The sequence below is a fragment of the Panthera tigris genome, chromosome A1 (assembly GCF_018350195.1).
Source record: "Panthera tigris isolate Pti1 chromosome A1, P.tigris_Pti1_mat1.1, whole genome shotgun sequence".
Taxonomy (NCBI): Eukaryota; Metazoa; Chordata; class Mammalia; order Carnivora; family Felidae; genus Panthera; species Panthera tigris.
Window position 1 is genome coordinate 16,673,390 of NC_056660.1, and position 72,089 is coordinate 16,745,478.

At 38.3% G+C, this 72,089-nt stretch overlaps 1 protein-coding gene and 1 long non-coding RNA gene across 2 annotated transcripts; one reads left to right on the top strand and one right to left on the bottom strand.

The window, feature by feature from the left end:
• Positions 1-7,111: 7,111 nt before the first annotated feature.
• LOC102951935 lies at positions 7,112-27,172 on the bottom strand. Its single transcript, XR_006207976.1, has 2 exons — positions 26,993-27,172; positions 7,112-7,412 (listed from the first exon to the last, which is right to left on the bottom strand). It is a non-coding gene; the product is annotated as an uncharacterized LOC102951935 (long non-coding RNA).
• A 15,330-nt stretch (positions 27,173-42,502) lies between these two features.
• Positions 42,503-53,866, top strand: UFM1 (ubiquitin fold modifier 1). The gene is made up of 6 exons (XM_007097685.3): positions 42,503-42,597; positions 42,686-42,742; positions 45,430-45,487; positions 49,030-49,069; positions 50,286-50,318; positions 51,815-53,866. Coding segments are annotated over exons 1-6 (258 nt in total). The 5' UTR covers positions 42,503-42,595; the 3' UTR covers positions 51,883-53,866.
• The last annotated feature ends 18,223 nt before the right edge of the window (positions 53,867-72,089 follow it).

Consider the following 72,089-nt stretch of genomic DNA (forward strand, 5'->3'; position numbering starts at 1 on the left):
TTTTTTTAACTTTTTCTAATGTTTATTTATTTTTGAGAGAGAAACTCAGAGCATGAGCGGGAGAAGGACAGAGAAAGAGGGAGACACAGAATCCAAAGCAGGCTCCAGGCTCCGAGCTGTCAGCACAGAGCCCGACGCGGGGCTCAAACTCAAAAGCCATGAGATCATGATCTGAGCCAAAGTTGGACGCTTAACCAACTGAGCCACCCAGGCGCCCCATGGCAGGTCCTTCCATGGGGAATTTGTTGCAAAAAATCAGTGACGATTGTTTAACACTGCAGCTTCCTGGGGCAGCAGCAACAGTGAGAACAAATGACAAGCTTACTAACATAGTTGAGGTAATGAGATGTCCGTAGGATAGTCTGAGAAGCTCTGACACATTCCTGGAAAATCTAGAATGCCACACACATGAAAGGTTGTGTACATGTTCCTGGCTCTGGGGAAGACCCGAGAATTCACTAAAGGCTCACCCTTGACTGACCTCAAGCCTCCACACAAGCAGAAATTAAAGAACAAGGCAGGTTTTAAACACACACAAGCCCCTCCGCAGAAACTGAGAGACTTAACGGTTACGGCCATTTAAGGAAATCTCTATCAGATCATTGGCTGACCAATAACCTACATAAACCGAGATTTCAGTGGTCACAAAATGACAAAGAAAATAAACTATATGGAATGAATCTAGAAGAGTCACTAAACACACAACAGCAAGAACAAGCATAATAACCACCACAACAAACAGCAACAACAAACCATGGGAAAAATAGAAATCTGGCTTCCAGTGATGCCAAATTTATTATTCAAAATGTCCAGGTTTCAACCAAAATTTATGAGATATTAAAAGAAACATGGAAATACAGCCTGGGCACCAGAAAAAAAAATAGCTAATAGAAATGGTCCCTGAAAATGGCCAGACATTAAATTTTGAAAAAAAGCTTTAAACAAAGACTTGAAATAATTTATTTTAAATGTGTTCAATTAATTTAAAAAGGTATCTAAAGAACTAAAGGCAAGTATTAGAAAGATGGCTCAGCAAATAGAAAATATCAAAAAAGAGAAAGAAACAAATAGAAATTCTAGACTCGAAAGAGGCAGCAACTGCAAGAAAAAATTCAGACTGGTTCAACTGCAGATTTGAGCTGGTAAAAGAATCCGTGAACTTGAAGACAGGTCAATTGAGATTATCCAACCTGAGGAACAGACTGCTTTTGCAAAGGCAAATATATCTATATCATCTATATATCTACCTATCTCTATATCTATATCTACATCTAAATCTATATATCTATAGTGGAATATTATTTAGCCATTAAAAATAATGAAATCTTGCCATTTGGCAAACAAATGGACGATTTGGCCAACAAACCTTGAGGGCATCATACTAAGTGAAGACAGTCAGACAAAAACAAATACCATATGATCTCTCTTACATGTAGAACCTAAAAAAAAAAAAAGCTTATAGATACAGAGAACAGATTGGTGGTTTTCAGAGGTGGGGGTGGGGTGAGGTTGAAATAGATAAAGGGGAGTATGAAATCAATCAGTCATGAGGATATAGTGTATGACATTGTGACTATAGTTAATGACACTGTATTGCATATTTGAAACTTGCTAAGACAGTAGATCTTAAAAGTCCTCATTTCAAGAAAAAATTTTTGTAACTGTGTATGTAACATGCTAACTGGTCTTATTGGGGTAATCATTTCATAATAGATACAATATCAAATCATACATCTGAAACTAATATGCTAGATAAAATATACCTCAATCAAAAAAAATATTTCTGAGTTCCCCTTCCTTGTGATTACTATGTAAACCCAGGGGATCACAGAAGAGGCTTAACATTTGTTTTTTCCTTCCAGTGACAGCAACTGAGAAGGAAGAAAAATCTACTTAAATAGGTGGCAGGTGAGAAGCACGAGGTTGAATGCTGGTTTGTGTTCATTTTTCCACTGGTTCCTTTCTACTGTAGCTTATGTTCTTACCCCATCTAAAGTTTGCTTCTGAAATTCTGTAACCCCTGGCTCTATAGTTGTACATATTGAATAGTCTACAAGCACTAAATTGGACACATTCTCCAATGCTTCCTGAAGTTGGAAATAACACATTCCTCCTTCCTACCCTTAGCCAGAAATCCACTTACAGTCTCTATGGGAAGCCTTTATGGTTTTACTGTGTAGCCTTTGGGGAGCTGATGAGCCCATCCATGCTTCATGTAACTTTCGGTATTTTTCCTAAGGTCAGAAGAAACCGAAATTCCCAAATAACAATTAAAAATGAAAATAATCTATATCTTTTCCTGATTCTCAATGCTACGTTGCCATATTTTTCCCACTATATTGCCAAGACTTAAGAATTCCAAATGCATTTCTCAGTTCTGCCAGTTAGCACAATAGAGATGAGAAGGGAATATACCACCTACTTTTATTATGGATTATACTGGGGGCTTCCCTTCATTGGAAAACGTCCCTCATTTACATAAATATAAGAAATACAAAGAAAAGGGGGCACCTGGGTGGTTCAGTTGGTTAAGCATCCGACTTCGGCGCAGGTCATGATCTCACTGTTCATGAGTTCAAGCCCTGCATCGGGCTCTGTGCTGACAGCTCAGAGCCTGGAACCTGCTTCAGATTCTGTGTCTCCCTCTCTCTCTGCCCCTCGCCTGCTCCTGCTCCTGCTCCTGCTCCTGCTCCTGCTCATGCTCTGTCTCTCTCTCTCTCTTTCTCTCTCAGAAATAAACATTAAAAAAAGAAAGAGATACAAAGAAGGACAATTAAGAAAGAAGAAAAGGACTTTTGCTAATAGCTTGAGGGTAGAAAGAGACATCCTAGATCTACCAACTCGAATTTCATCACTCTTAGGAAGATCCCCAATCAGACTCCTCACTGGTAATGCTTGTGTCTTTGTCCTATGTGATCTGGGTGGGAAATGGTCCCAAGGGAGGAAAAGTGGGATCTAGAAATTGATGTTTCAAGCTATTGCCCCAAGCAAACATTTTATAGACCACCCAATTTTGCTGCCAAAGGATGAAAGAGTGGTAAAAATCAAGTTTATATATCCTTTTAAATGTTCAAAATATTTTCCCAAGTCATTACTGTCAAATTTCAATGTTATCCGTATTTATTTTGTCTTGGAACTTCTCGTTTCAATAGTCTAAGGAAACATGCATATGCTTTTCCTTCACGTCCTTTGTTTAAATCCATCCTCGGTAGGAGTTTGATGTTCTCAGTGTGCAATAATAAACAAGAAATAAGAAATCTGTACTATGTGTGCTAACAGAACTTATTCATGGATGTTCAAAACTGTGGCAAACAATTTCCTGCAGATTAGCTCTCTGAGGTAACTAAACCATCTCCCACATCTCTGAAGGATGGGTATTTAGAGAAATTCATGCTCAATTTCACATGCCAACCGTAAAAGCAAGTAAAAATCTTAAAGCCATTGTCAAAGTAAGAAGTCAAGAAATAAATCCCAAGGCACTCTAAAAAATACAACTCGCTTTCTTCAGGCTACTTTGAGAGAATGGAACATTAATAAAGGAAATAAGTCTTACGTTGACACCTAAAACAAAAACAAGAATCTTCGGGACAGAGAAGGAAAAGAAGAGAAAGAATGCGGCCCTGGAGTATGACCCACAGTTAAGGGGGAAGTAGAAGGACAAATGGACTTGGGGAAACAAAACACCTCAGGATATAATACCAGATAACTTATACCACTTAGCTTTTGCACACCAATTTCATGGATTCAACTTCAATTCAAATGCAACTGTATTCCCATGAATCCAAAATATATTTTTTCCAACCCAGTTCCCTCTAAAAGACTCCCAAGGGATATATCTAAGTGCTTACTGCAAATCTGATTGCAAGGCTCACAGTAATCTCAAATTCAGCATGTCAACATTGATATCCTTTACCTGCTTCCTTCCCAAGTCTGTCTCCCTGCCCCCAAAAAAGTGTTACCATGTTGTCATTTGTTTGGTTTAGATCCTGATCATTTGTTTCTTGCATTACAGTGACAACCACCTAAGTGCTCTCCTTGACTCCTAATGTATTTCCCTTAATCCATTGGGTCTTGACATTTATTGGAAACCCAGAGCTTTTTCTCCAATGAGAATAAAGAACATTTTGTCTACAGTACGAAGATAGACATGTACGCAGGGCATTTCACATACAACTTTAAATAATCATATATCCATGAATTCCATCCTTCATCCTCCTAGCAGTTCTCACACCCAGGTTAATAGTTTCTACTATAAACTTCTGCCAGAAGGATCACAAAGAAGGAAATCTGTAGTGATACTATTCTACATGATAAAATTCAAAATTTGGGGCATGGCATGTAAGTCTTGTCATAATGTTAACACTTTCCATACCTCACCTCTAACTTGCTGCGTATCCTCTTTCCTATTCTGGACTACGTGAAGTTAAGTTGTTCTTGCTGCCAGAAATGACCTCTACTTTTATCACCTGGACACCTTTCCATGTTAAAGACACCTTAGACATCACATTCTCCAATTAAATCTTACTGGATTTTCTGCTTTCACCTCCATCATCTTCCTGGATTTGTTGTCACTCCTATAAGGACCTCTGTTCCAGAGTTAACCTGCAGATTTTCAGAGAGACCTCCCAGATCTATAAATGATTAACTGGAATCTTCCTGCGTTCACTTGGCTTGGGAGGGGGAGGGGAATTACTGTGAGGATGCTAAACATCCCTTTTCTTTTTGCCCTCCTTTCGCCTTTCCAAAGGGAGCAAAGCAAAGAGAAAGTTTCTGACCATTCTAACCACAAACACTGCCTTCCCCATAAAATCAATGGATGACTCACTGTGCTCCCTCTCTTCCCCAATTTGCTATTGAAAAATGGGGAAAAGGTGTCACAAGGACAGTTCTGCTGCCTCATACTAAGCCTTTCGAGAGATATCTCCTCCAATTCTCAGTAGCAGCCTGTAGCTTGGTGGCTGCCAAGGGCTTTTGTGTATTCAGTGATCCTTCTCCTTTGACCTCAAAAGCCTCTCTTCTTGTTTCCCGTGTCTCATTAAGTCCCTTGTTAATGCAGAGGTTTTTCCTTCTTCCTACAACCTATCTCTCTATAAGGCTCACATCTAACTCACGAGGCTGGATGGCGAACACACACTAGACCACCTCACTCTACAGCGGCAACACGCTAAATTCAAACCCAGGTTCCTGCTATGGAGAGCTGTTAGAATATTTGCATACTGCAATGGAATTACCTGCTTCAGGGAGTATGAGCTGATGAAGACTAACGACTTCCTGTATTAACTCAATATCCTAACGTACGCAGCACATGTTTGGCGCATAGGGATTAGAGTAGTGGTTAGAAGCTCATCATTGGAAAAATTAAATAAGATGATTGTAAAACCAGTATCCAGTATATTCAGCCAGTATATAGGAATGAGCACGCAGGAAATATTAGCTTGTTATTATGATCGACAATAATAGTGTGCTGATTGCCAAGGACAAACAGAAAAGAACAGTCTTAGAATATCTTTCATTTCTTACCATTATTATGTAACTCAGACAATATCCCCAGCATAATTTTTTCTGGCTCCTGTTTCCAGATTTGTTATGGTTTTCAAGTCTCCAGGTGTCCATGTGTCTTAAACAAAGACATTTCTGGTAGACATGCTTGTAAAATAGAAGTGTCTCACTGTGAATTACAAAAATGTAATAACCTACACCTTTTTACAGCTGGGCACAATTTCCTGAGGCTATGGAGTATTCACTGCACAGAGATGAATAGAAATAAAGCCAACATTCTTAAAATTATATCACTAAAAACATTAACAGCCTCCGGCAAAGGGACACATGGAAATTTATAATGCATCTAAGAAACAGAGTGAATTGGAGACATTAAGAGTAATAATAATAAAAGTATGAGTACCACAGACCAACTCAGCAAATATTCACGTATCTGATGCAGGGGAACCACTTAGAAACTGATGAGACTACATAACAGGATGTATTTGGGTGGAGTAAGAAATATTTTTGCAATTATTTTTATGATGGTGATATAGAACAAAATTATGATTTTTCAACCATGTTTTTTCCTTAGCAGTATAACCTTAAAAAATTATGTACAAATTTACATAAAGCTCCGCTATATGACGGGTGAGCGTACAAGGCTACTATAGATTCTTTTTTGCTTATATTTCAACTTCCCAGTAACCCGTCCTCCGTGTATCTCCCAGATTAAATCGGATTACTTTCTTCCCCTACTCAGAACTGTCCAATAGGCTTGTTACACACATGAGAGTAAAAACTGGACGACTTATTCTGGCCTTCAGAGACCCATGAGATCTGGTCTCTGCCAACCTTTCTAACTTCATCTCACGGCAGCTACCCAGGATCTGCAAGCTATGGGCACTTTCACTTAGCTCTGCGATCACTGCCAGTTCCAAAATGGGTTCAAGATTTTGTATTGGTTTGGGGCGCCTGGGTGGCTCAGTCGGTTAAGTGGCTGACTTCGGGCCCGGGTCATGATCTCGCGGTCCGTGAGTTCGAGCCCCGCGTCGGGCTCTCTGCTGACAGCTCAGAGCCTGGAGTCTGTTTCAGATTCTGTGTCTCTCTCTCTCTGACCCCCCCCCCCCCCGTTTATGCTCTGTCTCTCCCTGTCTCAAAAATAAATAAAAACATTAAAAAATTAAAAAAAAAAAGAAAAAAATAGGATTTTGTATTGGTTCTTTCCTCTTCCAGAAGCATCCTTCTACCTATTTTGTATGCATGTGGGGTATCCCTGCAAGTGCGTTCTTTCCTAAATGTTACCTCCTCAGAGAAGCCTTTCTCAACCACCGAAATAAGGTAGTTACCAGTCATATTCAACACAGTACCCTATGTTAACTCTTCGCATGGGACTTACCACTGGAGTCTTTTCATGTTTTTATTTGTTTGCATTATGTATTCCTCTACTAGAATGTGTATTTCATGAGAATAGGAACCTTATCTCATGTTTTCACTGGCCCTCCTCGCTTTGATCTTCTTACCTCTAAATTCTGCCAGACAGATTCTTTCAAGCACTCTGAAGTACTTGATAGATGCACACCTCTTTCGAATTCTTCCACATTCTCAGAAAGAGGCCTCTTAGCCCTCGACGTTGAGAAATGCTAAGTTTATTTGTTGAGAGGAATTAGCTTCCACGTTAAGACACAGCATCCCACAGCCATGTATGCCTATTCCGGCTCTTCTATATGAAAACATTTTCTGTTATGTAAACACAAGTTTTCAACCCTATCCGTAGACAAAGACTGTGATCACTGTCAGTAGTCTCATCTTCACACATTAAGGATAATGAGAAATTGATTTGCTCCCAGCAGATCAGCTTGTCCCTTTAGCTTTACCGAGATAGCAAGATGTAGAAGGAAACCAGATGGCTGTGACTAGGGCGAGGGATGGCTCTGGAAAATAAGGAAAAATCAATGCAAATTCTGTGAAAAATACCGAATATTTGCAGATGATTTTTTTTTTACTCCCGACTCATTACATAAATTTTCAAGACATACACGATAGCTCTGCTATTGGCATATTTTAAAAAACCATTCTAAACACATACTGGGACTTTATACTGAGAATAGTACAAGGTATTTTACTGATTACGATATATTTATATTTTTCAACATTCCTGTAATGTATAAGGGGAATTACAATCATGAAAACATAAATTTTTAGTCCCTGTTGGCCTTCTTTTTAGCCCCAGAACCTCAGGTAACTTATTGTCTCTTTACTTCATTTTTTTCATCTATAAAATAGATTAATAGCTCTGCTTTATGAATTCTGTCAGTTGTAGGTTAACCAAAATAAATATCTAGCTATAACCCAGGACTGGGCTTACAGCAGATGCTCAGAAAATACTGAAGGACACCTGCTGTTTAGATGAAGAAGTAGAGACATAAAACATTGAAGTCACAGTGTAATGATAGATTTTTCGATTTCTTCATTTCTAGTTCATGAGCACATCCATCTCAACTTTTTTATGTGACTGTTATGTTATTGGTGTCTTTACAACAATTGAGTCCCCATCCAACCGAAGGAATATAACACTAAAACTATTTTTTGAACAAATTATTTGTCTATATGCTGGATCCTGCAAACCGGGATCACTTTCGTTTCATTAATTATATTTGCCTTTGTATTCCTTCTATCAAAAGGAATTCTCCCCGCATGTATCCTTGATCCCATAAACACATGCCCTCTCCAGATCTACTGAGAGCTGAACCTTCTTGTCTTGCTTCTTTAAACCGTCCCTCTTTACTTGGTCCCTTCCATCATCATTCAAACATGCTACAAGATATCCCTTCCATAAGCAAATTTCACAAGCCCATATACCTTTGTAGTTATTTCCAAATCTCTCCACCCCTCTTCACAGGAGAACTTTTTGAATCGGCTGCACACTGTGTTCTTTTCTCTTCCTTTTCCCACATAGCGCTTGTTTTTTGATGGTCTGTGATACAAATCCTGATCCCGCCATTCTACTTAAACATCCCTGATTAGCTTCACCGATGACCTTCATCATGCTCTTCAGCAAGTCACTTACAAATCCTTTCCTGACCTCTTTTTTTTTTTTAATGTTTATTTATTTATTGTGTGTGTGAGAGAGAGAGAGAGAGAACGTGCCTGTGGGTGCGTGAGTAGGAGAGGGACAAAGACAGAGGGACACCGGCCAGTCTCCGCATGGCCAGTGCAAAGCCTGACTCAGGGCTCAAACTCACAAATCTTGAGATCATAACCTGAGCCCAAATCAAGAGTTGGACACTTAACTGACTGAGCCACCCAGGTGCCCCTCCCTTCTCAACTTCTTAGCAACATTTGACATGTTTGTCAATATTTTCCTGCCTTCTCTTGACTTCTTTGGTCATTCTCCCATTACTTCTCTGAATACCTCCGCTCAGTAACTCAAGTTAGCTTCCTTTCTTCTCTCTGATCTCCAAATGTAAGAAGTTTCATTGCCTTGTTCCAAGTCCGCTTGTCTCAGGTCTTCACTCTTGGCCTAACTGCACTTATCCACCTCCATGACTTTAATACTACTCGTGCTGACTTTCAAATTAAGATCTCCAACAGTGACCTCTTTTCGGAGCTCTAACCCCACGTAATTAATTCACTGTGTTATACCTTCATTTAAATGACTTACGTGTATCTCAAACTTGACATATTTAGAAGTAAGCTTTTTCTTTATTCTTTGTAAATTGCTTCACTATCTAGGTTCATTTGTGATTCTTACACTTCCACAAATCTAACTATTGTGCTAAAAGAGTGTGACTTCATAGTGTGGCAGCAAAAAACTAAACTCTACTCTTTTCTCTCTGGTGCCTGATTAAATCTGGCATTTCTTCCACACCCTTTGGTTGACTTCTCAGGTGGATCACATGGCTATTTAGGCCACTTTTGCTTAATAAATCTCTTCTAATCACTTAATCTCATAAAAGTCTCACTTTAGCAACTGTACATCGAGTCTAATGAAATAGTCAAACTAGATATTTTATCGAGATTAAATTTCCCCTTCCTTCTCGTCAGATTTTATTTCAATTGGAAGCTGGAAGCTGCATTGGGAAGAAGCATATGGTAAGCTTTTCTCTTTTCCCTTTACACATAGGTCTTCTGTCTCCCATCCCAGGCTGCCTTCTGGGTCCTTTGGGTTTAGAGGTTGAAATGATCTACTGGTAAGGGGAAGAAGAGATTGTTTTTGACTGGTACTCTCATCATACAGCTCTAATGCTTTCTGGAATTTCAGGTACACAAAAATCAGTGTTCTTCTTAACAAAATCTTCAGATACAACACCGTTTTTTATGTGTGAGTATATCAACAGAAGCTTAAAAATTTTTGCAACATACATAGAAAAAATTTAAATATTACTCCCCAGAAATTGCCAATATCATCCCTGTACATGTACATAAAGGACAGAAAGCAAAGCATATGTTCTTGTTTACTTACTCAGTGTCCATTACTCTTGCATTCCATTCTAAAAGAAGCCAGCATTCAGAAACCCAACCATCGTCTAGGCAAGTAACATTTTTATATTACTAGGAGCATAAGGTTTTCACAAACTGCGGAATACACTTGGAAAATTACTAACCCAGATATTTCCACTGTTGTTGGACACGTTATTTAAGTTGATAATGAGAGATATCAAATATCATGATGACACCCCTGTTAAGTGGAAGCATTTGAGGGGCAGATAATAAACGGCGTCCTGGGACACCTGGCTGGCTCAGGCAGTAGAGCACGCAACTCTTGATCTCAGGGTTGAAAGCTTGAGCCCTATGTTGGCTGTAGGGATTACTTAAAATAAAAAAAATTCTTTTTAAAAAATAAAAAAATAAGTGGAATCCTGAGCCTACTCAGTCGGAGAAGCCACTCTACCTAGAGTAACACCTTCATTAGGGCTTTGGCCTGTGTTTTAAGAACAATCACACTTGGGGTGGAGGGGGTGCCTGAGCGGCTCAGGCGGTGAAGCATCCAACTCTTGGTTTTGGCTCAGGTCATGATCTCACGGTTTCATGGGATCGAGCCCTGCGTCAGGGTCTCCAATGGCAGTGTGGAGCCTTCTTAGGATTCTCTCTCTCTCCCTCTCTCTCTGCCCCTCCCCCTACTTGCACTGTCTTTATCTTTCTCAAAATAAATAAGTAAACTTAAAAACAATAAAATAAGGGGCACCTGGGTGGCTCCGTCGGTTGAGCAACCGACTTCGGCTCAGGTCATGATCTCACAGTTTGTGAGTTCAAGCCCCACGTCGGGCTCTGTGCTGACAGCTCAGAGCCTGGAGCCTGCTTCTGATTCTGTGTCTCCCCCTCTCTCTGTCCCTCCCCCACTCACGCTCTGTCTCTCTCTGTCTCAGAAATAAACATTAAAAAAATTTAAAAAATAAAATAAAATAAAAAGAACTATCACTTTGGGGAAAGCCAAACTAAAACTTCTGAAAATAAATCACTATTCCCTCCACCTTAGCCAAGATATCACTATTAGTTTGTAACCTCATGAAGATCCTGGGTGTTATTTGAAACCAGTTCCCATGCAGAGGGCAGGAAGAGACTCAAGAAAGACACCAGTCATTCCAGACTGGTAAGTAGCAGTTTTAATAAGCAAGGGAATTTACCTGTGAGGATTGTCTTAGGCAGCTGCAAGATAAGTAGATCTCTACACTAGCCAGATGGTTTCAACACCACATCACTATCTCAAGGCTGTCTTTGGTGCAGCTTTTGGGAATAAGTAAGTCAAGCAGAATGCACCTTCCAAGGACAGGAAAGGTGGTGAGGAACCTCTAGTTGCCAGGTCCAACTTGTTGGTCAACTAGTGGTCAAGTTCTCTCAGTGACCTCTCCCAATAACACATTCAAGGAAAGTTAGTGGAGATTAGGGTTACCCTTAGAGATCTAAAGTTTGCGAGGAGGAAGATCCCTTGCATATCTTCATTTAATCTGCCAGCCTGGCCCCTAAAGAAACCAAGGGGGTCCCTGAGAGTGGTTGTAAGATTAACACAAGCTCAACCAAGTAGCAGCCTTGATTAAAGCTGCCAAATTGTATGGTCTCAGGTAGGTCATGAGACTATCCTAATAAGAGATCTGATATAATATTCTGATATGAAGAGTATACTACAACAGATTACTTAGAATAGCAGACACATGGCATGTAGCTCCTGATTTGGTAAATGTGTCCTTTTCTATCCCCATCAGGAAAGACAAATACTTTGCTTTATGAAACTGATAGCAATATTTATTTGCTTTATATATGTTAACTGTGTTGTCCTCTGTCATAACACAGTCTAAAGGGAACTTGGTGGTCTGGACAAGCCCAAAGAACATTGGGCTTGATGCACTGCATCAATGACATCTTGATAGAGAAGCAAAGGCATAATTGGAGGCCTTAATAAGACACATGTACTCCAAAGAGTGAGAAATAAACTCCATGAAGATTCCAGAACCTGCCATTTGGTAAAGCTTTTGGGTGTCCAGTGGTCAGGGGCAATCCCAGAAAATATGTTCTGGGATTATGTTAATCACAAAGTGAAAGACATATTGTTGCACCTCGTATCTTTTATTGAATATCCCACCCTACCCACCCCCGCCCCCCCCCCCCAAAAAAAAAGAAAGAAAAAGAGAAGCAAGACCAATACTGCTAAATCTGTTTGGGTTTCATGGGTTTTGGAAGTTACACATTCTGTGATATGAATATGGGCTTATTCCAGCCCATATACCAGGAGCATGAAAGACTATTGGCTTTGAGTGGGACCTAGAGCAAGAAATGGCCCAGAAGCAGGTCCAAGCTGTGATACAAGCTGTCTGTCTCTATCTCTGACCATACAAACCATAGTCCCTCTAACATTATAAAGGTTATATTGGAGAAAACACGCAGTATGGAGTCATTTCAAGCCCTAGTAGAAGAATCATCACAAGATCCTTGATGTTCTGAAGCAAGGACATACCTTCTATAGCAGAAATGTATGCACTATTCAAGAAACAGATCCTGACATGCTATTAGGCTCTAGTATGGGTGTGACCCTTAACTAAGAGGCAGCAGGTGACAATGTATCACATTTTGGACTGAGTTCTATCAGACCAATAAGTCATAAAGTTGGGCACACCTGGCAGTAGTCCATCATAAGATGGAAATGGCACATATGTGATCGAATCCAAGCCGCATCAGAGTACATGACTAAGATATATGAGTAGGTAGCCCAGACCCACATATCACCGACCATAGTTAGACAAGCTCACCCTAATTTTTCCTTGAAGATAAATAATCATGCCAATCTTGCTTTACAACGAATGAGCTTGGTATGTAGACACAGCTGAAAATGGATAGTGACTGCACTACAATTACATGTAGGGGTGGCTTTGAACGAGAGTAGTGAGGGAAAATCTTCCCAGTGGATGGGACTTCAAGTAAGGCATCTAGTCCATTTTGTTTTGATCACATTGGGTGGAGAGAGAAGTGGCCTGAGGTGATAATCTATACAGACTCATGGACAGTGACAGCTGGTCAGAGACCTAAAAGGAAAATGACTGGAGAATGAGAGACAAGAAGATCTGAAGTAGAGGCATCCGTTCAGATTAACAGAGGTGGGCATCAACTGTGAATATTTTTCTATCACATGTTAATGTCTACCACAAAGTATCTACCATTATAGAGGCACTAAACCACCAAATAGACAAAGTGCTTTTGTAAGTTGACATCACTCGGCCTTCATCATCAGCCACACTACAATGGGTATAAAGGACACATGATTGAAGTGGTCTTGATGAGAGTTGGAGGCTATACATAGGCCAAGCAGAATAGATTTCCTAAGCCCATTCTAGTTATTCTTGCCTCTGAACGTGCAATATACCAGTGATAGACCACTGGTCCTCAAGAGACCAACCAGTTACTGAATGACAAGCTGACTACATTACATCCCTTCCAGACTGGAAGGGCCATTGGTTCATCCAAACAAGAAGGGAAAATATATTCCAAGTATGATTATAGAAAGCAAACATAACTACCCAGAGTCTTATTCAGTGCCTGATACATTGGCATAAAAGCTGACTCAATAGAGCATCTAACCAGAGGACCTACTTCACTGTGAAGAGGGTATGAGAATGGTATTATATACAACACCAGCACGTTAAGAAGATTCCAGACTGTTAGCATAAGAATGGTTTGCTAAAATATAGATGAAGTTACAGCTTGGAGAGACCATATGGAAAAAATTTAGGTGTTATACTCCAGGCTGCAGTATAATCATGAATCAGTAACCTCTGTAAGGCACTATGCCCCCATTAAGAAGAACACATGAATGTAGGAACCAACGATGAATGTAATAGTGGCCCTTTATCCACTTCTCGTCATGACCCAAGAGACATTGAGTTTTCTATTTTTCCAACACTGGACTTTGCAGGGTTAGAGGTCTTGCTCCCCAAAAGTGGTAGGAAGTACTCAGCTGAGACTATACTGTAGGCCCTGGTCATTTTGATCTTCTTGGGTCTAGGAAACAGTAGACTAGAATAACAGTCACCATCTGGGAGGGATAATTGATGTTGATCAGCAAGACTACTGTCACAAAACAGAAGGGAGCAACGTGGTTCTTTGGTAATCCCGTGCCTACATGTGACTTTCAATGGACAAATGCAACTATACTGACCTGAGAGTGGTGTGGTTACCAGTATATTAGCCTCTTGAGAAAGAAAGCTTGGGTCATACCACTGGATAAGCCATCAAGGCCTATAAAGGACACGGTTTAAGATAACAAAAGGATAGAGGAGGAAGGAGATAGTAAGTACCAGTTGTAAGCTACCAGACTAACTAAAGCAGTAGGGACTACTGTTAATCCCACAAACTTCCCTCTTTCAAGTATTTCTTCAGAAAGAGAAGCTGACAGAAACCATGGAGGAGTTGTTTCCACATATGGAGAAGTAGATCTGCATAGTGCAAGGAGTAAACTGTAAATGCAGCCATGTAAATGCACACCTCAGATCTTTATTCAAGAGGGAACCTACCAGAAGGAGTGCATTTAACTAACCATCTTCAGCTGCAGTGACTTTGAGATCCATCATAGCATTTGAGCAGGGGCTATGGTCTTCCTGGGAAGCTCTTAGACAATGATACAGCAGAGGAGGTTCTAGATTTAGCCTTTCTGCCTCAGGCAGGAAGAGAGTCTTTTCATCTGGGTTCCCACTGGATTAGTTGAGACTTTCTCAGAGCTACACTGCAGTGTGAGGTCCTCTTTACCCTGTCCTTCCTCCTGCTCCCTTATTTTCACAGGTGTTCAACTTGCATTGCCTTCCGAAGGCTTTCATTGCCAACTTCTGCTTCCTCTTCCCATTGTCTTACACAGTGATTAACCCTAATAAATCTCTTGAACTTGCAACTCTGTCCTGTTGTCTGACGCCTGACCAGATATAGATGTGGTTCTTTCTTAGAAACAGACTTGGTGAACAGTGCTAGTTAAATAGAGTAATACTGGACACCACAATGTTTTTTAAAGGATGGGCACATAATAATCCTTCTGATTTCAGATCTAAGAAAAATAGTCAAACAGAAATCAAGTAATACTCTCTCTCTCTCTACGAGAGAGAGACAATCTCTATTACCTATGACAATCACAGTAAAAATATTCACTTTATCTACTGGTAAAGAGTGTGTTGGAGAGTCCACTCCCTATACAAGTTTTAGTAAATAGATTATGTTGCTTTCACCAATTTATCACAACCAATTAGCACAGTGTTACAAAATAACTACTGAACTTTTGAACTAATTGTTGAAAGAATAAAGCGTACTATGAGACTTAAAAAATATTTTGTTACATAAGAGGTTGGAACTTTGCAAATAAAATGTCCAAATTCAGTGCGGAAAATATATGATATTTTTCAAAGTCTCTAATTATTATTTGTTTTAAATGGAAGAAAACTAAATCTATGAGACAACTTATGGATGAAATAGGAAGACAAGAACAGAATCAAAAGGGAATTGGATAGCAGCTGGAAAAAAAGAAAATGTGCTTGATGAGTAAAAGAAATATCAATAAAAATTAAGAATGGAATAGATGAATTAAAACTCACGGTGGAAGCAGATTTTTAACATCAAAGGTGATGGGAAAATTCTACAAGCATCTCATAAGTGATGGGGAAGATTTTAGAAATAGAAAGGAAACAGGCCTTACTCTTCTCTTCCACAAAATTCAAAAAAAATCATAAAAAGGATAACATCTAGTTGTTTTGTTTACTTTTTTTAGGGAAAGATGCAGCAACCCAAACAACAGGAAAAATGAAAATAAAAGTTATAAGAATCTAAAAAGAAACTATGGGGCCATTCTCGATCTAAGAGTTGAGGAAACAGATTCCACTCGTTGAATAGGAGAAGTAGTAAATACTTTGTGGTCATTCTTTAAAAATCTAACCCAGAAGTTAAAAGTCTACTTATTCACTTAAAACACTGGCAGTCATTACCATATTTCAGTATGTTTCCTGGGAGCTAGTACATAAGAACGTTGGCAGAATGAACCTCCAGTGTGATTTTTTTTTTCTCAAAAATGCCCTCAAAGTTTGCGTTTCAAGTGTAGAGAGCAAATAGTGTTGCTGCAGTCATTTACGTGTCCTGCCAACTGCTCAAACCATCACACTGGAATTGTTCCTGACAGTCATTGATTGGTAGGGGGTGGCACTTCAGAATGGCATTATGTTAGTCCACGGTTTTGGAGTCTGGGAAGTCGAAGATCACTGCCCTGACAGATTCAGTGTCTGTAGAGAGGCCGCTTCCCGGGCCATAGGTGGTCAACTTCTCAGCGTGTCCTCACATGGCAGAAGGTGCTAGAGAACTCTCCGAGGTCTCTTTTACGAGGACACGAATCCTGTTCGTGAGGGCTTCACGCTCATGACCTCACCATCTCCCAAAGGCCCCACCTTCAAATACCGTCACGCATATTAGGTTTCAACATATACATTTGGAAGGGGACACAGACATTCAGTCTGTAGCAGGCATACTCCGCATGTGACATCTTGAAAAATGATTCATGAAAAAAAATCTACAGCTATTCTAGTATTTCACTTGCAGTTAGAATCTGAGCCCATCAGGCAGCAACATTTGTGGCCTGTTTATAATGAAATGTTCTCCTCAGGATGAAAGTATACAACTTTGCACAGTTGTTCATTCAAAAGTGCATGGCATACATGACAGGCCTCTTTATAAAGGCCATATTATGATAACGATATTACTTATTAAGGCCATTGTATTATATTATTATTATTCCTTGGGACTGGTGCTACTTTTTTTATGACTAGCCAGCTGCTTAGTTATGAATCTCCCACAAATCATTGTTTGAGCTAGCAGTATCCTCTCCTGCAACATTAAAACAAAACACTTTTAATGTGTTAATGTGGTTATAAGGCTAGAGATTTTTTGAAAGTGCCAGGATGTGGCCTCTGGGGATTAAGCGGAGGACCAAACAAACATCTTCATGAAGTTTGACACATTTTCCCCAAATGCAAGCTGAGACCTGAATAGGGCAGTCCTATAGACAGTGACATGTGTACCTGTAGCACATATAGACTTGGATCTTTGATTTTGGTGTAACTATCCAATCAGTGACTTCTCGAATCTTCCCAGGTGTATTCATTTGAGTTTTAGAGACAGCAATGAAGCCAAGTGATGATCTCTCTCCTTATTATTGATGGAAACCATGGTGCCTGGTCTTCTAAAGCAGTAGGACTAATCAAGGACTTTTCTTCCTGCACCTAAACATGAATGCATGCAATGAAAAGGGAAAAGTGACAGCTGGGAAGGACATGTCAGTTTGTCTTAGAGAAATACAGACCTTTCTCAAATTATAAAGAGTTATTATGTTCAGCCCAAATTGTATGCTAAGGAAAGAGAAAACGATGCTTAGAAACAGAGATAGTGATAGGCTGTGTGCTGACAGCTCAGAGCCTGGAGCCTACTTCCGATTCGGTGTCTCTCTTTCTTTCTGCTTCTCCCCCATTCACGCTCTGTCTCTCCCCATCTCTCAAAAATAAATAAATGTTAAAAATTTTTTTTTAGAAACAGAGATAGTGACAAAGTAAGACAGAGTGAGCATGAGGGAGAGGGCAAGAGAAATATTCTATGTATAGAATGAATTCCTAGTCTGTTCTCCACATAGCCCAGGTATTTTTCCTACATTATGATTAATCTTCCAAAAATAATCCTGCAAATTAGGTATGATTGTATTCATTTTACAGATGAGTAAGCTGAATTGTTAGAGCTGACACCAAACCTTGAGCTATTTCTACTATAACTTGCCACCTTCCTAATTAAAGTGATTACTTTCTTCCTAACGAGTCCAATAGCTTCCTTACTCATCTACATTTATCCAGAATCTCCTATCTCCACTTAATTGTTTATGTCATGACTAGATTTATTTTACTAAAATCCTGCTTTCATCATGTCTAGTGAAGGGGTCCAAAGCAAGTCTCCCCAAAATACACCACTTTGGCATAAAGATTATTTTAAGCTAAAAGTAATCAAAATCGGCTTGTTCAAGAAAATCCCTTGAACTCCCCCTCAACTGCCTAAATTTACATCAGAAAGGGGGCCTGTACCAGGAAGACTGTTATTACCAGAGATTCCTTTTTACCTAAGGAACATTTCTGCATAACGGGGCAAATTCTGTTTTCCAAATATCTCCTCTTACCTTCTTGCAAATAACACCCCTCCCCTTTGTATCTCCAGATCCCCAACCTTTTCCTTAGCTCAGAAGGTCATGCAAGCTTCAGTTACTTGGATGCTCTTAACATTTTACAGGTCGCCCGCACATAGGTAATTCAAGTTGTTTTTCTCCCGTTAATCTCTCTTAGGTCAATTTAGTTATTAGACCCACCAAAGAACCGAAAAGGGAAGAAAGGAAAATTTTCCTGCCCCTACACTGGGCTGAAACACTGAAATGGATGTCCAAATCCCAAAAGATAAAATAAAAACTCCCATATCCGAACTTTCCACAGTCTGAACTCAGGTACTATGCTTTGACTACTTGCTGGAAATGAAAAACATTCCCTCTCTGCCCCCATAATTCACTTCTTAAAGAACTATAGGGGAGCAGAATTTGCCACCCCAAAGCATGCCTCTCTGGTATAAGGAATATTTTTGGCTGATTATTTTTAAGTAACTGCAAACACAAAACAAGCTCTGAAAACCAAGTCAAAGTTGCCTTCTTGAAGGAGACATTTACACGTGTAAGGGAAATCTCCATTTGCAAGTGTGTGTTCCTGGCTGTACCAGAAAGAGGGGGATGACCACACATTTCCAGAAACTCTTATCAACGGAGAAGGCAACTTCAATCTGCACAACAACCTTACCCTTTTAACCATGCTTTTTTTGTTGTTAACCTCCCATAACTGACTTCTCCCCCTTAACGTCTTAATATGTCTTTCACTGAAGATGGTAATTAAGATGATAGCTTCAGACACTGGGGAAGATGCTCAATTTTCTTAAGTCTCTCCCATGTATACAGTGTAGAGGCTGCTTTTAGGCAACCAGCTTGAGCAGTGGAAACCTGTGTAAGGTACAAGGGCCCACAGTGACCCCCTGGCTGAATAGAAACAAACCTATTAGGCAACCCACTTTGAAATACCCATAAGCCATACCTGAGCAAAGGATTACTTACACCCAGGCACAAGGTACCCAAAAGGAAAGTTCCAGACATTCTCATTCCTTCTCTCCCTCCCCCTTAACTACAGTCCCCCTACCAGAGACAGTCTTTCCTTTGCTGTCCTGTCTGCTGCTCCCTTACGGTGTAATCAATAAATGTCTGTCTCCTTTGTTCTGTCTTAGGTGAATTCTTTCACTGCCCAAGCCACCGGCCCCCATCTTATCAGGTCACCCCACATACAAAAGGTATACATGTTATTAAATTGTGTTTGTTTTTCTCCTGTTAACATGTCTTATATCAACTTCATTATTAAACAAGCCAAAGAACCTAGAAGAAAAGAAAGGAAAACTTTTTTGTCCCTACAGAACTTACTCAAGCCTCCTTTAGAGAGATTTCACTCCCCTAACCACTTGGGCTGAGAATGACATGAACATATCCACATTTGTGTCCACAATTGATGGAATCAGAGAAAAAACACTGGACAAATCCTGGGCCTCTGAATTTTATTTCCTAGAAATTTGGACCTGGACCTGTCTCTTAAAAACCTGGACTATGAAGTGATGTATATCTGAGACTGGGGCCAAGGAACCAGTGTAAAAGAGAAGGTTCATGTTCAGAGACAGGAAGAAAAATCCTTCTGCTGAAAAAAAGTAGGAATGAGAGACCAGGTAGAGAGACAGGAAGAGACTCCTTTGTTCTGTTCCTTAGGACTTTTAAATGTCCTGTTCTAGTCCCTCCAGTCCATGCATTCTCAGTGGTGACCATATTGTTTCCAAGGGGATAATTGGTTATTGGGGAGAAGAGGGAGGGTGACCCCCCCAAAAATCTTAGATTTTGAAATTTGGAATTTCTCTTCTGAAAAGAAAACCAGCATTCTAACTTCAGTTGTAGAAGTTGATTAGTAGACAGTTGACACAATAATTAAATTTTTTATACAATTATAATTTTGTTTTCAAATAAAAAACAGAAAAGATTAGTATACAAGAAAAGAAGCAGAGAAATAAATGATGGAGAAGAAAATAAATCCCTCCATTCCCTTTCTCCTCTTTCTTCTTTGTTAACAAAAATATTGATCCTCACATTGACCCTGTAAGCTATGTTATTATTATCTATTTAACAATGAAAAGATGAAACGCAAAGATATTAAGACACAAGAGGGTAAACAGCTAATGTCCTAATTATCGGAGCCAAGATTTAAATGTGTGACCAAGTGGTTCTAAATCCCAGGTTTCTTTCCGACTAAAACACACCAGTTCCCAGAAACCTGTTCCCTACAAAAGAAATTTTCCTTATTTCACTCAAGCTTTATAACATCAATTCTCTATGAGACTTGAATTTATGGTAATGAATTCCCTCATATGCCTGCATTTCCATTCTTTCTTACTTCATTCAGCCCATAAGCAAAGTAATTTCCGGTAAAGGCAAGAGTAACATTTACCCTTATGTTGTTTCAGGACAAAGTCATTTCTCTCAGGAAATATATAATATAGTACAGATATTAAATATGCTAAATGAATTCTTACTTGTGTTTAAGCACAAATGTAAGGTAAATTTTAAAGGGAAACAAGTGTCTTGACTATGTCAAGCACCTTTGTAACCCACCTCCCTCCAGAAAGGGAAGGTATTCCAACTCCACACGCATGGGGCCCCTTCTGTGCTCATCATAAGATGATTGTTCTGCCTCCCATGCAGCTTGTCTTAGAATCATGATAACATAATCAACAGTATAAAATACTGGAAATTCAGACTACTGCCACAAAATTCAATTTTTTTTAATTTTTATTTTTGAGAGAGAGAGGGAGAGAGCGAGCAGGGGAGGCACAGAGAGAGAGGGAGACACAGCATCTGAAGCAGGATCCAGGCTCGGAGCTGTCAGCACACAGCCTAAGGCAGGGCTCGAACTCACAAACCTGGAGATCATGACCTGAGCCCAAGTTGGACGCTTAACCACCTGAGTCACCAAGGCGCCCCACACAAAATTCAATTATTAATTGACTCCAGCTTCTGTCTAAAAACCACATGAGGCAATACGTGCGACCATGGAACAATGCCTTTCTCCGGGGCACCATATTAAAAGAGTAGGTGACCTGTATCAGTTCCTTATGGAGTGCTTCTTAAATAAAAAAGCAGGTTGTCTAGCTCCTCCTAATTTCACTGAATCCTAGTCTGAAAATTAGGTTGGAGAATATGTTCCTGAACAAGACATCCAGGTGATGCTGATACCTGTTCATCCACTTGAAGTTTTCCAGCATTTTCTTTTTACACATGTTAGCAGTTACAGAAAGCAATACATACAGATTACATCAGTTCTATAGAAATAGTATCGACTGAATAAAAATTTATCATGCAGCTTTACTTTGCAAACTCTATGGATTTAAGAAATGTCTCCTAAATGTGTATTTCAAAAATAGGTACAAAGTGGTAATTCAACTTGCCATCCATTATGTTACTCAATTATCTTTTGATGAGCAACCTTTTCCCTAGTTTCATTTCTAGGAAAGCGGTTTGTCTCTCTTAATAAAAGAAAACGCTTACTGTGAGGGGTCAACAGGAACTAAGCAACTCATTATCTAGATTATATAGTCAACTCTAATATACGAATCATCAAAATATGGGTCAATTACTACTCCAGGTATTGGAGATACAAACAATGTAAGACAAGGCCTCCATTAATGATATATCATAAACATATACAATCTACAAAAGAATTTGAGTTTCTTTTTCCTGCTTTGATTATGAAAAAGTCCATAAGTAAATTGCAGCCTTCCAGTTTCTGCTCTGACATGTGAAGAACTTAAACACCTTCACTCCCATCTTTGCAATAAAAAAAATAAATAAATAAAGCTAAGCAAACTGAAAGTCACCTATTTTTTTGGACCCATCTGAGAACTCAGGTTGCAAGACAAATTCCCCCCCCTAAGAAAGTTCTAGAGGGATAGACATCCCAAGAGTCTATCAAGAGTCATACATGAGATCTACTAATTCAAAAGCTGCTGGAGCCACACAATGATGGATACACTTAACTGGTAATTTTGATGAATTGCTGGAAACTAGGTATAGACTAGCTTGGCAGCAAGAAACTTCTGGAGGACACAGTCCTAGGGATCCCCTACATTTGTATGGGGTTTATGTTTAGAAATCTCACCAGATTTTCATGGTGAAGATCTACCCTCCAGAGGTCTCTGCCTATCTCTGAGGGAGAAGAAGGAAACCATTGTGAGATATACTCCTAGAAACTTCTCCATAACAAACATCTACTCTTTAGGGGAAAACACTTTGCCACAGCCTTATTCTTGTTGACAGAAGAGAATTCTTGACTCTTCAGCTCCCTCTAGCCTTTCTGTCTCACCCAAGTGAGTGGGATGATAAAGTCAACAAAATTCAGGGTTCAAACAGATTAGGAGCATTAGAGCCAGGGAAAGAAGTAGGGACCGGAGACGCAGGCCCCCTAAAAGACTGGAATTTTCTTCAAGAGCTTTGCCTCTGCATTCACAACTCAGTTACCTGTCTGGAACAAGAGGCCTAGCTTTTGGCCTATCTTAGCTTTTGACGTGCCTTCCTCACTAAGCTCAATCATGTCTAGCTTTTGAGTTAAAGTGAGAAATACGTGACTCTTCCTTTCACACGAACACTTTGAAGTCATTGTAGGGTTATTCATCGGCCTAATGTCAATACTGTTGTGTCTCAGGGAATAGAGAGGCCTGAGGAGAGGGAAAGAGATAAGGGAATGGTTGGTGGAGCAGCCAGAAGACACAGATTGATCGAGCAGGTTCACTGTCTTATGTAGGGGTGGTTTGTGGTGCCCCAAACAATTACAACAGTAACGTCAAAGATCAATGGTCACAGATCACCTTAAAAATATAATAATGAAGAAGTTTGAAATATTGCCGTCAGGAATGTGACTTTTTCCTTCTCTGGGATTTGAAAGTTGCAAAGATGTTGTAAATTGTGATATGCCAAGGGTCACCCTGCCACAGAATAAAGAAAGATTTCCTGACAGGGACCACATTTTAACCCTGATGGACCCTTCACGTTTGCAAGCATATTTTTTAAGAAAGGTGCATAGAGCTTCTGTCACCTATAAAGTGAATATAGTTTCTAAGGTGAATAGAGCTTCCGTCCTGTGTGACTGAGAAGTCACAAATAACATAGATCATTGTTGCACTTCAAGAGAAGGGTTCCAACAGAAAAGCTAGAACAAAATTCATACACTTTTCCAAGAATGAATGAGGGTAGAGGGAATGAAAGCAAGAAGTATCTGGCACCCACCTTAAAGACTTTGTAGAGTAAGTGGGAGAGGAGGAGAAGGAGAAAACAGCATGCTCTGGGAAAATTTTAAGGATAATTGTTTTTTTTTTAAGAACAAAAGGGCTCTGCGAACATTTACGGGCTGGGATTAGGGACTGGAAAAAAGTGAGATTGAAGGTGTACACACAAAAAAAAGGCAGACGGAGCACTTAATGTTCATATTGTCTCAAAATGCTTTTTTGGAGGCAGCAACTTCTGATAGAACATGCCAGAATGCTGTTTGGAGTGACAGTCATTTTCTCAATCTGAGTGATGGAAATAATTTCACAAGTAAATGTGAGCAGAAAAGAAGGAGGCAATCCAGGAAGAAGGGACAAAGAGAATCTTTGTAATGTCAGACTAGGATAACTAGTCCATCATTTAAAAAGCAGTGTGTATATTTTGAATCTCTAACTAATAGTAATTTTTAAGCCCAAGAATATTATCTAATACGTCATGGTTTTCATTCTAGAAAAATGTTGCAAACACATGTTCAATATATAATTTTCACATACTGTTTTTAAATTTTTTTTAATGTTTACTCATTTTTGAGAGAGACAGAGTGAGACAGAGCATGAGCGGGGGAGGGCCAGAGAGAGGGAGACACAGATTGGAAGCAGGCTCCAGGCTCTGAGCTGTCAGCACAGAGCCCGACGTGGGTTCGAACCACAAACCATGAGAACGTGACCTGAGCCGAGATTGACGCCTAAGCGACTGAGCCACCCAGGAACCCCTAATTTTCACATGATTTTTAGAGTCCTGATTTTTTAGGGATCTGAAAGAGTAGAACTGTAAATATTTTCAATCAGTATATATGCTCTATCAAATACAATTATATTAACAAATCAAAAGTTAGTAGAATTTCTACATTTGACGTAATGTAGAAAACTTTTATAACTTTTATGACGTAATGTAGAAAACTTTTATAAAACTTTCATAGCTCTTATTCTGGATGTATAGGAAGTGAGGTAGTGAGATTGCTCAAGTGCTTTTTTTGACAAGAACCTAAAATAAAGAGATTCTTGTTTTTGTTTCTATTTGTGTTTGAGCATAGAGGAGGTAGGGGTGGGTGTTTTAATAATACCAGCACAGAAACTGAACATAGCAGGTTTTCAAAAAGGGTGTATTGTATCAATGAAAGAATAAAGTGATTGCATATGAAAGATTAAGTCACACAATCATTTCCCTCCTTCTTTTAGTCCTGTTTTCTAAAAATTTTAACTTCTGGTGTTTTTTGTTTTTGTTTTTGTTTTTGTTTTTGTTTTTGTTTTTGCATAAACCCTACACAGTTGATACAAAGGGTACTCATGAAAACTGTACATTTTCCATCAAGTAATATAAATCTCTAAAGGATAACTGTCTCTGTTTAAAAATTCAAATTGGCCAGCTACGATAATGTTTACCCTTATACTATGTAATATATTTGTATTTATTTAATATCTGCCATATCCATCCTTTATTACCGACATCCTGTATTTATCCCCAGGCTCCGAAACTTCCATTCTGGATGAAAGAAGTCTAAATATATATTTACTATGGGACTATATCAGTTAGAACACTTAAAATGCTAGCTCCCAGCCCACTTGAACAAGGCAGGTGATGGAATGGAAGGTGAGCTGGGTCCAGTGGCAGCAGGGTCCCCAAATTTGCTCGGTTATAGATCCTCTCACTGGCTAGTCTCTTATCAATCTAGAATTATTCTTTTTAGAAAGCTCACAGATTACGGTTCAGATATTCAAAGGCAGTGAGTGCAAGACATATTTTTAGACAGGTTATCATATCTCAAATTTCAAATATATCTTTATTATTAAAAAACACATAATTTCCTAATAAAAAATTCATTTACTCTAGACTACAGGAAGAGGTATTTGGATTATATTGAACAAATAAGAATTTATTTACATGCCTTTGAAAATTGGGATTTTCTTTTGTTTTAAATTTTTTAATTTTTGAGAGAAAGAGAGACAAAGTACAAGCGGGGGAGGGGCAGAGATGGAGGGAGACACAGAATCTGAAGCAGGCTCCAGGCTCCGAGCTGTCAGTGCAGAGCCCAATGCGGGCTTGAACCCATGGGCCATGAGATCATGACCTGAACTGAAGTCAGATGCTTAACCGACCGAGCCACCCAGATGCCCCCAAAACTGGGATTTTCATCACATGTAACCATGTAAACACTAAACAAAAATGAATTGAATGTCCAATACGACATGCATGTGGCTTTGTCAAAACTACCTCAATGTTTAAAGTGCATATTAACTTCTCAACTTGTTTTACGGGTGCAAGAATAACCCTGACACCAAAACCTCACAAGTACTTTAGAAGAAAAGAAATATCTAACCAATTTACTTTATGAACAAGAACTCAAATATCATCAACAAAATGTTAGAAAATTGAATTGCACAAAATGTAAGCCCCATGACCAAGCAGAGGTTTTCCCGGGAATGAGAGGCTGATTCAACATTAGAAAATTAGCATAATTCACCACATCAATAAAATAAAAGAGAAAAACCATATGATTGTCTCAATGGAGGCAGAAAACGCAATATTCATTTAGGGAAAAAAAAAATCTCCACAAACTAGAAAGAGAAGGAAACTTCAGCAATATAATTATTTTTAAATAGGAAGAGAAGGGAATGATCTCAATCTAATGAAATGTATTTGCAAAATCTGTATAACTGATATCAAAATCAATGGTGAAATATTGAATGTTTTTCCCCTAAAATTGGGAACAAGGTGAGAATGTTCAGCATCAGCACTTTTATTTACCATGTTATGGGATACCCTGGCAAGTACAATTTAAAAATTTGTTAAAAGGGGGCACCTGGGTGACTCAGTGGGTTGAGCGACCAACTTCGGTTCAGGTCATGATCTCGCGGTTGCTGGGTTTGAGTCCTGCATGGGGCTCTGTGCTGACAGCTCAGAGCCTGGAGCCTGCTTCGGATTCTGTGTCTCCCTCTCTTTCTGCCCCTCCCCTCTCACGCTCTGTGTCAAAAATGAAGAAATGTTAAAAAAAAAAAAATAGAAAAAAAGAAAAATACAAGAAAAAAGAAAAAAATGAATGAAAGAAAGAAAAAAAGGCATACAAATCATAAAGGAAGAAGTAAAACTAGGTTTATTTATAAAGAACATGGTGTTTATAAAAACTCCCAAGGAATTTACAAAAATACATCCTACAAGATCTAATCAGTAAATTTAGCTAAATCACAGTGTATGGGATCAATATTCAAAGACCAGCTGAATATTTATTTGCTGACAACAAACAACTGCACTTAAAATTTAAATAATAAAATAAATATTTCAAAATAATATCTGAGAATAAATGCAGCAAAAATGTAAAGATCTCTATACAGAAAACTTTAAAATATTTTTGGGAGAAACTTTAAAAGGTGGAGAGAGACACTGTGTTCATGGATTGGAAGATTCAATATTAACAAGGTGCCATTCCTCCCCACACTCCTGTTAAGACTATACGACCCCAGTTAAGATTCCAGTGAGATATTTGTTGAAATTTCCAAGCTAATGTAAAAATTTACACTGACATCCACAACATCTGAACCAGCCAACACAATCTTGAAAAATAATTTAAAAAGCTGGAGTACTTACACCATCTGATTTTGGAATTAGTCTAAAGCTCCAGTAATAAAGGCAGTGTGGCACTTGACAAAGTGATAGACACAGAGCACAGAAGCACAGGACACAGAGTCCCTAAGTAGACCTACACATACACATTCAATTGGTCTTCAACCATGTCGCCAAGGTAATAGAATGGGGAAGAGGGTGGTTATTGTTTCCCCCTTAATTTGTTTTGTTTTCAGCAGGTGTTCTAGAACACTTTGATACCTCTATGAAAAAGCATTAACCTCAACCTTAGCTTTAAACCACCCACAAAAATTGCTTTGAGCCTAAATGCAAAAGCTAAAGCTATTAGGCTCCTAAGAGGAAATACAGGAGAACATGTTCATGACTTTGGATTAGGCAAAGGTTTCTTAAACCAGCTAAAAAACCATAAGAAAAAAAAATTGGACCTTAATAACACAATAAGGAAATAGGCAAAAGATTTGAATAGCCATTTCACTAAAGTAGATATGCAATTGGACAACAAGCACATGAAATACTCACGAGATATCTTGGGGATGCAAATTAAAACCACCATAAGTTACCACTCTACAACTACTACAATGGATAAGTTTTTTTTAATGACGATGTCAAGTGTTCACAAGGGGAAGAAATAATTTGCAGTTCATACTTGCTGATGGGATTGTAAAATGGCAATACCACTTTGGAAATCTCTTAAGCAGTTTCCTTTAAGTTCCCTATATCTACCCAGCAATTCTACCACTAGAAATTTACTCAGGATCTGTAAAATACATGTGACCAAGGTGATGCATACAAAAATGTTCATAGAAGCCTTGTTTGATTGGTTTTTTAAATTTTAAGTTTTATTTATTTATATTTCTTTCTTTTTTATTTATTTATTTTTGAGAAAGACAGAGAGTGTACAGACAGGGGAGGGGCAGAGAGAGAGGAAAGGAGAGAATCTTAAATAGGCTTCGCACTCAGACTGACCTGGGGATCAATCTCACAATCTGGAGATCGTGACCTGAGCTGAAATCAAGGGTCAGGCGCTTAACTGACTGAGCCGCCCGGGGAACCCAGAAGCCTTATTTGTAATAGCCAAAAAACTAGAAGCAACCCAATTGCTCATAAACAACAGTGAAAATAGGTAGACAAATCATGTATATCTGTGCAATGGAATACTACCCAGCAATATGCTGATCGCAAGTATTAATCATTATACAGAACAAAAGAAGACAGGAACAAAAGAGAGCATACTATATAATTCCAATTTACAATAGCAAAGGCTAAGCTATTCAATATCTTCATGAGGTTCTGGTTTTGCAAATGTATATATTTATCAAAACTAACTGAACTGTACACTTAAAATCTATGCGTTTTATATGCAAATTATGCATCAATAAATAAAATTAATTTTATCCCGCATTTGTTTAAGTGCACTGTGTTGTTACATAATGTACTCAGGAAGCACATGCAATGTAATAGAATACATTTTGAAAAAGCTTTTGTATCTCTGTGTCTTTATAGTTGATTCCTTTTGTAATCCCATAAATTTTATTTTACATGCTTAAAAACATTACTCTTAGATAGGTTTCACATGAGTGCTAGTGGGTTTAGAAAAACACTATGCTAGAGACAAGACTTTGCAGCTAGTTGTCTAGTTCCAGAAGCTGTCATCTTAGTCACAGCAGTGAGGAAAAGGAATTCATGAACTTCATATTCTCTAATTTGGTCACAGATAGACATTAAACTGAAGCCAGAAGCTATAAGCCATGATTCCCTATTTTCTAAGAAGTATTAAAAGGGTTTTTTTTTTCAGAAAATAATCACTAACTTAGCCATTATGCCTTGTTAGCAATTAGGAAAAAGATTAGTGAATAATTACATATTAGTTAGCATACATTTAAATCTACTTATATTTTGTCTTTTGTCTTCTACAATGATGTCCTGCCAGTTGAAGAATAATCAACTCTGTTTTCTTTCTTCTTTAATCTGAATCGATCAGAAACACCTCAATTAAATTGCTAAAAAAGAAAGATGACAAATCATGGAAGCCATCTAAGAAACTTAGTTTTATACTTTCTTATAATGTCTTGAAGAATAAAAAAAGCAATGAGAACAACATCAACATTATCATGTATGAGAGAAAATAATCATGCATGTGCTTTATGAACTGATTACTTACTTTTTCATACTTTACTATTGCAAAAAGTTTGCTCATATTTAGACATTAAAAAGTTACATGCCAGGTACCTAAAAACAGTCTCTTTAGTGAAAGCATTTTAGTAAGTGTCATCTTATCACACTGTTGTCACTTTGCACTGGGTGAAAAGAATTCACACGGAAAGAGAAGCTGGTCAGTTGAAATACTAAAGAAACATGTACTTAAATTGATTTTTGCGGTAACTTTACTTCATAGATGATGACCAGTTGCCAAAGCTATTTATTTCATTTTTACTTTCCTTTTAATCAAGGCGCTAAAGACTAAGACTTGCAGAATTATTTTTTAATTTTCCCTTAACAAAGTAATATGTGTGGCTATATATACTATACATCTAAAAATATACATTTTGAGTCCATATGTCGATGTCTGCTCACCACCAAAGCCAAAGTATTTCCTGTAACATAGTTTGTAATGAGGATTCCAAGAACTGCTACTTGAAACTTGTCGCCAAAAATATTTGTTACAGGAAATCATATTTGCTAGAATGTGTGTTGCAGAAAACTGTAGTTTGTTCACCCAAAGTTAAATAACATGTTTTTTTTAATGTTTATTCATTTATTTCTGAGAGAGAGAACAAGCAGGGGCAGAGAGAGAGAGAGAGAGAGAGAGAGAGAGAGAGAGAGAGAGAGAAGGAGACACAGAATCTGAAGCAGGTCCAGGCTCTGAGCTGTCAACACAGAGCCCGAGGCGAGGCTCAAACACACAAGCTGCAAGACCATGATCTGAGTCAAGTCAGATCCTCAACCAACTGAGCCACCTAGGCGCCCTGCATGGTTTTTTTGTTTGTTCTTTTTTTTTTTACTAAAAGTTGATTTTACCCCTAAATCTTTAAATAACTGATTTATTATGATCTTGCTGCAATTAGCCCAAGCATGAGTGAAAACATGGTACATTTTCTTAAAATTAAGAACATAATTAAAAGCCTACTCACTTGTAGAATTTACGTGTAAAAAAAAAAGGATTGAAAATCATTTTCAAAACTCATTTTGCCTATGACAGTGGTGTCCCATGTCTTACAATGGCCTAAAGAGGTCATTGCAAGGAGTGTAACATCTTTGATGGCTGTAACAATTCTTCAAGGTGTAACTACCAGTACCTAGTTAATAGCTGGCAAATAGCAGGGAATTTAAAAAGTAGTTAAGGGGTGCCTGGGTGGCTCAGTCGATTAAGCATCTGACTTCGGCTCAGGTCATGATCTCACAGCTCGTGAGTTCGAGCCCCACGTCAGGCTCTGTGCCGACAGCTCAGAGCCTGGAGCCTATTTCCGAGTCTGTGTCTCCCTCTCTCTCTCTGACCCTCCCCTGTTCATGCTCTGTCTCTCTCTGTCTCAAAAATAAATAAACGTTAAAAAAAAAAGAATGAAAAAAAATAAAAAGTAGTTAAAAGGTAAATAGGACACGTCTTAATAACAGCTTTCTAAACGCTGTGAACAAGTCATGAAGTGTAAGTCTCATTCCTCTGAAAATTGTGATTCATTTTAAGACTCCAAAATGGAGAGAAACTTAAAATTTTGAGAAAAGAACATTTGGAATTGCAATATACATCCATATTGGATTTTATCAGGGCAGATGAACTATTAAGAAACAAAATTGTATGATGTTCAGGAAAGATAAAAATTCAGGAAATGCAAGTAAGAAAGTGTTAGAAGGCAAAGTAACTAATATCTTTGTAGCCAGAGAATTTTAATAATTTTGGCTTGTGTTCCTAATCTCAGACTGCTAGACCATACTTCCATAGCTCCCAGAATATAAAACCAATTAAGATTCATTCTGTGTCATTTATATTCAGTCCAAACTATACTATTTAGCCAAATGTTTAAATCTGTTTACTTCGCTACAAAGAAAAAAAAAAATCCTTCGAAAAATCTTTGAATCTATCATCCATTAGCTGCCAAGCAGCTGGTCAAGAAATTCTCAACAGTCCAAAAACTTTCAATTTTAGAAGCTATTCTAAGTCAAGAGCCTTGCTTGGAAATTCAACATATCTGGAAAGTATCCCAACAATGGAACAGATGAACTATTTCTTTTTTCCTCCCGCTTAGCTACAGGCAAAATCTAAAATTATAAAAATGATCACCACCCAATCCTTAACACATTATGATGCTGGAAATCACAATAAAACAAAACAACAACTGCATTCCTTCCAAATTTTCAGATTTCTCATTCTCTAACATTTGTGTAAATTCCTCCCAAATAGAATCTTAAACAACATTCATGAGCTAAATAGCCTTATATTAGGGCTTTATAGTCTCTCGTATACATTTAGCAATTCCTTTAGAATTCTTTTAGAATTCTTTTCAGCAGGTTGCTATATAGTAATCTCAAATTTTCCCATTATATTTTCAGCGGGGGCTTATCTTAATCTCTGCATGATTATTGATATGTTTAGGACATTTACATTCAATAGTTTGGCTTCGATCTACCACCTTATTGTTTTCCGTTTATCACATCTGTTCTTTGTTTACTGAATTTTTACAATTACATTTAATCTCCACGATTGGCTCATTAGCTATAATTCTTTATTTTTTGTTTTAGTGGCTGCTGTAGCTTTTGCAACATACTTCTTTCATTTATCACAGTCTACCTTCAAGTAATATCCCTTTCACTTATACTGAAAGAGCCTTATGCTTCCGTTCCCTACCCACCGCTCATTGTCCTAAAGGACTTTGTTTCCGAATATGCTACAAACACCACAACAAGTTTTTATTGTTTTTCCTTTGAACAAATAGCTTTTAAAGAATATCTAAACGTTAGACAAACTGTCATGTATTGACCCACCTACCCATCATTTCTGGCATTTTTCATTGCTCTGTATAGATCCAAACTTCATTCCGATAGCTGGTATTATTTTACTTCTGCTGTGAGAACTTCCTTTAGTATTTCTTGGAATGCAGGACTATTGGGCATGAAATCTCGCAGCTTCTGTTTATCTGAAAAAAACCTCCATTTCACCATTTCACTTTCATTTTTGAAAGAATTTTCTGGGTACAGTATTTTAATGGACAGGGTTTGTTTTTTGTTTTTTGTTTTTTTCCCAGTACATTCAAGATGCCACTCCATCATGTTCTGGCTCTCAAACTTTGTGACAAAAAGTGGACTGGGTTTCCTATCCGTGTTGCTATGCATATAATGTGCCCTTTTTTTTCCCTCTGACTGCTTTTAACATTGATTTTCTTTATTTGTGGTTTGCAGCTCTTTGATTTTTCTGTACCTTGCTTTTTGTTTCTTTCTTCCTTATTTCTTCTACTCGGGTTTTTGAACTTGTTGGATTCCTGGACTTAAAATTTTCATTATGTTTAGGACACTTTTCAGCCATTATTTCTTCAAATAAATTTCTGTACCCATCACCTTCTGGATAGCACCCTCTTTCTTATATATATTTTATATTTTCCCATAGGTCACAGATGTTTTATTCATTTTTTATGTGCTTTATTTTGCTACATTTTCTGCAGTGTCTAATCAGTCAACCACAACCAGTAAGATTTTTATTTTAGATATTGTCATTTTCATCCAGATGTTTCATCTGGAGAGATAGATAGAAAGACAGACAGATTAAGTACCAGAGACATCGCTACAAGCATGAAACCTACAGATATCACAATGACTCTAAACCCATATCTTTCTATAATAACACTGAACGTAAATGGACTAAATGCCCCAACCAAAAAACATAGGGTATCAGAATGGATAAAAAAAAAAAAAAAAAACCAAGACCCATCTATATGCTGTCTACAAGAGACTCATTTTAGACCTGAGGACACCTTCAGATTGAAAGTGAGGGGATGGAGAACTATTTATCATGCTACTGGAAGTCGAAAGACAGACAGATAGTTAGACAGAAAGATACATATTCCATTTCTCTTCTTGTCACATTCATGTTTTCCTCTATCTTCTTGAATTTATGCAGAAATGTAACGAGTATTTTTTTTTTGATGTTTATTTATTTTTGAGAGAGAGAGACAGAGAGTGAGCATGTGAGGGACAGAGAGAGAGAGAGAGAGAGAGACAGAATTTGAAGCAGGCTCAAGGCTCTGAGCTGTCAGCACAGACCCCGATGCAGGACTCAAATTCGAGAACCGTGAGATCATGACCTGAGCTGAAGTTGGACACTTAACCAAATGAGCCACCCAGGCGCCCCTGTAACAAGTATTTAGGATCATGATCTGCCAATTGCATTATGTCTGCTAGTTTGGTCTGTTTTTATTGACTGATTTTTTTCACTTGCTTCTTTGAATGCCTGTTAGTTTTTTATTGGATGCTGAACCTTCTGGGTGCTAGATTTGGCTATACTCTTTAATAATCCTGGATGATGTGGCATATAAGTAAATTACTTGGAATCAATTCAATCTTTTTGATGTTTGCTTTTAAGGATTGTTGATGTGGGTAAAGTTCAGAATTTAATCTAAAGTTAATTTAGAACTACTACTAAGGCATAACCCTTTGGAAGATTCTACCTAATGGACTGTGTATTAAACTCTTTCCATTTGGTAGGTGGGAACACTGCTTACTTTCAGCTCTTTGTGACCACAGGCACTTATTAGGCTTATCACTTTTCAGTCCACACCCCCTCTGCCCCTCTTCCTAGCCTTGAGGAATTTCTGGTTGTGCCTGTGCAGATCAGAACTCAGTGAAAGACCCTTTATAGATCTTAGGGATTCTGACTCCTTGGATTCTGATCTCTGACTCCTGAGCTCCTTGAGACCACTGGGATCTACTCGAGTTCCTCTCCCTATGCTGTGTTTTAGAAGTGGCAAGCTGTGGCAACCAGAGAACCAACCCTCCCTGTTTTCCAATACCTGTAAATCATTGCTTTATATATTTTATCTAGTTTTCTAGTTGTTTAATTCACAGGAATAGATCTGGTTCCTATTATTCTGTTATGATCAGAAGCAGAAGTTCTAGCTAACTAATTATGATTTCAACTGATTTTATTTCTATTTTCCTGTCTTTTAAAAATTCAGTTTAGTCAGTAAATTTTTATTAAATTCAGTTTAATCAGTAAATTTTTATTTTTGGAATTCATTATTTGTATTTTCCAAAATTTCTCTTTTCATTGTGCATAACTATTCTCTTTGAGTTAGAGTGATTTTTGTTGTTGTTGTTGCTTAGTCTAACTCTTCCATTTCTTGAGAGGCTGTTGACTTGTTCTTTTTGAATTTCACTCCTGGTAGCTTATTTCCTTCTCTTATAATTTTGTGAGGCCATTTTAACAGCCTCTTTCTTTCCATCAGTACCTCTGTGCCCTGAATTAAGAGCCATGTGTCCAAAGATGATTGGTTTTACCTCATTCAAGAGTCCTAGTGCCCAGGAGGGAGTCCTGGACCATGCAAGTAATGTATGTGTTTTTATTTAAGTTTGATTCCTTCTATGGTCGAGGTTGATGCCTCTCTTTTAAATCTCTGTTGTATCAGGATTGTAGTTTAGACTGTTTCTGAGTGCTTTATCTTTTTATTTTATTTTTATTCTCAGGTTAGTTAACATACATGTAGTCTTGGCCTCAGGAGTAGAATCCAGTGATTTATCACTTACATCTAACACCCAGTGCTTTACTTTTTTATTGAAGACTTTCTCCAGTGGCTCAGGTTGGGGTAGGATGTAATAGATGGGTTGCACCAGAACAGGTCTTCTGAGCCTAAGATCTCTCCATCATTGCTTGGTATTCCCAGTCCCTAAGTTAATACCCCTGGCCTCTCCTAAGAACCTGTACTCAATTCTCCATAGGAAGAGGGTGGTGCCCTTACCCTATGCTCCTTGCTTGGTTCCTCCGTCACTGGCTCTATCACTTGCTGCGAAGCTCCATGCTTCTCATGCTCATTGCAAGCTCCAGCTTTGGGATACTTCTAAACCATCTCCTTTAGCGACAGCACACTGATGGGCACATTTTGAGCTCTGGATTCCGTTACCCATTCTATCCTTTCTTCCTTTCAGAGATTCCTCGGAGATTTCAACTGTACTCCAAGGACAAGACAGCTTGTGTTCCTGGATGGCGTTTATGTGAGTTTGTGTCTAATCACACGTACACATGAAACACATGATATCATAATATACAAACATTACATAAATGCGTATGTGTGTATATCTATATAGATAAATATAGATATAGATATGGATAGAGAAATTGTGATCTAAGATCTTGATCCAGTTCAAGAGTAATTTTTCATCACAAGCCATCCAAATTATTTAGGTGACTTTACAGTAGCCAGAGTTTCTGGTTCCTGTTATTCTGAAAAGTAAGTCCCAGTATTTGCAAATTTTAATTATACATTTGGGGCAGAGTACATTATTGGTGGTTTTTCTATTTGTTATTTTAGCCCCCTAACTCTCCCTTCTTCTCCTCTAAGATGTTAGCTAGGACCTTGTGCTCTCTTGCCTTAGGTTTGGTTTGTACTACAGGGCTGAAAACAGAAGCTTCCTGAAAACAATGCATTTTTCCCCCTATCTTTTGTGACAGTCTGGACCAATTGTAGGATTAAGCTAACAATTTTAAAGAAGAAATAAATAGAGGCAAATACCTTTCAAATCAGAGATGAGGGAGGTAGGAGAGACTAGTCCCTTCTCTAGGGCTGGTATTAGGAGAGAAAATATGTGGGTTCCTTACTCTCCCAAGGAAAACACCCCTTAGAAAACATAGTAACATTGTAGCAGAGGGGACAGATTTCTATAACTGACAGTTGGTACAGACATCAAACAACTAAATGCTCAGGGACCTAGCTAACTCCTTAACAACTAAGAAAAAATAGAAGAATGGGCTAAGCCCCCCTCCTATTGCTTCTGTTTGTATCTTCTGGCTTAGACGTGCAGCAGGCACAAACCATGGGTTGTATTTATCATTGTAACCCCCATTAGCTCTGTGACTAAGGCAACATCTTTAAGAAAAGCAGAATGCTTACTGTTGACTGGTATCCAGTGAAATTGCTGTGCAGTCATCACTCCTGTTTTGTGTTATGCCTTCTTTCATCAGTGTTTTCACAGAAAATTAAGAGGCTGCATTAGAGATTGTTAACACTATACTTTCTTGAAATCCATTCTGAAATCCAGTTTGGAAATTTTACCAGATAATCCTTTACTAAAGAAAATATAAACGAGCCTATTTAGCAAACAGTGTTCCCAATATTGTGCCCATAGGATTTTAACTTCTAGAGGTGACTGAGTGATGACATGGACAGGCTAATGTCATTGAAAGATTTTTACTACATTTCTCAAGAGAAGGAGACATATCACGCTATGCAGGACCACATGGAAAATACCAGATTTGGGGCAGGAGGCAGAAGCAGGAGCAAGGGAGAAAGCTTAGGCCAGAGCCATTATTGGGATTCTACGGGAAAGGCAAGGCAGGGTAGGGCAAACAGGTTAGAGTTAGCTACTTTGGGCTATAAAGGTCGTCTCTAGTTGCCCGGTACCTGGGCTGATTTAGGGCACAGCATACCGTGGCTGGTGTGTTAAGAGCTGGATAAGGGGTTGGTTGGGGTATAGGCTCTTGGGGATTGGCCGGTTTGTAGATGAGAGGTGTGCTCCCAGCTGAGGCCTTTGCTAGCTTTAAGAATTGGCTAGCTCTGAAAGGGCTCCATGAGCAGCAAGACTTTCAAGATGTCAAAATATCACAGAATATGGAAAACAGAAAACATGATTAATACAAGTGGAAATATAAATGTGTGTTTAATAGCTCTTGAGGCATAACCTGAGGATTGAGAAATAGTCCAGGAAGGTGGACAATAATAATAAGCTTGTACCATTATAATTGGCATTGAAGTTAATACTTTTCTCTGATATCACTTAGTTTATAAATAAAACACTCCATATGATTCTTCCTGTAAGAAATGTTTTAATGTATTATGAACAGTGTTTGAATTTTATGTTATGACAAGATATATTGGATATGTCTTTAACTGAACATTTATGCTACCTAGAAGTTAAATTAAAATTACTATATTCATGAGCATTATTTGAAGAGACCTAGAAGTGAGCAGGAGAAAAATTACATTATGCAAATATCTATTAGAATGGCATATATTTCTTGTAACAGAAATTTTAAGTTCATGTTAACAATGAGTCAGGACCAAAAAAAAGGAAAAAAAAGCCAGGATATACTAAATCTCTTAGGAAGTAAAGACTGTTTTTGCTGGTAGGAAAAATAAAACTTTATGAGCAAATTTTATTTGGTAGTCACAAAATAAGTAGGATGTAGATGGAACTATATTTCTTTCTCCTGTAAATGAAGGAGATCATATTCCCGATTACTGCTTACGACACAGGAAAAATATTCTACTTCTCTATAATAGTCTGATAGCTTCTGGAAAAAAATCCTTATCAATTACAAGTTTGTGACCTGTTCATTTATCATCATAAGTCCACCATTAAACTAGTAAGCAAAACAAACCCAAAAAAGAACCTCCCCCCAATAAAACCCAAAACAAAAAATAAAACACACACACACACACACACACACACACACACACAATTTTAAAAAATTAAAAGTTTTTAAGATACAAGTTATTCTAATGCCTCAGAAAGCAAGAGAAAGCTGTGAATGAGAACAAAAGGAAATATTAAAGGAATTAGTGTAGATTTTGGATAGAATCAACTAAACCAATGTGAACAGACATACCTAAAAGGCACTCAGAATTGCAGGCAATGACAATGTGGTCACAGCAGGCAGCTGATGCCCTTAGAAAGATTTCTAAAATTTCTACTTGGAACACTTAAATTCTGTAGCAATTAATTTTAGAATAATTTAGATTAGATCATTCTAGTATCTACAGTATTTCTATCAAGTCAAACTTTTCAAAGCAAATCCTCTTCATGACATAACTCTTGGACAATAGGTTAGGTTTTCACATATTTATTTGGGCCTTTAAGATTTTGAATCTCTACATTATAACTTCAAAACATATTTTAAGTATTCATGTGGTTCTTTTGGCCAATGGAATTACAACTACGAATGCTTCCTCTAAATCATATTATTTACACCAAGGGTCACCAGCTCAAATGGCTACAGGGGGTGAAGAGAACACATGAAGATGTGACGAGGGTAACAGGAATGAGCCATTTATATCTGCACCAAGTAGGACACTTGCTTCCCTGCCCTGTACAGACCAAACCCAGAACCCCCCCATGGCAATTTGTCATTAGTTCATTCACTACCCCGCTTTACACGCCACCACCATGAAAGTTGCAAGGAAGGTTAATATCAAAGAGCAATCCTTCATCCCGAAGAACTATATACTCCTAGAAGGGTCAATAATGGGATTTCTAATGCAGGGTCTCTGACTCAGAATAAACACGGTCACACAAAGTAATGGTGAGGGAACACGTGAGGATATTCACACACTTTTTTTTTATTTGAATGGCTTTATATCATCATATTGCATAAGAATCTTTAATTAGCCTTGTCTAACCTCAGCTTTCACCAGTAGCACTAAATTGAGTAGTCCTGTCCTTTGAATAGATAAGCCTCAAGAACAATGCAAGAATCAAAATGCATAATCTACTACATTAACAGCATTTAAGATTGTAGGTAATAAAATTTAAGGACACGACTGCAATTAGGACGCATTACCAGTCTCTAACATTTTTAAGTTAATCTTAATTCACTAAAAAATAGTGATTGAGTAGTGCTATATGCCAGATACTATTCTAAGTACTGGAAATAAAAACTGAGTAGAACTCCTTGAGAAGCTCATCAAATGAATTTATCAATGCAATGATTTATATGTAGATAAGTGATACTATAAATAAACATCGTATAGGATCAAATTAGGATAAATTTTGTAAAGAGATATCAATAACTATATTTTCCTTTTTTCTCTATTCTCTCACAAACCATGTGTGTGATCTTGGGATTAACCATACCTCTTCTTGGTTCTCATTTTTATTTTTTTAATGTTAACTTATTTATTTTGAGAGAGTGAGTGCAAGCAGGGATGGGCAGAGAGAGAGAGAGAGAGAGAGAGAGAGAGAGAGAGAGAATCCCAAGCAGGCTCCACACTGTCAGTATAGAGCTGGACATGGGGTTCAATCTCACAACTGAGATCATGACTGAGCCAAAATCAAGAGTTGGATGCTTAACCGACCGAGCCACCCAGGTGCCCTATCTTCCTATTTTAAAAGAAAGATAATAGTTTCCATTCTGAATGCTTTGTATGGTTTATTGTAAACATCAAATAAGGCAGTGAATGTAAAACCACTTCAAAAATAACAAAATATGGGGCGCCTGGGTAGCTCAGTCAGCTAAGCATCTGACTTTGGCTTAGGTCATGATCTCACGGTTCATGGATTTGAGCCCCGCATCGGGCTGTCCGCTGTTAGCACAGAGCCCACTTCAGATCCTCTGTCTCCCTCTTACTCTGTCCTTTCCCTTTTCACACACACTCTCTCTCTCAAAATAAACATTAAAAAGAACAAAATGCTATGAAAATATAAGAGAATATTCTCAATGGCTGTTTCTTGCTTTGGTTTTCACAATTTACATCTATTTATATTATGTATCCATTAACATTATTTATAGTTATTTTTAATTCTTTTCTTTTGGACTTTTATAGTAGACTTAGAATTTACCCACCGCCATTATAGTAATAACATATTATTTTTATCTCTATATTTACCTTTATCAATGATTTGATATATTCTTATGGTCCTGTGATGATACAATTTGTAATTTTTTAAAATTTTTCATTCATTTTTGAGAGAGAAAGAGAGACAGAGTGCAAGATGGGAAGGGGCAGGGAGAGACTAAAACATAGAATCTGAAGCAGGCTCCAGGCTCTGAGCTGTAAGCACAGAGCTAGATGTGGGGCTCAAATTCCCAAACTGCAAGATGATGACCTGAGCCAAAGTCAGATGCTTAACTGACTGAGCCACCCAGGAGCCCCTGATACAATTCTTATATAATTAATATGTGACACTGGTTTTAATACTTTCAAAGTGTCTCAGTGACCAAATCTTAATGAGAAATTAATATGCTTTTGCAAACAGAACATTAATATGTTTCATTTATATTTAATGAGTTCTAATATGGTCACACTGTGCACTCTACAATCATTTCTGCCTCTACATGATACAAATTGGATTCCTTCCAAAACACATTAGGCCATTTATGCTGTTTGTTGTCTTAAAATGTTGCATTTGCCAATTACCTCCTAAAATCCAGAGTTTGCTTTTGTTTACAGTCATTAAATGTACCTCAGCATGTCAACGTTGCAGTAAATAAGGTTCTTCTTTTGTTATATTTGCCAAATTTTGCTAAATGCCATAGCAAAGTTTAAAAAAAACAACAAAAGATAGTAAGTAAAAATGAATCTATTTATCATTTCTTTTCTCGTATCAAGAAAAATAAAACTCATAAGGCTCTAGAAATTATGCTATGACTCTGAGGAGATAAATATATGGGTAAGAGAGTTAGGGTATTGAGGCAGGAAAGAATACTAGACATTTAGGAATAGGTGCTTTTCAATATCTTTTTGAGCACAGTGTTTTCCCCCTGTTCTTTTGATATATTATATTAATACGTTTTCTGGGGCGCCTGGGTGGCTCAGTTGGTTAAGCGTTTGACTTCAGCTCAGGTCACGATCTCATAGCCGGTGAGTTCGAGCCCCGCGTTGGGCTCTGTGCTGTTAGTTCAGAGCCTGGAGCTTGCTTCAGATTCTGTCTCCCTATCTCTCTGCCCCTCCCCCACTCACTCTCTGTCTCTATCAAAAAATGAATAAATGGTAAATATATATATATATTTAATATGTTTTCTGAAGAGGCAGTAGAATATAAGTACCGAAGTCATACTGTCTAAACAAAATATGTTTTTCTCTTCAGGATTTTGCCACATGTTTTTATACATGAACAGAAACAAAACTATAAATAGCAAGTTGCAAATATTGTTTAAAATTACATGACATGTATTCTTAGAACTAGAGACTGTAAGTATGAACTCAGATCTCTTCAATGTTTGACTATCTGACACCAGGTAGACAGAATCAGTAGTGTCTCCTTATTGCCATTCTCAAAAATCTTAGTCATACTAAATAATCCCATAGCTTCAGCTATTAATGCTATACCTGCGGATCCCCAAATCTATCAGTCAACATTTGCCTCTATCTCTCTATGGTAAGATCCACATTTTTATAAGTGAAGAAGACAATGACTGTCATGAGACCATTGAAGCCTTTCTTTCCTAAGTCAAGAGTCAGCACTCTCTCTGCCTGGAGATGTCCCCACGGAAGAGCACTTTGATAACAAAATTATGGCAAAGAAGAAATTGGTGTTTAACATTCCTATTGCAGTTGCTTCCCTGTTTCTCTTGGATATCTCTCTTTAAAAAACCTAACACAATATCCTAAAGATAAACTAGACCTCCTCATTATTTTAGTACCTACCTGTTTCCTATTTTGTCATTCATTGCAATATTTCTTAAATAGGGCACTACAGACATTGTGAAAGGGATATTTATTTTGCAAACACAGATGCTTAGATTTGTAGTAAATTTTAGAGGACATACAGTCTTTGTCCTCACTATACAAGAAGTTCTGTTACATTGTAGAGGGTTGGCACCTATCTTAACTCATTCCAGCAACCCCGGCGTTTAGCTCTAGTACCTGCTGCATAGAAAGGATTCAGAGTTTGTTATTAAACTGAATAAATATGCTGATGATCGGCAGTCTAGCTCCCTGGTGTAATCATATTAGATCACACAACAAACTATTGGAATTCCGTTCTTGGATTGCTTTTCCCACCTACAATCCAAGTTCTTCTAGTTCAGGGATCTAGTCTTTCTCACCAAGTTGATTACTTTCTTGTCTGTTGAAATTAATCAGACGTCGGTATTGTAAAGGGCAATGGGGAAAAAATGGAAATATAAGATGATACAGTATTGAATTGTTGGAAAGACAGGAGAATATTAACACTAAAGCGGGGCGATGATTCCAGCTTCTTGAACTCGTCACACCAGTTTTTCCGCGAACAGGTTGCCTTAGCAGCTTCGTGGAACACCGCCCTCCCAACCCCGCCCACCTCCCCGCCCCTCGGGACTCGTCGCTCTGCACCCTCCTACTCTTTGCCCTTACTTCCGCCCCATCCTGCCAGCTGGGACCTAGAGCCCCACCGCCTCTGCCCACACTTACATTGCCCGACTGAAACTACAGCAGAAAATAACTGTATTTAGAAAATTCTTCCTCCATACCATCCCTTCCTTAGTCTTAGAGCTTTAAGTGCAAAAACAGTAGCTCTTTGTAACTTGGAGGCTCCGCCTAGCACGAGGAACAGAAGCCCATTTTCAGGCAGTGCCTTGGACAACAGCATCTTTGGAGGCCCCCGGTTTGCGGAGGGAGACGTGGCCCTGAGTGGGGAGGTGGCGACGGCGCCACCGCGGAGGAAGTGGGATACCCGGCGGAATTGGCGGGAGGTCCCCGGACCGGCTCCACCATGTAAGTGTTTACTGACCCCAATCCCAATCCCAATCCCAATCTCTGGTCCCGCTGCGCGATTTTAACTGTCTCCGGATCTCCTCCTCAGGTCGAAGGTTTCCTTTAAAATCACGCTGACGTCGGACCCCCGGCTGCCTTACAAAGTGTGAGTAGCGGGGCCGGGACGGGCCGGGCGGGACCAGGCTGGCTGGGTCCGAGTTTTCAGATCCTCTCCCACCCGAGCAGGCTGCATCCCGCCGCTTGCCCTCGCCCTCGCTCTTCCTGGAGCCTGAGAGGAGAGATCCCGTGCCCGCCCCTCCGAGTGTCAGCTCGCCCCGGCGCGAGGCCGCCGGGCTGTGTGACGGGAACGACTCCGCCGATAGTTGACCTCTCTAGGGACTCCCCGGCTGGGCGATGGAACGGGAGGACTGAAGACGGGCCTCAGATGATCTGCTGGGGTCCTTAAACAGTGCCTGTCAACTCATGATTGGAAAAGCCTTTTACCACTTTGACCAGCTGTTGCAGGAAGTAGGGAAGACAACCCAATCCCGATTCGGAAATTACTTGAACGTTTTATTACTGTCCGACTGCTGATCTCCAGTGTGTGAGTGACTCAGCCATCGGGTGTCACAAAGTAATGAGCCTCAAATCATACAGTCCGTATGTTGGGATTTAGTAAAGAATAATCAGCAGGAGTGGCAAATGCAGAACCCGGGCAGTTTGTCCATGCGAGGCCCTTTCTTCTCCTTTAGCAGTTGTAGGATGGTTTGGCCCAGGTTGAACTACATACTCGCCGGGAACTTATTATGATTTTCGATAAACCTTATTGAGGTTATTGCTACAAAGAGCCTCATAAAATGCAGCAAAGGCCAAGACTTCGATAGGATTTTAAGCATATTTAATGCAATCAATATCAGGGTCTACCTCACTGAACAGTAACAGTTGTCATCGTCCTGAGTGATTTAGTTACCTGTGACCCATGCAGCTTCTGGCCTTAAGCTTTTTGGATCCTTTCAGTTCCAGATGGATCTTTTCTTTCTTTTTTTTTTTTTTTTTTTTTTCCACCTTGTCTTAAATATTCATGACCACAGCCTGGCACCTTAAGATCTTCAGTAACTGCTGCAGCTCTAAAGTGGCACCTTCAAGTCTTCTCTTGTGGCTGACCACACTCTCTGCTTGTATCTCTCTTCTGTAAAAAATGTTTCTTTTAATTCACTGATCAGACTTCTTTCTAAATCTGTCACTACCCTCTCCCCCGTGCTTTACGCCACGCCTTTCCTTTTTACTCTCCTAGAGGCCGTGGTCTAGTCACTCCCTGGTGGTCCATTCCCATCACTTCTGGGGTCTTCGTCTTCCCAGTACGGTTTGCTTGGTGACACGCCGAGTCTGAACTCAACCACTGTGTTCTCTGTGTGTAGCTGAATGTTTTTAGAGGAAATTACACAATTAGCCTGATGTAAAGTTCCTAACTGTGCCCAGTAGTACCTAACACTGTACTACATGTCCCAAGGTTGCTTGTTTTCCTTTATTCTCTGCAAGGATTTTAAAGAAATTTCTATTCACATTTTCTTCTTTTTTTTTTTTTTTTTTAATTTTTTTTTTTTAACATTTATTTATTTTTGAGACAGAGAGAGACAGAGCATGAACGGGGGAGGGGCAGAGAGAGAGGGAGACACAGAATTGGAAGCAGGCTCCAGGCTCTGAGCTGTCAGCACAGAGCCCGACGCGGGGCTCGAACTCACGGACCACGAGATCGTGACCTGAGCCAAAGTCGGACGCTCAACCAACTGAGCCACCCAGGCACCCCTCTATTCACATTTTCTACGTTATTTTTCCTTTTTCTGAAGCCATCAGAAAAAATTCATCTTTCCATCACCACATGGACAAAACCTACTCGTATGTATAAGCCCATAGTTTCTGTCCACCATCTTATTACAAAGGAAAACATGACTTTGTTCCTATGAAAAGCCAGCTGTTGTAATTCTTGGGCTCTGGATCTCATTTATTTTAGTCTTCTCAAGATTAAAGTAGATAGACTCCAGAGATCCCTCTCTCATCATCTTTGGTTTCTCCCTTTATGCTGGATTATTCTCATCCATGTGTAAATATTCTAGAAAAAAAGTGAGAAGGGAGGGGGAAAGGACAGTAGGACAGTAGTAGTATCTGTAAGAGTGCCTGGAACATTGTACCAGTTCAGTTAATATGGGTAACTGAATGGATTTAATAGGCATACCTACTCTTCGGTGTGTATGTAGTGTGCATGTATATATAATATATACATGTACGTGTGTGTGTCTGTAAAATATGTATAACGTGTATGTAGGGGTAATTATTCTGGTTTCTTTTCAAAATAAAGGGTAACTAGTACTTGGGTACCATTAAATGAAATTCTTAAAATTTGTAGGAAAACAATATTTAACTTTTTTTTAATGTTTATTTATTTCTTTTGAGAGAGAGCTTACATGTTGAGCTGTTAGTGTGGAGAGCAGTGAATTCCCATGAATCCTGAAATCATGACCTCAGCCAAAATCAAGATTTGGACACTTAAGGGCGCCTGGTGGCTCACTTGGTTAAGTGTTGACTTCGGCTCAGGTCATGATCTCACGATTTGTGAGCCCCGTGTTGGGCTCTGTTTTGATAGCTCAGAGCCTGGAGCCTGCTCTGGATTCTGTGTCTCCCTCTCTCCCTGTTCCTGCCCCACTCGAATTCTGTGTCTCTGTCTCTAAATAAAGACTAAAAAAAATAGTAAAGTTAGTGAACATCATGTACAATCAAAATAGACAGCCTTTAGCCTCACTAGACCGCTTTGTCCAGGAGCTTTTTAAAAAATTCTTCTTAATTCTTCTTTTGCAGACTTAGTGTTCCTGAAAGTACACCTTTCACAGCAGTCTTAAAGTTTGCGGCAGAGGAAGTAAGTATAGAAATTGGAACAACCTGTATGGAATGCAGCTTAGTGTCTCTCAAAAGTCTTTATGTTTTGCATGCGCTTTGACCTGCCACTTCTGTGTGAATTCATTACTAGGTTTATGGTATCAAAAAGTTAAGCCCAACTTACCAGATGTAAATGGAGTGGAAGTTAAGACACAGATACAGAATGAGTTAAATCGACACATGTATTTTAATGCAACCATTGGAAATTCAGGAGAAGTTTTACTGAAATTGGAAGGTTTGGTGATCGGGAAATTTTTTTTTCTTTCTTTTTTTGTTTTTTTGATGTTTATTTTTGTGAGAGAGAGGGAGACACAGAATCCAAAGCAGGCTCCAGGCTCTGAGCTGTCAGCAAAGAGCCTGACACAGGGCTTGAACACATGAACCACGAGATCATGACCTGAGCTGAAGTCGATTGCTAAATGGGCTGAGCCACCCAGGTGCCCCAATAGGGGAATATTTTTAAACAGCAACGTTATTTTACACGGCATTCTGTAAACGTATTTTAACTCATGGGCAAGCCTCTCAGTTTCTCTTCTCTTCAAATTTTATAATCTGCAAAATGAGAGTGGTTAACATCTGTCCTTTCTATCTAATTAAGTGATTTTGAATAAAAATATAATAACATTTACTAATAGTTTTTGAAGTTAAAAGTTCTGTACAAATCTGGAGTAACTCAAATCCAAACATTTTGATTCACAATCTCAAAAAAGTTTATGGTCACAGAAAAATAATTTTAGTAACTAAGTAAGAAATCAGCTTGCTCCTCAATCCTGCCCTGAACTTGTTATTCATGGGTGATCAGCCAGCCTGTCAGCGCTGGTCTTGTCAGGGACCACTGACATCATTTATCACTCATTCAGAATTAAACTGAAAAGTGGTAGTACTTGTTTTGCAGTCCATTTTAATCTATTCTTCACCCATATTGAATAAGTAAAATAAAAGTAGGAAACAAATGTGAATACAGCATCAGTGTTACTTTTTGCTGCACAGATCACTTGTAGGAAATATTCCTGGTCCTGGGGTATAGCAGATCCCACAAACTGGGACCTTAAGAAGTAGATCCGTTTGAGCTATAATTAATATTTTATTCTTGTGTTTTGCAGTTATGTGGTTCTTTGTAAGGCACAGGCATTGTTGTGAACTTGGTCTTCTGGTGAAAGTATAAATTCATAACAGACATGCAATAGAAAATACACTTACAAACTTCACACAGCTGCATATATTTATTAAGGTTTTAAGATACCTTGTAACTATTAGGAATCATGGATGTTCCACATTTAAAAAGGTTATAACTTTCAAGCAGTAACGAGAACGTCTTTCACAAGATAAGACATTGTAGGATCTTTTAGTGAGAACAAGAGTTGACTTGACAAACTGAGAGTCTGTTTTAAATCCCTAGTCAAATCTCTTTAAAAAATAAGAAAATTCCCCAGAATAACCAAGAATTAATTTAACTAAGTAGTGAGTTGTCAAAAACTGAGAATAGCCTTTTAACATCCTAAATCAGACTTAGAGGGTCTGAGAAAGAAAAGAAATGAAAACTTAGAAGCATGGAGTACATCCTACACACAGAAGAAAACTTGTCAGTAATGTAGAACGAACGTAATAGTTGCTGAATTTTATATCGCGGGTGCTGTTGCCCCAGATTAACTGCTTAACTGTCGTTTCTGCATTCTGAAGAAGGGAAAAATTATGGTTTGTAATGTTCATAAATATGCTGCTGCTATATGGATATAACTAAAAATGCACAGCTTATCTTAAAATGGACATAATCTAAGACTCAGACAAATAGTAGAGTAACTAAAACTTTGTAATACCTAAAGTTTTAGAAATCTGAGATGCCCTGTAATTGATTTGGGTATTTGTGCAAATTTTTATTAAGTATTACAATCTCTGTAAATAAGTTTTGAGGTATTTTATTTTATTTATTTTTAATTTTTTTTAATGTTTATTCATTTTTTGAGAAAGAGGGAGAGACTGAGAGTGAGGTGGGGGGGGTGGTGGGGAGCAGAGAGAGAGAGAGGGAGACACAATCTGAAGTAGTCTGAGGCTCTGAGCTGTCAGCACAGAGCCCGACACGGGGCTGAAATTCCACGAAACGTGAGATCACGATCTGAGCCACCCAGGCACCCCTGAGGTGTTCTAATATTTACGTATTAAAGCATATTTTGAAGTTACTTTAAGTGAGGTTTATTTAAATTTTTTAAATTCTGGAAAGGACATTTACAATTAAGAATGTACCATATGGACAGTAAAGTTAAGTGTTTATTAGGTACGTAATCCAGTAGTAGGCTGTTGTCCTTATGCATCATTAAGTTTTTAATTTATAAATTAAAATAAGCATTCAGTTTTTAATTTATAAATTACAATAAGCATTTAGTTTTTTTTCTTAACTATGCATATGCCCAGAACAGCATTTCCTAGAGTATTTTTCCCAGACCACCAAAACAAACCACCAAAAACAAACAAACCCATGAAAACCTAGAATCAGTGAAAGAGTGTGGGAAACACTTCATTCACCATTTCCTTCTTGGAGCTAAATAAACTATATTATTTAATTTAGTGTTTTCCAAACTTACTTGATCACAAAACTCAACTGTAATATCTGTAAAACTAATCTATAGCATAGAAGTGCTTAATACATATTTGTTAGATAAATGAATGAACTTATGAGTATATGAACACATTCTGACCACTACTGGTCTCCAGAACATTAAGGGAAGAATTCTCCCTTTAGCTACCAATAAGTTCCATACCACATTTTATTGATTCAGAAAACACACCTTTTTACACCTCTGGAAGTAGATCAGCAGAGTCTTCCTGTCACTATTAGCCAAGTGGCAGTCACATAATTGTCTACCTGACATCACCTGCACACCAAATTGAACTTAGTTGTTATTTCCTGGTGACATAGTTAGACTATTGCAATCCTGTGAAATTTAAGTCAGCAATACATTAAATACAGAGAATTTGAGGAAAGAATTTGAACTTTGGTCTTCCATTAAACACAAGAGAGCATTTATTTGACGTTACTATTTCTACAAATAACTTTTAGGAATATTCTGAGCAATTGTTTTGCTTTTATTTTTGATTATGCAAGAGAATTATGTATGATAAAAGTAATGTATCTAAATCTGGAAGAGTAGATAATCATCAGGTCATAAATTCATTGACAGTGTTTTTCCTGTTATTTAACTGCATAAAATAAGCATTTTGCGATCCATGGTGTCCTAGATGCAGTGAAAAGCAGTATTTAGAAAATAATACTGTTCACTAAAACTAAAACAAAATTACAGTGTTTTCTTTGGTGACATTGCTTATCCTAAAATACAAATCACATTTGAGGATAATAGAATTTATTATATGTACCTCATCCTTGCTAACCATCTTTTGTAGATTATATGTGTGTATATGTGTGTGTGTGTGTGTGTGTGTGTGTGTGTGTGTGTGTGTGTATTTTTTACTTATATACATTTGTACATGTATGTATGAAGTCTTTTTTTTCCTTTTTCTCCCTTTTAGTTTAAAGTTCCTGCAGCAACAAGTGCAATTATTACCAATGGTAAGAATTCATTTTAAAACTTCATTACCTGAGAGCTATACAAATTGTTTTAAAAGGCTAAATTAATTAAAATCGAGTTAAATACAAAAAAACAAAATTTATATCAACATAAATGATATACATGATTATAAACACGAAGTCAAGGTTATTGTCTATAATGAGCTCTTTTCAGTTTCTTTAGCTTTTGGTATTGTATAGCATTTTACAGTGTCTTGTGTCCTTACCACTTCATGCCAGATTATTACTAAAAATAACTTTTCTTTTCTTTTTTTTTTTTTTTTTAACAAGGTGTGTTGTTGTTTAATAAGTTGTAGATGCTTTTAGAATATGGGAAGTTAGGTGGGGGATATACCTTTGCTGTATATAGCTTTTTACTGCTTTCCTGACAGCACACTATTTCTTTTAGAAAAGGCAGAAATAATGAGGATTTTATTCAGTTAGATCTATAGTTTAAATTCTGAATACCTTAGAGTACTGGTTAGAAGTGTGATGGAACTAGCCCTGCGAGAAAATACTGAAATAAGATGAGTAAAGATTGCTAGAAGGCTTTCACTATCTTGCAAAAGTAGAAGGTAATACTTATGGGTGCTGGCCGATGGTTCGTGTACAGTTAAGACAGCCTAATAAGAGAAGATGGGTTTAATGTGCAGCAGCATGATTTAGTTTAGATACACAGAATTTCTCACTCTGAAACATTCTGCCTGTGGTCACATTGAAGTGTTGCTCTGCTTGAAAAGAAAGCTAGCCTACTTTCCTGAGAAAGTTTTAGATTTACAAATGAATAGTTGTTACGAAAGTGCTTTGTGTACTTTATCAGGTGTCACTGCAACTTGAATTAAATGATTTTGTGGGCTCTTCTGGCCTAAGATTGTCTGCCTCAGGAGCAATATGAAAATGATTAATGACATATCTAAGGTGCTTTTGACTTTATTTTACATTGTGTGTGGTGTGATAGAATAAACTATTTTCTGTGGAATTCATCAGGATCGTCTCATTGACAGATGTTCTTATCTAATCCAACAGTGTATGTAAACGCATAATAGTAATGGATTTCAACAGGTAACTTACCTGAAAGATTGGTCATTCATGTTTTTGGATTTAAATTGTTTGGCTTGTGCCTATATACACAGTAGCAGCAAATCTCTACTTGTTACTATTGAACCATTTTATCTTTAGAAATAAAACAACTTAGATGGTTTTACAACTTATTTTCTAGATGGAATAGGAATAAATCCTGCACAGACTGCTGGTGAGTATCTATCTGAAACCATGAAGACGTGGGTGGGGCTCTGTCTGTCAATTGATAATTCCTTCTAATGAGACTTGATTAGATTTTCTCCAGGCTAATAGCTGTTTTTTTAGGGATTATCTAGCAGTCTTGACCTATGTATCTGAGAAATAATTTGTTTCATTGTGGGTATCAGCTATATATGCTTTGAGCTACAAGAGAAAAACCTCACTAATAAGCATTAAAGGTGTTTAATACATTGAACGAAGAGTCTGAAGGTAAGATTGTACTCTTATGAGAATAATGATTTTGACCCACCTGTATAAGGTGGTGGTGAGATGGCACCTGGGAAGCACTTAAAAGTTTGAAGCCTTCAGTAAGGGCTAGCTATTACTGTTTCAAAGAAGTGCAGTCATTTAAATTTCAGGGGACTTAGTTCACACTCAGAGCTTCAAACTTAGTATTCTACAAGGCTATGTGTCGATGTCCTAACAAGCAAGCAGAGTAAAAGCAATCCTGAACTTTTTAACAGGTAGTTTTATGCTTTTTAGATGTACCTTTTTTTGGTTTATACTCTAATTGTACCTTAATTAATTACTTAACTATAATTAATTACTTGCATCTAATTGTACCTAATCCAGATGTACCTTTTTTTGGTGTATAGTCTAATTACAGTGTTTTAAAATTAATCATGCTTTAATCTGATGTGATCAATGTGATCTCAATTTGAGTAGTAGTTCGGTTTATTATATACTAAAGTACTAATGTATTATAACAAAATTATATTGCCCTCATAAGGCTTTGAAATTGAAACTCAGCTATAGAGAAAATGAAGAGGGATTTAAAATTGTAATTATTTTTATTTAAATCGGTAGTTTTAAGTATATAGTGTTATGAAATTAAAAAGGTCATTTATTGAAAATCATGAGCCATTTTATTGTGTAGATGCCTTTAAACTTAGGTTTAAAGGTTTTATTTTTTCTTACTCTGTAAATGTTCAGCAGTTTATATTAATTTGAGTTGCCACTTATTCTAACTTGTTGCCTGATGTATTACTCTTAAAAGTTGAATTGTACACTTCATGGAGCGTGGAGAAAATTTCCACAAGCAGTTGAGCAGAGATAGGTCAGATCAGGTTTCTAAACGTTTGTCATTTGTGGTAATTTATAATTTAGATTTACTATTTTTTCTGTCCTTAGACACTTTAGCGTGTGTTCAGTTAGCAAGTCTCGATGGTTAATTTAAATTACATTGTTGTCTGCTGAGTGTTTATGTTAGCACTTTCGTGGCTAGTGTTTCTTACTTAAAATTTTCAGATATTTGGTTGGGTTGTGAAGATTTCAGAGGAATGGGAACGAGCGTTAGGAAGCATGGAGTTAGATTCTGGTGATATTTGAGCTTCCAGACCGACTTACTGTGTACTGCGTTGTTTCTTGTATTAACAATAGTTGTTGCAATGTTTAAGACAACTTGTCATTTTTTGAATACCTAACTTTATGTTTTGTTTGTTTGTGTAGGAAATGTTTTCCTAAAGCACGGTTCCGAACTGCGAATTATTCCTAGAGATCGTGTTGGAAGTTGTTAATACCCGCTACTCGGAACATAGGATTACCTTTCCAAATAAATAAATATTGGTATCATCGTGAAAGTGAAATCAAGCGTTTGAAACACTACGAGAACACCAGTAGTCGATGAAATAATGAAGGGCGACTGTCCCTTCCTGTTATCCAGACTCTTCCTTTGAGGAGGGGCTGCTTGTGCACAGAGGGCGCCATCTCCACAGAAGATCATAGTCTATTGTTGCTACCTCACAACACACACACGTAGTTCATTTGGGGTAAATGGATTATCCAGCTGTGTTTTGTAAGTGGTGGATGCTTCTGAGAACTCTTTCTGAGATCGTTTAAAAAATTAAAGTTGACTGAATCTTCCTATTTGAGTTAAAAACTAAAGGATTATGGATCGTACGTGGCAGTTTGCTTGATAGCATCTGACTTGCAGATTTAAAAATAGTTGAATTCTTAATTGTATGTGGTTTATGACAAAGGATATAGACATACCGGTGAATACTTAGCTATCTTAACTTTTTATCATTTATGTTTTTTAACTTTTGAACTATGTCAGAAGTCCCCAAATTGAATTTTTTTTGATCTAGCCCTTAGGCGTAAAATTGATAACCCGCACCAAACAGTTTTAACTATGATCTTGCAGAATCCAATACTTGTAATGGTAAAAATTGAGAATAAAGAAGTGTCCTTTGCTGAGTTATGTATCCTTTATCAGTCTCTTTGAATACAGCCTTTAAAACAGGATCCTTTAAGAAACTCTTGTCTTACTGAGGATGATATTTCTAAATAGCATTCAGGAAGAGAGTATTAGATCTGGAGTTCGTAACAGAGCTCTGGGAAATGCTAATTGGAAATGCTGGTTATTATACTTACTAAAGACCCAACATTTAAGGAAATGTTTAGTCATTCAAGTGAATAAGAAGTCAGGAAGGGAATCTTGGGGAAGTCCCAGTGACCACTTTTCTAATAAGGAGGAAAGAACAAAAGACAGCCGTGAAGGGGAACAGAAGGCTGTAGCAAATGTCACAGAAAAAGCCACCTGGATCACAGAGGGTATGCTGTAGAGTACTGAAGAGGAAAAGAAGATACTTGACATTGTCAGAAGGAGCAAAAGACAGTGAGAAAGCAAAGTGTAGGCTGTGTCAACAACAACTTCAGAATTCCCTTTATGATAAGTCAGTAATGCAAATCAATATCTATGCAAATCTTTTAAAAGATGAAAGGCTCATAGCGATTCAGAAACAGTGCTTGGCCTGTGATACTCATGATGGTGAGCTCTCTGGCGGCAGGCTTTGTGTCTGTCTTGCTCTTTTGAGACCTGGAAATGTAGTAGGCTTTCAATAAATACTTGCTGAGTTATTCATGAATGAAGTATCTCAGACCAGTTTTTATCTGAAGTGTGTTTCAGTTATCTTTCCTGTCATAAGCCCTAGGTTTATTAGAGAAAAAACGTACAAGGAAACTCAACAGGGTCGCCATCTCAAGGGTGACATCATTAGTTAAGTTTAGGAAATTAACCAGATATTGTCAGATATTTAACAAATGAACGACATCATTCAGAATTGTAAAGGTAGGAGAATATACTTCTAATGTTTTGGGAGGTTTATATTTTTATAAGTAAAATTGATGCTCAAAGACCCCTGGTTCTTAATATTATTAAGCTTCAGTTAACCAGAAATTTATGAATACCTGTTCCCTGAATTTTTTTTTGTTTAGATATCCCTCCATCCTGTTTCTACAACAAAATCTGCCTGCTGTGTTACACAAGTTTATGATGTCCTGTGCCATGAAGTAATTTGTTTAATATTTTTGTTCTTTGATTTTGAAATTTTGTTGTAGTAAGTCTTTAAATACATTTTCCTAAGGATCTGGACATCTTGTTATTAAATAAATGTGGTCTGTAAGTTCTGTATGCAGAATGTTTTGAAGTGTCGTATTTTGTAAATGCATAGTTGGTACATAACTAATATCTTACAAAAATACATTTTATCATACCATAAACTGTATTGTCTTCTCTTGCTACTTCATTACTAAAGCTCTTAACACACCTGTAGAGCTGGTGTATAATAAATGTTGCAAAACAGGGAGGGAAGCAAGATGATTAATGGCCACAGGTCATAGAAATCAGTGTATGCTCCCAAATGCCAGTTCTTTTTCAGGAGCACAAAAGAGAGTAAGTAATCGTCTAGGTTCCAAACCTAACTGATTATCAGAGCCACCTAAAGAATTAAAACTACAAATGTCTGGAAACCACTGCTAAAGTTTTGAAATCATTAAATCTGACAAGGTGTGTAAGGATATCTGTTTACTGAAGCAGTCCTGGTGATTGCTGTTGTGCAGCTGTGTTTGAGAATGAATGATAAGCCCACCTTTTCACTTTGCAGATGGACAAAATTAAGTCCAAGGGGACACAGTTCTAGGTCTTGGAAAGTATACATTCCACTTCTTGGTTCCCTAGCAGCTAAGTGCAGAGATACTAGCTAATAGTCTCTCACCGGTAGTAAGCCTCCTTTTAAAGCATTTCAAGTGCAATAGTTGTGGATATTTTATTACTTAAAATTAGTTGAAAGAAAAATTAGTGGGAAGAAAATTCAGTCCCATTTAAGCCACCCTCTCCCCAAATTGAGATAGTAAAAATATCTACCATGTCTTTTCCCAAGGACCTTGAAATATTTAAGTTTATTCTTATTTATTTTGAGAGAGAGAATGAGCAGGGAGGGGGAGAAAGAGGGAGACAGAATCCTAAGCAGGCCCCATGCTGTCAGCACAGAGCCTGATGTGGGGCTCGAACCCATGAACCGTGAGATCATCACCTGAGCCGAAATCAAGAGTTGGACGCTTAACCAACTGAGCCGCCCAGGTGCTCCAGGACCTTAAGACATTTTTGAATTTGGAAGCATTAATCTGTTTTAATGGAGCAGTTCTAAATTGACCGCTAAGTGTTCCCAAGGCTGTTTATAAAGCTGCAAATTACATGTGTAAACTATATATATGCATGTGTGTGTATATGCATATGTATATTTACATATTCTGTAGTTTGTGATTATATATATGTACACATGTATGTATGTATGTACACATACATACATTTCACCCAAAAGAAATGTATTGAACATCTATGTGTCAAATGTTTTGATAGTTATTTCCACTTACCTCATTCTTCACAACAATTCCAAATTATCCGTGTTTTACAGAAAAAGAATGAGACCTGCAGTAGTTGAGATCTGAATTTTAGCCCCTTTTTTTTTTGACTTTGGAACCCTCCAGATCATACCAGGAGAATTTTTTAGAATCTTTTTTTTCTCCACAATATACCAAATTTGTATCTATATTGAGTTATAAATTTAAAAATACAAAAGGGATGTGTAGGGCTTCAATTCCTATTTCAGAGTACTGAATCTGTGTATAGTAATCATGAATGGCATTATTTTTCAAGATGTGGTATAAATTTGATAGGGTAAACATGGTAAAATACAGGACATTAAGTAAAAGTCCATCAAATCATGATTCTGGTGCTACTCCATTAGGGTGGCGTAGTGGGAGCAGGACTGTGGCCCCGTATTCATCAGCGCCAAGAGACACTTGATGTTTTCATAATTTTATGTATCTTGCAGACGCAGCTATGAGATGGTAACCTGCTCTTCTGACCAGACTGTTGCCCATAAGCCCTTCCAATACACAAGTCCTGGAACTACTCTGATAAGGCAGGAGATACATAAATCATCTAAACCAGGCTATGTAATTAAACCATTATTTGAAATAATCTCAAGAGATGCAGTCTATACAATCTATCAGCTACTTCCTCTAAACTGCCTAAGCCAGGTATTTGGAACTCATTAGATCTTTTTTCCCTTTCTTTTGCCATAGCAAACCAATCACAAGGTTCTACTGATTCCATTTATGAAATATAGCTCAAGACCTAGTATAACGAAAAGCCTCATCGTCTCATAAATACTATTAGAAAAGCTTCTAGTCTCTCCATTTCCCCTTTCACACTTGTAATGAGCTTCTTGACATGGAAGTATGATCGTGTGGTTCCACTAGTCAAAATCCTACTGAATCAAAATCTGTACTTTCTATATGAGACCCTTCACGAACTGGTCTTCGTTAGAGTCATCAATTAAAGGTTAACCATCACTCTCTTACAGTCGCCTCCAATTCGCAATGCAGCTACACTGAACTCCTAACACTTAGTATCTCTGTTGTGCTGGTCTCACAACTCCATGCCTTTACTTTCCCCATTGGTCTTCCTGAAAAACCTAGGATTGATTCTTCGAATTTAAAAGCTGTTGGAGCTTTTCCTCAGTCCTCCCAAGCCGAGCTAGGTGTTTAACTGTCTAAGCAACCACTGCATTTTGTACGTTCACCCATTATAGCAATTGTTAGAGACAGAACTATGGTATTTATCTCTGATTTAAAGTATACATTTAATTATCTTGCCCATAACAGATACTCAAGAAGTACTTTATGATTGAAAGACTGCATAAAAGAATGAAAACTTTGAAAATTGCAACTATTTGTGGCTCATGTCTAGTAACTTCTTTAGCTAGAATATTTGGTAAATAAATACATTTCTCACCACTTCTTGTAGCAGAGAATTTACTGACTCAGAAATGAATTAATCACTCTCTTAAAAGTGAAAACATTCTATTTTTAACAAATATATATTGATTATTGGTATCTCATGGCAATTGACAAATACTGGAGATGAAATATGGTTAAGATTCATTTCCCTTGCTTTGGCTCTTCCAAATTTTGCTGTAAATCTACTGAAGAAGTAATTAGATGGAAGTGAAGATGTGCATCAGGCCCTTTTTTAACGTTCTGGGCACAGTGCTAGGCACTTCACACATCATCTCATCTAATCCTTAATCTCTGCAAAATTCTGGTTTTAATTTTTTCTCTTTACTGTGAAGAAAGCCAAGACTTAGGGACGCCTGCATGGCTCAGTTGGTTAAGCATCCAACTCTTGGTTTCGGCTCAGGTCATGATCTCAGGATTCGTGGGATTGAGTCCTGCGTCAGGCTCTGGGCTGACAGTATGGAGCTTGCTTGGGATTCTCTCTCTCCTCTCTGTGCCCCTCCCCTACTCGCACAAGTGTGTGCTTCTGTGAGCTCTCTCTCTCTCTCAAAATAAACATTAAAAAAAAAAGAAGAAGAAAAAAGCTAAGAGTTAGGTTAATGTATCCCCAGTCAAAATGAGATTGGCTCCTAAGGCTCTATGATCATAAAGTCTAACTTGCAAATCATTACATGTTTTGCTATCGCGTTCCTAGAATTCTACTAAATATTTTTCTAAAATGAGAAAGGATACTTCTGGAACGGGCTTCATTGCTTGCTTTTGAACATTTCTGTGATCTCACTTTGCTGGAGAAATTTAACATTCCATAATCCGTATAAACACAGACTCCTTTTTAGTGTGTGTGTGTACACACATATGCACACAACAAAGAGAATTGTGAACACTTGAGGAGCAGGTTTATGGCTCTATTATCTACTCTGCGATATAGAGGGTGTTGTAATTTTGTCTTTGGATGCAAAACAGCGGCCAACTTTGGCAGACAAACACAGAGAGCCAGTTTTTGGCATAAATCTCTGATTTTCTGGCAAAACTCATTAGCAATGTAAAAACTGTTATTGAGAGCATATTGTGATGATACATCATGTCAATATTTGTTTGGCTGTGTAACACTGGGTTTAATAAATTATGTCTTAAATGCACAATTTACAACTGATGAGCTGTTTAGAAATAAACTGTATGTGGTATTTGTTGTCAGCGCGACAAACATTTTGACGTCTCAAGTACTTGCCTCCCTGATTGTTGAGATAAATGTATGGCTGGATTAGGGCTCGTTGAGTTCTCCTTCAGTGTGCAAATTACGCAGCAATGAATAAATGAGTGAGTCACAGAGGTCTTAATCCCTTGTGACTTCTGCCATAAATGCATTATTATCTGCTAGACTATTTTACTTGACATTTTGGTTGTGGCATAGTGTCAAAAATGCCTTAAAAAATGTTGTTGTTGTTGTTGTTGTTGTTATTGTTGAATTATTAAATCATTTTTTGTTTGCTTTCTTGGTATGTGAGAAAGGTCCACCTGGCACCTTGAGCCTTAAACCTAAACCATAAAGGAGAAATCACTATTAACTTCTTTCTAAAAAAAATAGTGCATCTGGACAACTAATATTTATTGAGCTTTTACCATGTATTAGGCACAAGGTTTTATGTTTCACATTCTTATTGAATCCTCATTGTAATCTATAGGTCAATAATATCTTTTCGCCATACTTTAGATTAAGAAGCTAGAACTTTCAGGGGCACCTGGGTGGCACAGTTGGTTAAGCGACCGACTTTGGCTCGGGTCATGATCTCAGTTTGTGGGCTCAAGCCCCCATGGGGCTCTGTGCTGACAGCCCAGAGCCTGGAGCCCGCTTCTGATTCTGTGTCTCCCTCTCCCTCTACCCCTCCCCCACTCGTGCTTTGTTTCTGTCTCAAAAATGAATACACATTAAAAAAAAAAAAAGCTAGAACTTTCAGAGATTGGTAATTTTCCCAAGGTTCTACAACAAATAAGCAGTGAAGATGTAACTCTACCCTTACCCATGCAGCCCCTGGACATGCCCTCCTAGCCAATGCTTTGCACGGCCCCTCTGACTGGGGCCCTGGGGAGTTAGTGTAGTTCAAAACCCAGAAAGCCGGTGCCTCCCACTTGCCACCTTCTTCTGCCTATTTTCTTCTTCCTCACTCTCTTGACCTCGTTAACCCTTCTGTGTTAAAGCCAGTGAAAAAGGAGGATGGCATGAATACAATTGCACCCCTATTTCTTCCTGCTGCTTCATAGCTAGCTATTTGAAATTCTTTGGTTCCTTTATTCAGGCATTTTTGTTTTAATGTTTATTTATTTATTTGGAGAGAGATAGAGACAGCATGAATGGGGGAAGGCAGAGAGGGAGAGAGATAATCCCCAGCAGGCTCCGCGCTGTCAGCACAAAGCCTGATGGGGGGGGGGGGGTCCATCTCACATGGGGCCCAATCTCATGAACCTGAGCTGAGACCAAGAGTCAGAGGCTTAACTGACTGAGCCACCCGGGTGCCCCATGCTGGCATTTATCTGCCAAGCATGCAAAGATGGAGAAGACCCGCTCGCTGCCCTTCGCAGCTCCACGCTCCATGCTCCAAAAGGCTTGGAGAGAGGCTGTGATGGCAGCAGTTTCTAGCTACTTCAGCCATCGTAGGTATGATTGGATGTTCCCATCCTTTGTTTAAGGCCTGACAAAGTCCCATTACAGCTTCCTACTCGCAAAAATTTAGGCTACACCAGATGATTTAAATGGTGTCCAGCAAAGAGTAGAAGAGCCCTGAGGCCAAGGTCCATGAGTCTGGAGATAAGGTAAGAAACTGTATGTAAAACAAAAAAGGCAAGGCCAGGAAACAAGGTAGTAACCAAAGGAGAGGGACACAAATAGGTAAAAACTTAGAATTCAGGAATTAAGATAGAACTAGAAATTCTAAACTGGATGACTGGTCAAGAATCAGAAAGTCCGTGGGTAATGGAAAGGTCAAGGCATGCTAGGTATTTCGGGGTATGAACTGGCTAGAGTAGTGGGTAAATTCGTGTTGACGTGTCTCAGGGGGTGTTCAGAAATCAGAATTTTTTTTAATATTTATTTTTTGGGGGAATGCAAGCGGGGGCGGGGTTGGGGCAGAGAGAGGGGGACAGAGGATCTGAAGTGGGCTCTGTGCTGACAGGCTGACAGCAGTGAGCCCAGTGTGGGGCTCGAACTGACGAATGGCGAGATCGTGACCTGAGCCGAAATCGGTGCCCCCACGGTTGCTCAACCGACGGAGCCACCCAGGTGCCCCCAGAAATCGGAAGTTTAATTTGGCACAACTACTGTCCCAGCCAAGAAGCAGGAAGAAATCTGAAGTCAAGGACCTGATCCGTTCAGTCCTTCTGGTGAGAACCAAAGCACCACATTAGGAGATTGCTCAAATAGGCTAATATAAAATAGTGTGTTATTAGGACAGATACAGGCACTGCACATAGTTATGCTTTTCACAAACTTCACTGAAAATGAGCACTAAGTAGAATAATGGTGTCTTCCAATTATTTTTCAACTGCAATTGTTCTTGTAATAACTAGAGTGACAGTATCAGTGTAGCAAGATGATGTCAAAAGTAAGAAATGTCAATTTTAAACTGTAAGCCTATATACAGTATTGGTTTGCTCAGGCTGCTGTAACAAAGCAACAGAAACTGGGTGGCTTACGTAATAGAAACTTATTATCTGACAAACAGTTCTGGAGCCTAGAAGTCTGAAACCAAGTTGTCAGAAGGGCTGGTCCCTTTCGATGGCTCTGAAGGATTCCACCCTTCTCCTTGACGGGTCGACAGTGCTCTGCTCCCCGTCTCTTCACATCTTCCTCCCCCTGTGTTTATCTGTCTCTTTATTCTAACTTGCCCTTTTTATTTATTTTTTCTTAGTGTTTATTTATTTTTGAAAGAGAGCGAGAGAGTGGGGGTGGGGTAGTGAGAGAGGGAGACACAGAATCGGAAGCAGGCTCCAGGCTCTGAGCTGTCAGCGCGGAGCTGGACGCGGGGCTCGAACTCACGAAGGTCATGACCTGAGCCGAAGTCGGAGGCTCAACCGACTGAGACACCCAGGCACCCCTAACTTGCCCTTTTTAAAGGAAACCAGTATGTTGAATTAAGACCAATACTAAACACCTCACCTTAACCAAACTAATCATATCTAATGACCCAATTTCCAAATTAGATGACCTTCTGGGGACTAGACCTTAGGGTGCCAACATGCCTTTTGTTTGGTTGTTTTGTTGTTATGCAGGTGGTTGGAGAAGAGGACGCAATTCAACCTATGATAGCCTATCTCATGCTGCCGGTCAGTCGCAGCTTTCCAGATAAGGCTATAGGTGAAATATACATATGAAGCACAAAATGTGCCGCCTGCCTCCATCCTTGCCTATGTGAATACAATTGACAAATCCAATCAGAAATTTATGAATAAAGCCCCATAATGTAAAAAGTCAGTTGAGTCCATTGGTATAAGTAGAAGGGAAAGTGAAATGCATTTTAATCCCCAAATTTCACTTCGCCTCTTCCAACAATCCATTGCCTAGCGCCAACACAACACCACGGCAAGACTATGACATTGAGTTACTCTGTTCTTTGGGTCCTCCCCTGGGAACACAGAACAGTACCCCAGAGGCCTACAGCTGAAGGAACAGAAGTTCTGGCCTGTAATTCAGATACCTTAACGATGAGTCCCCAAACAGTCATCAGCTTGAGTTTTTGACCGTGGCTGAAAACTTGTATCTGTAAGATTTCTCAACTTAGATGTTTTACTGTACACAACCATATCATTCAAACAAACGAAAAGTTGTTCTTTCATTTTATTTTTCTTTTCAGTACCCAGACTGCTTTCCATTGCCTATAAAACTTACAAAGATGCAACAAGCTGAATCCATCATTCAAACTACCCATCTGATACAAAAAAAAAAAAAAAAAGTGTGGGCATCCAAAGTGTCCTCTGAAAGAACGACATGTAAGCAGAGAGAAGCTGTTAACCTGGAGGCTTCATATTAAATGGGAAATGGAAACAGCAGAGCCAATTACAGGTACATTTCTGCTTGTTGAGGAGACTTCAAAATAGAAGTTTTTTTAAAAATCTGCCTCTAAAGATTTTCTTTTCAGTAAAACTGAAAAAAAAAAAATGATAGGCCATATATAAAAAAGAACATCCATCCTGCCTGCCAAAGTAATCGTTCACTTCCCTTCCCAGATTCCAGGCACAGGATAATTGCCTCTCGGAGATGCTTTGTTGTTTTAGGCGTTCTAAATAAACCTCTCTCCGGTGGCCCCTCTTAACAGCAGCACCCCCCAGGAACCCGCCATTGAGCCTTGAAACTGTAATTTGTTTCAGGCACTCCGAGCAAAATACATTGTCTCCCAATCTCTAAACTTGATAATTAGGTGTATTTAGTTAGAGTTAAAAATAAAATAAAGTGGAAAGTTATCCAGGTGCAAGTTATTAACCTGAAGAGATGGCAGAACAGAGCGGGGGACTTCAGAAAGCAGACACGTTTTTGGTGCACGTCACATGTTCCAGACACTTTGCTGAGTGCTTTATCCAACGTACCTCTTACTTCTTCCCAGTGATCCATTTAGGTATGTATTTTATGGATGTTGAGGGAACGGAAATGACTTATGCACCAAGTAAATGGTAGAAGTGGGAGTCAAACCCACATTTGTTTGAGTCCAAAGCTTACATTCCTTCCACTCATTTCCAGCAATTGAGGCATAGGAAGAGAATGTGCAGAGCATGCCAATTTAATTTTTTAACCCATTGCATTCTGGTCCCTGTCGTCTTTATATCAGAATTCTGTCTCTGCTACATCTCATCTTGCACCCTTGACCCATAAAGCCTTTACAGGCATTCTAGTATCCATTCTTTAGGGTGTGCTATTCTTGCCTAGAATGTCCATTTCTGCTCCTCTCTCTCCGCAAGGTTCTTAACTAGGTGCAGTGACACTCTTCTAGGAGACGTGGGAAAGTCTGTATGGAGTTTATGGTTGTCATGATGGGGGTGCTATAAGCACCGGAAGCTGGAGCTGCTTAGCAGTCTGCGAGGCCATGCCTCCTGGACAGCCCTGGACAGCAGAGAACCGCTCTGTAAAATGTCTGTTGAGCCCCAACAGGAGCATTGACCCTGAATGTCACTCATCCCTCCAGCACCAGCACCTGCACGAGTGGTTAATGTCCCATGCCCTTGGACCTGAAATGATGTGCCCCTCCTCAGGAATTCAGAAAGTCTTCTCATGTGCATTTAGTGCTAACGAGTTTGAATTTAATTGTTAGTTATCTTCTCTTATTGTTTTATGCTTCTTTAATCACAATCAAAACAGCAAATATTCATGTAGCTTATATAGCGTGTATTTGCCAGTCATTGCTTTCAGTGTTTTATGCATATATTAACTCACTTAATCCTCCCAGTAATACCACGGAATTTTTTTTTTTCTCATTTTACAGACAGAAAAACTGAGAACAGAGAGACTACTTAACCTGCCTAGAGTCACAGGATTCACAAGTATTGAGGGCTATGGTTCAAACCCAGAGATTTTGGCTCCAGACTCTGATTCCTTTAACTTCCAAATTTGATGGCCTTTCCAGAGAAACATGTCCTGAGTGCCTACTATAGACCAACTATAGACCTACTATAGACAGATCACAGAGGAGTCGCGTCAACTAGCTTACGCTTGATCTTGCAGTTAGGAGCTTTCAATCGAGTGGTTACCCACAGACGTAAGAGTTTTGCCAATATTACCCTGGCATCTGTGTGACCATGATGTGAGGAGAAGAAGATCGACAACAGGGACGGCCATTAGGAGGCTGTGTTGTGCAGAGTAAAAGATGTGGTCGAGGATGGTGGTAACCATGACGATGATGGCACGTGCCTGCCTGAACGAGGGCATCACTATCTCTGCCACAGCCTGCAGTGGACTGTTCTCTCCAGGCCACGTTGAATCCCCCACCTTTCGTCCACCTTCCTTCCGTATCCACCTACTGCAGCCCCGCATGGCCCCTACAACTTTGCTTGGATAAGTGGATTGCAAATCAAGCTTGTAGTTCTTATACTCAAACGGAGAGACGACGTCATGTACGGAGGTGAACGTTCAGCCAGGGATCGTAGCATCTGGATTCAGTTCTGGTGTTGCTTTTGATTCCTTGTGTCTCTTAACATCTAAGAATATATTTCATTATCCGTACAAACAGGGGCACTTTTGGAAAGGCCAGAAATAGAGAAGGTGTCCATAGCTTTTTCAGGGATGAATGTTACCTATCTCCTGAATACTAAATGGTTATTTTATTATAATCCTGGGAAGTCTTTAAATGTCTTTTTCTTATTTTGAAAGAGACACCTCCGTTTTATCATTTTGCCTAAAACAAGCTTAAAGTTATTACCTTTAAATCTGCAAACTAGCCAGGCTGTGCCCTTGGTTCGCTTCTTTGGAAATTCTATGGAAGTCAGTGGGATGTGGAAATGATTATCTGACAGCTGAGCCTGGCCTGTGTTCCTGTGTGATTAGCATGGCGGGAGGCCAGATAGAACTTGGGAAGCAAAGGGCTGTATTTGCATGAACAGTGCCCCTGGAACGTAAATTTTAAAGGGGATGCATGAGGGAAATAATGACTCCAACAGACCCGTCTGGTCCTCTGTTTTCATCTTCACCTACCAAGCACCCTTGCTGTAAAGATACAAGATATCTGTTACATATGTACATGTATATATATATATATTTTTTTTCATATATATATATGAAGGGAGGGGTTGGGGGTGGGGGGGTGGGGGTGTTTTCTGTGCTTGGTGTGTTAGTCTGTGACGTCTGTCTGTGTTGGGTGCCGTGTATGTCTCTGTTTCAGGCAAGATGAGGACTGGAAGGGATCCCCAGGGAAGTCACACAGCAGGTAAATATCTCAAGACTTAGCACGGTTTTCATACTTAGCAGTTTATGCACCTGTGTTCCCATGTGTATTGTGTGTGACTGCAGCCCAGAGTCTGTGTGTTCTCACTCTGTACTCAGCGTGATGTTTGGCACACACAAAGAGATCAAAATTTGTTGAGTTTCTTGTGATCAAATCCGCCCCAATTTTGCTAATCAGTTTGGAGCGACTGCTTCTTCTTTTTGTATGCGGCTCTGGGAATTTCTCTCAAGCAAGGAAAATAAAGTGGTTTTTGATATATATGGCAGAGAGAGCGTTAATCCTAAAATGGAGGGGTCTTTGCAAACTCAAGAAAAGAGCACTCACCGGGGAATAAAAATTCGCTGAAAAAGGAATTCAAATAACTTATAAGTAGATTTAAACATTTTCAAACTCCCGGCAATCAGAGATGCAAAATAATACAATATGATGCTATTTCATCCATCAAAATGCCAAAGATTAAAATCTACAGATGATGCTCAGAGTTGGTAAAGATGCAAAAAATAGATACTCTTACACAGGCCGGGTGTAAATGGAAAGTGATTCAATGTTTCTGGAGGGCCTCTGGTAACATTGTCACAAGTCTCAAATATCTCCTTTCAACCTGTATTTCCATTTTCAAGAATTTATTAAGTGGAAGTGATAAGACATGTGAAGAAAGGTTTCTGTACAAGGATATCCATCGCATTACATATAAAAGCAAAAACAGAAAACATAAAGGAAATAACCTAAATGTTAAACAATAGAGATTCAGGTATAAAAGTATATTGCACATAAAATGTAGTAATACCATTGGAAAATATTCATGATAAAATATTAAATAAAAATAATGTATAAGACTACATATACAGGGGTGCCTGGGTGGCTCAGTTGATTAAGCATCCGACTTCAGCTCAGGTCATGATCTCAAGGTTTGTGGGTTCAAGCCCCACATCCGGCTCTGTGCTGACAACTCAAAGCCTGGAACCTGCTTCGGATTCTTTGTCTCCCTGTGTCTCTCTACTCCTCCCCTGCTTGTGCTCGCTCTCTCTCTCTCTCTCTCTCTCCCTCTCTCTCCCTCTCTCTCCCTCTTTGTCTCAAAAATAAATACATACACATTAAAAAAAAGACTACATATATAATGTACAAAATATTATATAACTGCTTAAATTTGGGCAGTGGTTAGGTGATTTACATTTTTTTGACATTTTTATATTCTCCAAATTTTTAATATGAGAGCATGTGTTCCCTGTGTGTCTGTGTATGTTTAATCTTAATTTTTAAAAGTTGCCGCTATTGAATATGTATTACAAAAAGAATAAAGTTTGTTGAGAATCTGTTAAGATTTTGGAAATCCTGAATGTTCAATGTACTACCTCTAGATGTTTATTCAAGAGAGAAATGCCATAATTTCTCTCTTTTCTTCTACTTCCTTGGACAGTTCCTAATGCTTCAGTTGCTTGCTGAGTATCAAGTCAGCTAACATTTTTTCACTGTCAGACACTACTTCTAAATGCATTGTTTTGTCTTTTTTTTTATACTTAGGTAGTTCATCTGTTTGATGTGGTTGCAAACGGCACTGTTTTATTAATTTCTCTCTCTGATAGTTTGTGATTAGCGTATAGAAATGCAACTGATTTTTATGTAATGATTTTGTACCTTGTAAGTACTGAATTCATTTATTAGTTCTAAGAGTTTTTTTGCGGATTCTTTAGTTTTCTACACATAATGTCGCGTCATGTGCAAACAGAGACAGCTTTATTCCTTCCTTTCTGATCTGGATGCCTTTTATTTCTTTTTCTTGCCTAATTGTTCTGGCCAGGACTTCCAGTACTATGTTGGAAAAAAGTGCTGAAAGTGAGGGGCACCTGGGTGGTTCAGTCGGTTAAGTGGCTGACTTTGGCTCAGGTCATGATCTCGTGATCTGTGGGTTGGAGCCCTACATACAGCTCAAAGCCTGGAGCCTGTTTCAGATTCTGTGTCTCCCTCTCTCTCTGCTCCTCCCCAGCTCACGCTCTGTCTCTCTCTGTCTCTCAAAAATGAATACACGTTAAAAAAAATTTTTTTAAAGTGCTGAGAATGAGTATCCGTGTCCTTCTCCTGATTTTAAAGGAAAAGCTTTCCGTTTTTCACCATTAGGTCTGCTGGTAGCTGTGGGCATGTCATAAGTGACCTTTATGGTAGAGCTACATTTCTCCTATACTCAAGTTGGTTGAGAGTTTTTCTCATGAATCAATGTTGAATTTCATCAAATGCTTTTTCTACATCTATTGAGATGACCATAGCATTTTTATCCTTCATTTTGTTAATGTGGTTTTTCACAGTGGTTGATTTGCTGATGCTGAACATCCTTGCATCCCTGGAATAAATTCTACTTGATCTTTTTTTTTTTTTGTCTTTAACCAAGTGATTGTTTTTTATTCTAAACTAATACATGCTCATAAAAGTTTTTAAATATTGAAATGTGTAAAGAATAAAGTAAAAATTTCCTATGAACTCACTTTCAAGTTGTTTTACTGTTGATTTTTTGTTTCTTTTCAAAACTTTCTACATTTGTTGCATACAATTGACAATTAATATTTTTAGTAATATTTATTGGACATGTCTGTATTCTAAATTTTTCTCTAGGCGCTGAGGAGACATTGGAATTAAGTATAGTCCCGTCCCTTAAAGACTTTTGATTTTAGTAGAGTAACAAACAAAAATAACAAAAGGTATATAAAATAATATTAGGAAATAAGTGCTAGGAACAAACAATAAAGCAGGATAGGAGAATAATAAGTACTGGGAAGGATGGTATTAGTTAAGGGGGTCAGAGATGGCTTTCTTGAGGAGGTGTTTTGTGCACAGCGTGAATGAGTTGAAGGACCACATTCTTAACGGGGAGACAAGCCTGTCTGGCAGAGGGAAGATGGATGTAAAGTCCATAAGGCGGAAGCCAAGTTGGCACGCTCCAAGAGCACCAAAGGGGTCAGTGCGACTGCAGTAGAGGCCATGAGGACAAGAGCAGGAGAAAATGAGGTCAGGGGAGCATACAGATCACAGAGAATTTGCTAAATTCTTTGGATTTCATTCTAGTGTCTGAAGTCAGTGGAGCATTTAGCAGAATGATGTGATATGATTTGCATTAAAAAAAAATTTTAACGTTTGGGAAGGGGGACAAAACAGAAGAGACTCATAAATATGGAGAACAAACTGAGGGTTGCTGGTAGGGTTGTGGGAGGGGGGATGGGCTCAATGGGTAAGGGGCACCAAGGAATCTACTCCTGAAATCATTGTTGCACTATATGCTAACTAATTTGGATGTAAATTTAAAAAAAACTAAAAAATAAAATAAAATAAATAAAAATAAAAAATAAAATAACATTTTACCTAGTGTCAAATGAAGAATCAGCTTTATATCTCTAGCCTTTAAAATGGGCTCATACTGCCAAGAATGTTATTTAGTGCTTCAGATGGGAGATAACTTTGAGAACCACTAAGTCCATAAGAAATGTTATCTGATACACATACAGGTGTATACATGCATATATATATATATATATATATATATATATATATATATATATGGAACATATTTCTGCCTACAAAAATATTGGAAGTCTGAATAGTTTTAGGTATGTATTCTCCTTGCATATTGCATTCCCAAATAAATTTGCCATAAGGAACATGAATTGGCTTATCTATACAGTGATTTATAATAAAAGGAGAGAACATCTGATTTGTCTCAGCTTTTGAAATACAGCACATTTTTATTAACTTGTGCTTCACAGAAGCAGTTACAATTTGGCACTACTGGGAACCTTTTCTTTCTCTTACAGATTTTATTGACATATTGGGATGGATTTATCTTTTTACTGAAGGGTAATTGTCAGAGCAATTATGGGCTGTGGTTATATGTGAATTTCTTTACCCTGACTTTCGACTATTTGCGCATGAACTTTAATATGTAAATAAAAATTAAATTTATTTAGTAAAGATTGGTCTTCATTCAAAACATTGATTTCTCCTTCATAATTTCATTGAGTACAATTGATCCAAGGTATCTTTACTTTGACTATATCCTTGATTTTAGGATAAATATGACACAGCTATCTCCAGAACTTGGAGAAGAATCTGTTACCAGGTCAGTCTGACTTTTCAGGCTGGCGATGTCACCCTGGACTCTTAATGGAGAAGGAATGTCTCATAATTAAATGACAGACAGATTTGGATTCAAATCTTGGATTATTTTTGTTTATCTCACAGTAAAATAAATTTTAAAAAAATGATGACACCAAGCATGAACCAGTACATGTGGAAGTACCTGGAAAGATGCTCAGTAAAAGTTAGCTTAATTTTTTTCCCTTATCATTGTCTTTCTTTGCCCCCACCTTCTTCCCAACAAAACAAACAAGGATTATATTTTTGTTGTCTTGTAAAAACAATTCAAACATAATTATTTATATTCTCATTGCATAGGAACATCTTCCATCTCTTTACCATCTGTACTCCCATTACTCTCTGGGTGAGTAAATGTTTATCCCTTCTTATTTCTCCTATTTGATTTAAAAATGTAGTCCCCTCTTTATAGGAACCAAGAAAATATACATTATCAGCTACGGTGGAAATATGATTAGCTACGGAGTAGTCATTCCGTAGTAAAGTAGGGTTTATTGGGTGAGGACCCCTCACAACTCCTTGTGCTTTCTTTTAAAGACCCTGGTGAATTGCCATGGACATTGTTCCCAATGGGCAGACATTACTCATTACCTAGCGTTGTGAGCCACTGTTCCTTCCAAACTGAAGCATAGAAAAAGGCCTCTTTGATTCCCATATTTCTCTAGAGGAGGCAGATGTTAGGTGGAGAAATCACAAGCTGGGGGCAACATAGATTTCTAGGTCACTTCAGGAAGGATGGCTGTCTCTGAGTCATTGGAGGAGCAGAATGCTCTGCATGAGAAAGAAGTAGATTCGTGTTGGTTCACTCTTAAAGAGTTTGGGGTCATATCATAGACGACAAGCCAATCTGTATTCACTAAAGCTATATAGAGGAAGAAATTCATTTTATTTGTCAAGGTGATTAGTTCACTCAGAAAACTGTCACTAATTATTATATTGGGCCAGGAATTGTGCTCGATGCTGTGAAGGATGAAAGAGAAATGAACAAAACCTGGAACTGGCTCGTAGGAGCTGGTGGGTCTAGGAGCACCACCATCTTGTGTCATTGGTTTATTAACAGTCTTTCAAAGTATCTGTACACACTTAATTTCACTTGGTTTTCACAACAGACCTATTAATTTCCATTTCACAAATGAGTAAACCAAGACCCAAATCCATAGGGCAATTAAGTGAGAAACACAGAACTTAAATGAGGTCTTCTGATTTCTGCCTACTCGGATGTGCCCACCAAACTCTAAACTTCTGTGAATGAGCTGTCCTTGCAAGCAGTCAGGAACCCAAAAGAAGGCATGTTGGAGGGAGGAACAGAGTGTGTTGTGCTCAGAGATTTTGCCACTTGGGGACTGCAGCTTTGAGGGTGAACACAATACCATAGGAAAGGTCTCTTTACAATAATGAAGTTGTTTGTTTGTTTCCCCTCATTAACAGGGGTGTGGAGGAATAAGAAAGACACCTATGAACCGGGGCTTCAATTTCATTTCTCATTATATATAGAACTCCTGGATGGGACATTTGCCAAATAGATTTTTAAATACTATAATAGTGTATTATAATTTGCCTTTAAATAATTATTTTACATCTTAAAATCATTAATGAAGAATTAAATTATTATGTAATTTATCCCTTATTCCACCAACTACCCTACTAATCCCACTAATATGTAACACTTTTCTGTTTGCTAAGTCATTTCGTGACATGACACACACATACATATTCTTGTTTTTAAGTTAGAAGTAAAAACTGCATGAATTAAATATCTTCGAAGATATAAAGCCTACAAAATTATGAACTTGTGAATACAGAAAATGTGCATTGTTATCACATATATTCTGAATGCTTAGCAAGTGTTCATTAAATATTTATTAAATCAGTGCATGATAAATAATAAGTAAATGACTGCATAAAACAGGGGCACAAGAACTATACCTATAACACATTTGGAGAGCAATTAGAGACTGAACACTGAAGATTATATTTTAAAGGAAAGAAACATCAAACAGAAGGGAAAAGGGTATGAGCTGAAGCAACCGGGGATATCCTGAGAGGTTAACTTAAATGTGAATCTTTAAGTCTCCATCTAAAAATTCAGCTCAAATATTTGAAATTAATCCTATTGTAGTCAGTATTATCTTGTTTCTGTTTTTTTTTTTTTTTTTTTTTTTTTTTTTTTTTTTTTTTTTTACCCCATCTTATCTTTCTGCTCTGTAAAAGATAATATAAATGAGTTACATATAAGAGTGCATTCTCTGGGGTGCCTAGGTGGCTCAGTCAGTTGAGCGTCCAACTTCACTCAGGTCATGATCTCGCCGGCTGTGAGTTCGAGCCCCGCGTCGGGCTCTGTGCTGACAGCTCAGAGCCTGGAGCCTGCTTTGGATTCTGTGTCCCCCTCTCTCTCTGTCCCTCCCCCACTCATCCTCTGTCTCTCTCTATCTCAGAAATAAACAAACATTAAAAAAAATTTAATGGCATTTTCTACCATCCAGACAAAGAGAAGATCATTACACAATGGCTGTAAAAGGACCGCAGGTACAACCTTTCAGAAGAAAACAGCCAAAACTACATTAATCCAGGCTGACTTGTTCCTAGTGTTCTGTCTTGGACAATCTAATTAATTAATTATTATTTCCCTGTAATGATCAAACTAGAGAATACCCATACCTAATTACATTTTTCCCCTATGTGAAAAATTCTTTTTCATTATTATGTAAGCAAAGACAATGAACTCACATTACTAGAGAATGAGGAGGTAGCTTACTCTGTAAGCTTTATTAGGAGAAAAGTGGATCTCTTCCCAGGAATGAAACATTAGCATGACTGTGAGTGGATCTGTATGCTAGAATGCTGTTGTATCAGGGTTTTAGAATTTTGCCATATCATTGAGTTAGAGGGACGCTAAATTCTTGTGATCTAACTGAATGCAGCAATACAAATCACAGGCTATGAATGCTGAGTATTTTATATAGTCATTGAGTGGGACAAATTTTGTGCAATCAAATCAAAGTTGATTTCTTTGATGAATACCATAAGTGCCCATGTGCTATTTTATTGATTACTAAGAGCTTCCTATGTTCCACAAGAACTTTTGCAAGCCATGAAATTCTGTTTCATGAAAATGGGAATCCAATCATGGAAGCATTGCTTTGGGGGAGATTAAGGTCACAGGAGTACCTCTGATTAAATCCAGGGTTTCCCTCTGGCTGACCTTTGATTCTTCTCAAGAACTTGGAGCAGTGTGTAACTGAAACCCTACAGTTCTGGTATCATAGCATAAAACATTCTTGCCTTGACATAAAATCACATTAACAGGCTCCCCAAAGATTATCTGAACTGCATCTGTGATATCCCTGGATAAGTTGTCTGAAAAATGATGCTCATAAAAGTTCAAAGCCTATCTTTAGATAATGATCAATGAAAACTCACTATTTTAATGTTGGGAAATATTAATTAAATGCAAAGACTAATGTCTTTTGTGTTAAACCATTCTAACAATTATTGACCAAAAAGACTCTTGCATTTGCTTTTACTTAGGAAAAACAACAACAACAACAACAACAACATGTAAAAAATGCATCAGTGCTTTTGATTTC

Excerpts from the sequence above, each read along its gene's own strand:
- UFM1 (XM_007097685.3), top strand. Across the intron at positions 45,488-49,029 it reads TAAAGTTTGCGGCAGAGGAA|TTTAAAGTTCCTGCAGCAAC; the intron begins GTAAGTATAGAA and ends TCTCCCTTTTAG. Across the intron at positions 50,319-51,814 it reads AAATCCTGCACAGACTGCTG|GAAATGTTTTCCTAAAGCAC; the intron begins GTGAGTATCTAT and ends TTGTTTGTGTAG.